General features: G+C 45.0%; 1 protein-coding gene across 1 annotated transcript; it reads right to left on the bottom strand.

Moving 5' to 3' along the window:
- Window positions 1-12,254: 12,254 nt before the first annotated feature.
- Window positions 12,255-39,984, bottom strand: DTX4 (deltex E3 ubiquitin ligase 4). The gene is made up of 8 exons (XM_083146003.1): window positions 38,829-39,984; window positions 24,775-26,616; window positions 24,169-24,321; window positions 23,083-23,144; window positions 21,636-21,737; window positions 19,755-19,916; window positions 18,030-18,119; window positions 12,255-15,661 (listed from the first exon to the last, which is right to left on the bottom strand). Exons 1-8 carry the CDS (start codon window positions 39,037-39,039, stop codon window positions 15,449-15,451), a joined length of 2,835 nt encoding a protein of 944 aa, XP_083002129.1. The 5' UTR covers window positions 39,040-39,984; the 3' UTR covers window positions 12,255-15,448.
- Window positions 39,985-51,177: the final 11,193 nt, after the last annotated feature.

Below are 51,177 nucleotides of genomic sequence, written 5' to 3'. Positions count from 1 at the left end.
AGAGAGAGAGAGATAGAGATAGTGACAGATTGTGCTATATCTTTTTTATATAACTGACTGCTGCCCCCCCTTTTGTGCTGATCAGTATAAATTAACTGATCAGCAACTTTTTGGGGGCGCAGGTTTTTTTTATATATATATATACCTGTCACTGCTGCTGCTGCAGTGTCATAGAGTGTTAGATAGTGAGAGATAGAGAGATAGAGAGAGATAGTGACAGAGAGTGATAGAGAGTGCTACATTTTGTGTCTGCTGCCCCCGCCTTTTGTGCTGATCACTATATCTGAGGTGATCAGCAACTTTTTGGGGGTGCAGAGGTTTTTTTTTTTTATATATACCTGCCAGTTGCACTGTCAGTTGCACCAAAGGTTGTGCACCTGCTGCCCCTCACTGGTAATCAGTGTCGCATCACTGATCACCTTTTTTTTTTGTGTGTGTGCTGTGGGGTCTTTTTTTAATTTTTTTTTTACACACACTGTGATTTTGTGGGTGTCCTGTGGCCGCTGTGCGCTGATCAGTGACGTACATCACTGATCATCTTTTTCGGCACAGGGTTGATCTATTTTTTTTTACCAGTAACACAAAAATAAAAATGGCATCCCAAATGTCATCCCAAATGTCATCCCAAATGTCATCCCAGTCATCCAGGAGAATGTATTCAGTGGAGGAGGCATATGCAATGCTTGCCTCTGACTCTGACACAGCCAGTGAGGCAAGCGGGGAATTTGAAGGATTCGTCTTAAGCTCCTCTTCCTCCTCTGATGATGAGGGACCCCCTCAAAGACGCCCCCGTAGAGCAGCTGAGACCCCCCCCCAATAATTGATCTCGTATGGACCCCACCACCAGACAATTTTGAGCCCCAGGTTCCTGAGTTTTTGGCCATGCCAGGAATCCAATTTGATTCCACAGGTCTCAGAGAAATTGACTTTTTCAAATTATTTTTCTCTGATGATTTTATAAATTTAATGGTGGACCAAACTAATTTATATGCCCAGCAGTTTATTGCTCAAAACCCCACGTCATCATTTGCTAGGTGGACCCCTGTAGATGCAGTAGAGATGATGACGTTTTGGGGTCTGGTGTTTCATATGGGCATAGTAAAAAAGCCAGAAATTAGGCAATATTGGAGTACAGATGTTCTGTACAGCACCCCATTTTACCGTATGGCCATGCCCCGGGCTCGATTTGAGACGATTCTTAAATTTATACATTACACCGATAATGCACAGTGCCCACCCAGAGATGATCCCACCTTTGACCGGCTATTCAAAGTCAGGCCGGTCATTGATCATTTCAGTGCCAAATTTGAAGAGGTGTACATCCCTGAAAAATGTATTTGTATCGACGAGTCCCTTATACATTTTAAAGGAAGGGTTAAATTCCGCCAGTACCTTCCCAGTAAGAGGGCAAGGTATGGCATAAAAATGTATAAACTGTGTGAAAGCACCTCAGGGTACACCCACAGGTTTAGGGTTTATGAAGGGAAGGATTCAAGAATTGAACCGCCAGAATGCCCCCCCTCCCTCGTAGGTGTTAGTGGGAAAATTGTCTGGGATTTAGTGCACCCCTTCCTGGATAAAGGTTATCACCTCTATGTGGATAACTTTTTCACCAGCATCCCCCTGTTTAAGGCCCTTGGTTCAAGAGGTACAGCAGCTTGCGGTACTGTACGCAAGAACCAAAGAGGCCTCCCAAAAACGCACATTGCCCAAGTAATGAGAAGGGGTGAAAGCAGGGGAATATGCAACGAAAATATGTTGTTGGTCAAATATAAGGACAAGAGGGATGTCCTTATACTGACAACAATTCACGGAGACAGTACCACCTCCGTCCCTGTACGAGGTACCAGTACCCACACCTCAAAACCTAATTGTATCCTGGATTACAATAGGTACATGGGCGGAGTGGATCTTTCAGATCAGGTACTGAAGCCGTACAGTGCCCTGCGGAAAACAAAAATCTGGTACAAGAAGGTGGCCGTGTATATCATCCAGATGGCACTGTATAACGCTTACGTGCTATTCCGTTCTACCGGCCAGAGGGGGACATTTATGCACTTTCAAGAGGAAGTCATAAAGGGCCTAATATTTGGGAACCAGCAGGCAGAGGGCCCCAGTACTTCTAGTACTGGCCCCCGTATTGTACCAGGGCAGCATTTTCCTGATGAAATCCCCTCCACTGGAAAAAAGGGCAGGACACAAAAAAGGTGCAAAGTTTGCTATAAAAAGGGAATAAGAAAGCAAACTATTTTCCAGTGTGACACTTGCCCCGACAAACCCGGCCTATGTATAAAGGAGTGTTTTAAAATATACCACACATCTACGGAATACTAGGTTCATAATTTCACCGTGCTTCGGGGGTCTTGCTAATGCCACATAGCACCCACCATTCATTCCACCAGAATCTGAGCCGCAAAATCCAAAAATCACTCCTTCCCTTCTGAGTCCTGCCATGCACCCAACTGGTATTTTTTGGTCACATGTGAGGCATTGCCGTACTTGGGAGAAATTGGGGCACAGATTTTGGGGTGCTTTGTCTCCTTCATACCTTCTGAAAATGAAAAATTTTGAGCCAGAACTGCATTTTTGTGTAAAAAAATGTAATTTTTCATTTTCACTGCCCACTTGTATCAAAATTGGTGAAACCCCTGGGGGTTTGAAATGTACACTATACCCCTAGATGAATTCCCTGAGGGGTGTAGTTTGCAAAATGGGGTCACTTGTGAGGGGGTTCCACTGTATTGGTGCTTGGGGGGTCTTGCTAATGCGACATAGCACCCACCATCATTCCACCAGAATTTGTGCTGCAAAATCCAAATATCACTCCTTCCCTTCTGAATCCTGCCACTTTTTGGTCACACATGAGGCATTGCCGTACTCGGGAGAAATTGGGGCACAGATTTTGGGGTGCTTTTTCTCCTTCATACCTTCTGAAAATGAAAAATTTTGAGCCAGAACTGCATTTTTGTGTAAAAAAATGTAATTTTTCATTTTCACTGCCCACTTGTATCAAAATTGGTGAAACCCCTGGGGGTTTGAAATGTACACTATACCCCTAGATGAATTCCCTGAGGGGTGTACTTTGCAAAATGGGGTGACTTGTGGGGGGGTTCCACTGTATTGGTGCAACATAGCACCCACCATTCATTCCACCAAAATCTGTGCTGCAAAATCCAAAAATCACTCCTTCCCTTCTGAGTCCTGCCATGCACCCAACTGGTATTTTTTGTTCACATGTGAGGCATTGCCGTACTCGGGAGAAATTGGGGCACAGATTTTGCGGTGCTTTTTCTCCTTCATACCTTCTGAAAATGAAAAATTTTGAGCCAGAACTGCATTTTTGTGTAAAAAAATGTAATTTTTCATTTTCACTGCCCACTTGTATCAAAATTGGTGAAACCCCTGGGGGTTTGAAATGTACACTATACCCCTAGATGAATTCCCTGAGGGGTGTACTTTGCAAAATGGGGTGACTTGTGGGGGGGTTCCACTGTATTGGTGCAACATAGCACCCACCATTCATTCCACCAAAATCTGTGCTGCAAAATCCAAAAATCACTCCTTCCCTTCTGAGTCCTGCCATGCACCCAACTGGTATTTTTTGTTCACATGTGAGGCATTGCCGTACTCGGGAGAAATTGGGGCACAGATTTTGGGGTGCTTTTTCTCCTTCATACCTTCTGAAAATGAAAAATTTTGAGCCAGAACTGCATTTTTGTGTAAAAAAATGTAATTTTTCATTTTCACTGCCCAATTGTATCAAAATTGGTGAAACCCCTGGGGGTTTGAAATGTACACTATACCCCTAGATGAATTCCCTGAGGGGTGTAGTTTGCAAAATGGGGTCACTTGTGAGGGGGTTCCACTGTATTGGTGCTTGGGGGGTCTTGCTAATGCGACATAGCACCCACCAAAATTCCACCAGAATCTGAGCTGCAAAATCCCAAAATCACTCCTTCCCTTCTGAGTCCTGCCATGCACCCAAATGGTATTTTTTGGTCACATGTGAGGCATTGCCGTACTCGGGAGAAATTGGGGCACAGATTTTGGGGTGCTTTGTCTCCTTCATACCTTCTGAAAATGAAAAATTTTGAGCCAGAACTGCATTTTTGTGTAAAAAAATTTAATTTTTCATGTTCACTGCCCACTTGTATCAAAATTGGTGAAACCCCTGGGGGTTTGAAATGTACACTATACCCCTAGATGAATTCCCTGAGGGGTGTAGTTTGCAAAATGGGGTCACTTGTGGGGGGGTTCCACTGTATTGGTGCTTGGGGGGTCTTGCTAATGCGACATAGCACCCACCAAAATTCCACCAGAATCTGAGCTGCAAAATCCAAAAATCACTCCTTCCCTTCTGAGTCCTGCCATGCACCCAAATGGTATTTTTTGGTCACATGTGAGGCATTGCCGTACTCGGGAGAAATTGGGGCACAGATTTTGGGGTGCTTTGTCTCCTTCATACCTTCTGAAAATGAAAAATTTTGAGCCAGAACTGCATTTTTGTGTAAAAAAATGTAATTTTTCATGTTCACTGCCCACTTGTATCAAAATTGGTGAAACCCCTGGGGGTTTGAAATGTACACTATACCCCTAGATGAATTCCCTGAGGGGTGTAGTTTGCAAAATGGGGTCACTTGTGGGGGGGTTCCACTGTATTGGTGCTTGGGGGGTCTTGCTAATGCGACATAGCACCCACCAAAATTCCACCAGAATCTGAGCTGCAAAATCCAAAAATCACTCCTTCCCTTCTGAGTCCTGCCATGCACCCAAATGGTATTTTTTGGTCACATGTGAGGCATTGCCGTACTCGGGAGAAATTGGGGCACAGATTTTGGGGTGCTTTGTCTCCTTCATACCTTCTGAAAATGAAAAATTTTGAGCCAGAACTGCATTTTTGTGTAAAAAAATGTAATTTTTCATGTTCACTGCCCACTTGTATCAAAATTGGTGAAACCCCTGGGGGTTTGAAATGTACACTATACCCCTAGATGAATTCCCTGAGGGGTGTAGTTTGCAAAATGGGGTCACTTGTGGGGGGGTTCCACTGTATTGGTGCTTGGGGGGTCTTGCTAATGCGACATAGCACCCACCAAAATTCCACCAGAATCTGAGCTGCAAAATCCAAAAATCACTCCTTCCCTTCTGAGTCCTGCCATGCACCCAAATGGTATTTTTTGGTCACATGTGAGGCATTGCCGTACTCGGGAGAAATTGGGGCACAGATTTTGGGGTGCTTTGTCTCCTTCATACCTTCTGAAAATGAAAAATTTTGAGCCAGAACTGCATTTTTGTGTAAAAAAATGTAATTTTTCATGTTCACTGCCCACTTGTATCAAAATTGGTGAAACCCCTGGGGGTTTGAAATGTACACTATACCCCTAGATGAATTCCCTGAGGGGTGTAGTTTGCAAAATGGGGTCACTTGTGGGGGGGTTCCACTGTATTGGTGCTTGGGGGGTCTTGCTAATGTGACATAGCACCCACCAAAATTCCACCAGAATCTGAGCTGCAAAATCCAAAAATCACTCCTTCCCTTCTGAGTCCTGCCATGCACCCAAATGGTATTTTTTGGTCACATGTGAGGCATTGCCGTACTCGGGAGAAATTGGGGCACATATTTTGGGGTGCTTTTTCTCCTTCATACCTTCTGAAAATGAAAAATTTTGAGCCAGAACTGCATTTTTGTGTAAAAAAATGTAATTTTTCATTTTCACTGCCCACTTGTATCAAAATTGGTGAAACCCCTGGGGGTTTGAAATGTACACTATACCCCTAGATGAATTCCCTGAGGGGTGTAGTTTGCAAAATGGGGTCACTTGTGGGGGGGTTCCACTGTATTGGTGCAACATAGCACCCACCATTCATTCCACCAAAATCTGTGCTGCAAAATCCAAAAATCACTCCTTCCCTTCTGAGTCCTGCCATGCACCCAACTGGTATTTTTTGGTCACATGTGAGGCATTGCCGTACTCGGGAGAAATTGGGGCACAGATTTTGGGGTGCTTTTTCTCCTTCATACCTTCTGAAAATGAAAAATTTTGAGCCAGAACTGCATTTTTGTGTAAAAAAATGTAATTTTTCATTTTCACTGCCCACTTGTATCAAAATTGGTGAAACCCCTGGGGGTTTGAAATGTACACTATACCCCTAGATGAATTCCCTGAGGGGTGTAGTTTGCAAAATGGGGTCACTTGTGGGGGGGTTCCACTGTATTGGTGCTTGGGGGGTCTTGCTAATGCGACATAGCACCCACCAAAATTCCACCAGAATCTGAGCTGCAAAATCCAAAAATCACTCCTTCCCTTCTGAGTCCTGCCATGCACCCAAATGGTATTTTTTGGTCACATGTGAGGCATTGCCGTACTCGGGAGAAATTGGGGCACAGATTTTGGGGTGCTTTGTCTCCTTCATACCTTCTGAAAATGAAAAATTTTGAGCCAGAACTGCATTTTTGTGTAAAAAAATTTAATTTTTCATTTTCACTGCCCACTTGTATCAAAATTGGTGAAACCCCTGGGGGTTTGAAATGTACACTATACCCCTAGATGAATTCCCTGAGGGGTGTACTTTGCAAAATGGGGTGACTTGTGGGGAGGTTCCACTGTATTGGTGCAACATAGCACCCACCATTCATTCCACCAAAATCTGTGCTGCAAAATCCAAAAATCACTCCTTCCCTTCTGAGTCCTGCCATGCACCCAACTGGTATTTTTTGGTCACATGTGAGGCATTGCCGTACTCGGGAGAAATTGGGGCACAGATTTTGGGGTGCTTTTTCTCCTTCATACCTTCTGAAAATGAAAAATTTTGAGCCAGAACTGCATTTTTGTGTAAAAAAATGTAATTTTTCATTTTCACTGCCCACTTGTATCAAAATTGGTGAAACCCCTGGGGGTTTGAAATGTACACTATACCCCTAGATGAATTCCCTGAGGGGTGTAGTTTGCAAAATGGGGTCACTTGTGGGGGGGTTCTACTGTATTGGTGCTTGGGGGGTCTTGCTAATGCGACATAGCACCCACCAAAATTCCACCAGAATCTGAGCTGCAAAATCCAAAAATCACTCCTTCCCTTCTGAGTCCTGCCATGCACCCAAATGGTATTTTTTGGTCACATGTGAGGCATTGCCGTACTCGGGAGAAATTGGGGCACAGATTTTGGGGTGCTTTGTCTCCTTCATACCTTCTGAAAATGACAAATTTGGAGCCAGAACAGCATTTTTGTGTAAAAAAAAATAATTTTTCATTTTCACTGCCCAGTTGTACCACAATTGGTGAAACCCCTGGGGGTTTGAAATGTACACTATAGCCCTAGATGAATTCCCTGAGGGGTGTAGTTTGCAAAATGGGGTCACTTGTGGGGGGTTCCTAACTTTTAGCATCTTATGGTGCCTAGAAACCTACATGGTGCCTAAAAAATAATCTCATAAAAAGGAGGCTCCAAAATCAAGTAGGTGCTCCTTCTATTATGAAGCCTGTGGTTTGGTCAACGTGCACACTAGGGCCACATATAGGATATTTATGAAAACAAAAGAATTGGGGGAATCAATTTTTAGTCACATTTCTCTAGTAAAATGTACTGTGTTCCTTAGAAAAATGTATTAAAATTGCAAATCTGCAAAAAAAATGAAATTTTGAAATTTCACCTACACTTTCTTTTAATTCCTGTGAAACACCTAAAGGGTTAACAAACTTCCAAAATGCTGTTTTGAATACTGTGAGGGGTGCAGTTTTTGAAATGGTATCATTTATGGGGGTGTCTCACATACAAGTCCCTCAAAGTCACATCAGAACTGAACTGGTCCCTAAAAAAATCAGTGTTTGAAATTTTCTTGAAAATTTGAGAATTTTCTATTCATATTGTAAGCCTCCTAGTGTCCAAAAAAATGAAAAGGAAGTTGAAATAATGATGGAAACATAAAGTAGACATATGGTCTATGTTAGTTATTAACTATTTTGAGTGGTATGATTATTTGTCTCACAAGCAGAAAATTTAACATTTTGCAAATTGCTAAATTTTCCATTTTTTTACGACATTTTGGTATTTTTCACAAAAAAACACAGACTGTATCGACCCAAATTTACCACTAATTTGAAGTACAATGTGTCACGAAAAAACAATCTCAAAATCACTGGGATAAGTAAAAGCAAAAAAAAGTTATCCCCACTTGAGTGAGACATGTCAGATTTGAAAAAAAGGGCTCTGTCAGGAACGCAAAAACTGGCTCTGTCAGGAAGGGGTTAATATCCCTCATATGGTATATTTTTTTGAAAGAATAATATATTCTATTTCACTTATATATCACATTATAATTTCAGTAGGATTAACAATATGGACCGTACAGGACCTCTAATATGATAATAGGATATCCTATATCAAACAGAAGGTATATATTTCTTTGTTCTTCACATATGGATCACCACCACCTTTTTCTTGTTCTTTCTTCTTTTCTCTTTTTGAAAATATATTTCCACCTAAAAGGTTTTCTTTGGAAACTTGCTTAGTCCTTTATGAACCTTGTTTATTCGCATATATTATTATATGTACTTATAGAAATGTTTGCATTTATAGATTGTACCTGTTATTCCCCTGATGAAGTCTTTTTAAAGACGAACCGAGTTGGGACGTTTCTCCGTTTTATGACTATCTATTGAAGGATCAAATAAAGCAATTGCTTGGATGAATTTTTCGTCATTATTTGAAAATTGTTTGTTTCATAAGAACTGTACATTGACAGATTGGCGCCTCACCACTATTGGGGAGAAGATTGTGGTACTTGTTCCCTTGGCCCTCTGGGAGCATTGTGGTTGGGCAGCCTAGTCGCACAATTGTTCATATATATTTCTGTGTATAGCGCGTGGAGGAATACTGGGGAAAGATTTCTTTATATGGCTCATATGAAAAGGATTTCCTTAGAAGTTTTTTAGAGGGGCTTCTAATGAAAATGGGCAAGAAATAGTTACTACTGGATCTAGAAATTTAGGCACAAAGATTTTAGATTTTTAGACATAATTTTTGTTATTTAATATATTTTTCATTATATACCTGTTTATAAGACGTAATTTCTAAAATCATTATATGCGGGTAGACACTCCTCAATTAGTGTGTTTATCTCCCTTTGGAGGTAGTTCGCTTGACACCTAATATAGATGGTATATTTATAAATTCATATTTTATATCCTTATAAAGGTGAAAATGATGAAAATAAAAAAATATAGAAGTAAAGAAAAATGTGAATATGAATATAAATATTCTCATAAGGTACCTACCCGTCTGGGCGGGAACAATGGATAGACCCCTTTGCGGAATTTTAGATTCATTTAATATTATCCTTATATTGTGACAGGAAGGTGGGTAAATGAATCCCTGACCTATAAACAAGGTAAAAAGAGAAAAAGGGATTCCTGGGTATAAGGTTTAATTATTGAATGGATTCTCATAGGTGGAAGATAGAGCTTCATACCTCAGACTAATGGATAGTTCATTTGGTGGATCCGATACGATTTCCCGGCGGTCGGGATCCCGGCGGTCGGAATCCCGACACTGGAATCCCGACCGCCGAAATCCCGACAAGGGGGGGACATGGATCGCCCCCCCTTGCGGGCTCGCTGCGCTCGCCACGCAGCGGGCCCGGTGCCTCGCTACGCTCGGCACGCTATTTTATTCTCCCTCTATGGGTGTCGTGGACACCCACGGAGGGAGAAAGTTTCGGGATTTCGGCGGTCGGGATTCCAGTGTCGGGATTCCGACTGCCGGGATCCCGACCGCCGGGAAATCAACTGCATCCCCATTTGGTTGGAGTAGTCAGTAAATTTCCAACAGAAAGGTCCCCCCTATTAAACAATATACATAGTTATGAACATTGTGATACAAGTATTTATATGAATCAACATGAATCATTTTTAGAAAATTCTTAGGTATTATTACTTGTCAAAAAATAATTATACCTTATTTTCTGTGCATGTGCTCTCCTCAGTAACCAAACTGCAAGTGAGTGAATGTGACTCTGCAGTGGATATTTATAGGGAATGGGTGGTGACCTCATTTCCTGTGTCTTATAATTAAAAATAAATAATTACAAATATGTGAATATAGTGATATTTAAATATACTAAATGTGAGGTAGATATTTGGTGACGTATATAATGTATGTAATTTTAGTGACTTAAGTCACATACTTCACGTTGATATGTGTATGTGGAAACGTGTCCAAAAGTATCCTAAACATACTCTATTAATGTGGATATCGAAATATATCTTCTATCTAGTGTGGGTGAGAAACTTATCACTACAAGTGTTGAAAATATACAGGGAAAATATAGAAAAATGCTTAATAAGGTGGTTTGCATTCCACTTGTCTGACTTTTGGAACGCACAACCATTTTGTAGGAAGTATATATGTATATATGTCTCGTGTCCATGTGGCTCCGAAACACTGCCATCAGTTGGCAGCAAGTGAAACTACATCTACTAGCTTTGGAAGCATTTGCTTCGAGCGGGCTTACACTGCCATCTGTTGGCAGTAAGTTAAACTACATCTACTAGCTGTCAAAGCATTAGCTTTGAGTGGACTTACTTGTTTTATTTCATTTTATTGTTCAAATAAATTGTGTATTTTATCAAATCTGCACCATGAGTTTTCTTTCTCTTCCTTATGGGTATATGATGCCACTTTGAGGATTTGACAAAGAAAAAGCTATATGCTTGTCTACAACTGATACAAGTAAGCCCAGTGTGAGCATCCTTATCATCTCATAAAGATACCTTTATACGTGTTCATGCAAACGCTTTCATGTAAACACATGTAAGCATCTCAATAAATGCCTAGGAGGTCATGTGGTGATACCATAAAAGAAACCCATAGGTGCTGTGGCCTTTGCCGCATCTCTAACACCCCCCCCCCCTGCGCCGCATCTCCCGCCACCAACTCGACCCCCCCCCCCCCCCCACCGTGGAGGGAAGCGGCTGCACCCCCCCAGGGGAGTGAAGCATTGACCGCATACTCTGCCATGAAGTGACCTCCGTGGAGCGGGTGAGCACCTGGGGTGCTCCGGTGCCATGCATCGGCACTGTATACATATATATCTATATCGGTGGGTGGGATGTACCAAGCACTGTACATTTTCCACCTATTGCACTGATACTAATTGCATATGTACTAACATATGCAATTAGTAATGCAAAGGGGAGCTGCCCTCTGCAATGTGCTCTAGTGCCTGACAGGTGGAGGACACCAGGTGACACCAACCCTAGTGGCGCCTCTGATGTTAGCTAACTTCTTTGCAATGCTCTTAACTCTTCTTATATGAATAAAATAACATTTCTGAAATTAATTTTATTTATATTAAAAGTTTGTCTTTATAGCTTATTTTCTTTGTAAATGCTACTGCCAGAGCTCCCAGTGATGCTTTGCATAGAAATCTTGCGGGTCATGTAGGATATATTCAGTATTAAGTCATTTTTAGACTAAAACATATTTATATAATACATGTAATTAGACATAGAAGTATAGATTGTGGGTATTTTTTTTAAAAGTGAAATTGTTCTAAATGCACTTCATCGCCACCACCGGCTCCCACCTCCCCATCGCGACGACCCCATCAGGCCATGATCCTTTAAGATGATCATAGTTACTAACCAGGTATGGGCTCTTGCAGTACTGCCTGTCTACGGTGCTGCTTTCTTCTTCAATGACCCCCGGGTGCATTAAATTGCACAGCTGATTTGCTGCATTTATTTTTTGCTTCTAAAGGCCCCCATACATTATGTGATTTTTTCCGAGGGGTGAAGCCGCACTCGATGCCCCTTGAGCCACCTGGGAGCTTCTCAGGCAGTAGCATCGCAGTCCTTTTGCATACAATATATTTTATGCGTTCCCATTGGCCAATGTTGGGAGGCAGTCCAAGTCGGAGGTCGGACGTACAGCTGGTCCGATCTCAGACTCTGATGAGCACGAGACCGCGCATTGGATTAGATGTCAATCACGTGTGATTTGGCCACTTTTTACCAGGTTTCTCTGCCCGATTTAGTAAAATCAGGTGAAAAGTGGACAAATAGCACTAGTGTATGGCCAGCTTAACTCAGAATCAGCACCTATGTGCCTAGGACGATTTAAGTGCTTAAGCAGTAACCACAATAAGCCAGAGGATCTGGACAGCTCTGCAATTCCCCAAATTTGGAGAGATGGTTAGTAAATCTAAATGACCTTGTACATAGAGATAAATGAAACAATGTCACACTTTTTCTGTTTATTCTCTTTAATATCAGATACAATTAACCATCTAAAAGCAGTCACAGTTTACTGTCATTTTCAGAACACTCACATAGCCTCTAGCTGGTGATGAAACAGAGATCTGGTGACATCACTTGAACACTTTTTTTTACTAAATTCACCAATCAGAATAACAGATAAAATGAGATGGGATTGGCTGTGTGGAATCTCTGGTCAGCCAATGAGCACTATAGCAGTGTGAGTCATTCTGAAGAGCAGGAAACACAACAGTACGTTTATCAAAGCTTGGAAATACAGTACCAACAAATCAGCTCCCGTCATCTTACAGGCTGTGATTGAAAAATGACAATTAGGAGCTGATTGGTTGGTACACTAAATCTCTCCAAGTTTCTTAAATCTCTCACACACTAGACAGCTCTTATCATTTAGCAATCAAACCAAACAACCAGATCTTTACTTTCATGACCTGGATTAATTATTGTTTTTTAGTATTATCTTTCCGAAATTCAGTCTTTCACTTTCAGAGTTGTCATTTTTTTTTTGTAATGTAAAAAAATAATTCTTAAACATACAGAGAAATATAAAATGCACACACAGTGTAACAAAGTAGACAAATCTAAAAAGAATACATTTCTGGTAACCTTAGCAAGTTGTCTAATATGACTTCTTGAATTAGCCTTTGAACCAAAGGATTTATACATAAACCTCCTTATCCCATAAGGAGTAACTACACAAAATACACAAATGTAGTATAAACAGTAATACATCAGCGCAAGTAAGAAAGGAATTACTACAAATGTAGCATCGTTTTTAAACGGTTATTTTCAGGAGACACGACACAGAGCTCTTATGCCTTACAGTCATGTGTGATCAGAGGGAACAATGGTCCGGATTCCTATTTGTAAACAAAGCAAAAAAAATAAAAAAATCATGCTGCACCGCAGGTGAGGCAGATGTAACACTTGTAGAGAGATTCGATTTGGGTGTTTTATAGTTTTTCTCTGCAGGGTAAATACTGGCTGATTTTGGACGTAGCCCACAAATGCCACTCAGCTTTTTTTTTTTACACTGCAACCCACTCAAACCTAAATCTCTCTGCACATGTTACATCTGCCCCACCTGCAGTGCAACATTGTTTTGCCCAGTTGTTTGCTTATTTTTCGCCTTACATAAAAACATGAATCATGTCCTATATCACTAGAAAACCAACACATTAGGCAGTAACCTATATCAATAGGAGACTAGAGATATTCGGACCGATTCAGAGTTGGGAGCAAAGCAAACAAGCAAGGACCTGGACAAAACGTGCTGCGATCCAAGGGTACAAATACATTTATTCTCTTTGCATGCAGGGTAGATACAGTCTGCTTCTGCATGCAGCCCACACTTGCTTGATTTTTTTGCACTGCAATTTAGATCCGAGTTTGGACACCCCCTCTGCACATTTTACAGCTGCCCCCACCTGCATTGATTATAAGTAGCAGCGGACTGATTGAGCAGACCTGTGTTACTTTTACTATCCCGAAAAAAATTCTCATATCACACAAGTGAGCCAGACCAGAATGATATATTATGGAACACACATGGCAATTATATTATTGCATGACCAGTTGAGGTATAACACAGGGTATTTTTAGTATATTTCAGGCCTGGCCAACCTATGTCTCTCCAGGTGTTGTAAAACAAGTCCCAGTATGCCCTTTTGCTACTAGAGAATGTGAAAATTCTGGCAGGGCATGCTGGGATGCGTAATTTCAAAGCAGCTGGGGGAGCCACAAATTGGTCAGGACTACTACCTGCATATTGTCATTTCTATGCAAGTGGAAAATATATATTTGCACCATGTAAAAAGATTTTCAATTGAACATGTTAACTATTCTGTTGGCAGTGCTGCAAAAATAATGATAATATTTTGGTAAAAATATATATACTGTGCAATTTGTAGTATGTTGGTAGAATATAAGGGGTGCAAGATGGACAGCCCTGATCTAGTACGCATTTGAACGAGTGTCAATATAGGATTTTTTAATACAGTTTATAGCACATTTGTGTTCAGCTGATTATATCAAATATAACTATGAGGCACCTAAGCCTGCGTCTGTCTAAACTTGTAGACAAAAGAATAATCTACTCTTTAAAACTGAAACCGAGAACATGTTTATAAAAGGATTTACTGGTATACTATAATGTAATTAGCATTTATTTTATTTTATTTTGGTTCTAATCAAATAAACTGATCGTAGTACACTGAAAGCAGTACATCTCCTAGAGACAGACAAATGTCAAGCAGTTGACAGAACGGCATAAATTCTTTGCAGGTTCTCAAGACTTAATGAAAGCATAATATCTATCATTTTGTAACGTAAGCTATTATGGAACATTTATATTTAGGATATCTCTTCACTTTTAGCCTGTTGTAAAACAGCACGTCACCCACACGCCAGAGAGGTAAGAATCCCACCTCCCCAGGCCCAACAGGCAACAAGCCACGGCTGAGGCCACCCACAATAACGGGTTGCATCACAGAAAGCATCCAGATTTCCATAGCAACCCCAAATACAAATACTGTAAATTAGCGAGGCTTCATTGAAGCCTGAACGTTAATATACATGAGGATGTTGGAACAGTGATAAAGCAAATCATTTTTTATTATAAAATTAGGTTTTATAAACAAAGGTTTACTTGACCAAAAACAGGTGGGTGCCGGACAGGCATTCACCCGACGTCGGGATCCCGACTATCAAAAACACTGACAGCCGGGTTCCCAACGGCCACCGGCTATTTTCCCTCGTGGGGGTCCACGACCCCCATAGAGGGAGAATAGAATAGGTGGCTCGACCGATGCCCGCAAGGGGCTTAGTTGCACTCACCATGCTGTCTGGGTCCGGCAAGTCGGGATCCCGACGTTGGGATAATGACTGTCGGGATCCCAACTGTCGGACCCCTATATCACACCCAAACAGGCACCACCTGCCTAAAAAACAACTGTTCATAGCAAACTGAATTATTAAATAGGGCAGAACCTACAAAGAATCTACACTCTAAATGGACAAAAACATTTATAAACACAGAAATATATATATACAAATGTAAATACTCTTTTCTGCACTAAAAGCAGAGAACCGTATACTTGAGCAATGACTGGTTAATGTAACCATGGTGAAAATAATGTAGCAAACTATGCTGGTATGTCACTGGCATTGGATCCAGTAGGTCAGTCCCCAGTCACGCCCCAGTCTCGTAACTGCCGCAAGACACTGTCCAGATAGCGGGAATCCGGGAATCCTTTTCCAGTAGTGTTGGAACCAAACTCGGTTTTGTGTGGGATTCGGGATATGGAGACTGAATCAGGAACACCAGGAACACGTGAGGGGTGGACAGGAAAGAGGAGGCGACGTTCCCAGGCTTTAATTAAAAGAAGAAGAGCCTACCAGGAAACAAAAAACAAAATCCTCTTTAGAATTATGTATTGTATTTAAATCTTACATTTTGAGGAACAATTACAAAAAAAATTCAACAGTCAAATCCAGTGGCGGTTTTTACCTATGGGCTGCAGCCCCCCCACTGTAGTGAGACTGCACTGGCTTTACTGTGACAGGCAGTGACTTCCTATTGGAAGTCCGACCTGCCAGTCACCACCAAGGCACCACCAAGGAGGTGTTCCCTCCCTTCGGGACGCCTTGCTGTGGGCTGCCGTGCAAAAATGGCAAATGCGCATGCACAGTACCTATATCGGTACTGCGCATGTGCTGGTCCCGGTGCCTGTAACTTATTGTATAGGCGCCGCGACCATGATTACTTCTATGGGCTGTTGCTGAAGCAGCCCATAGAAGCTGGCCATACGCGCAGTACATATGTTTGTACTTCGCATGCGTCAGTCCCGGCGCCTGTCATCATAGGACAAGCGCCAGGGACGGGAAGGCGGTGACAGGGGGAGGGGGTTCCTGCCGCCAGAGGTAGGAGCCGCTGCCTTCCCATCCCCGGCGCCTGTCCTATGATGAAAGGCGCCGGGACTGGTCAAATCACATACAGTAGGTTTTGTTCAAGAATGAGCGAAAAAATGGAGTAGTGTCCAAATCAACCAATCAGCTTCTGTCATAAAGTAACAGCCAATCATTCCTAACTGCCATGCTACCGGCTGTGTTTGCAAAGTTTGGAGATAGTTGGTTTTCTATTTTATCTCTCTGAGGCCTACGTTAGTATAGCAAGAGATGTGGCTCCAGAAGACCATGCTACATGAGAATTATGAAACACTTAGTATCTTGGCATGACTAAAAATAATGACAATAAAAAACACTGGTTAAGTACAGTATTATAACCATGGGCTGTAGGTTGTATATACTTTAGAACAGGCATGTCCAAACTGTGGCCCTCCAGCTGTTGTGAAACTACACATCCCCGCATGCCTTGCCATGGTTTTAGCTTTCCCTAATAGCAAAACAGCAGCAAGGCATGATGGGACTTGTAGTATCACAGCAGCCGGAGGGCCATTGTTTGGACATGCCTGCTTTACATTGCGTCAGGTAAATCCGGTAAACAAATCTATTAGTTTTCTATGGACAATATAGATACTAAGGCATGAATTCAATGCCGGTGCGAGCGGCCGGCGAGGGGGTTAAACTGCGAGGATCGCAGAAAACCAGTGATCCTCGCAGTTTAACCCCCGCGCCGACCGCTCGCACTATGCAACGTTCCGGGGGAATCCTCGCAGTCACAGAACGGCGAGGATTCCCCTAAACTGCGAGAGCCGAGGCTAGTGCAGCAAACTCGCTGTAATTAGCCTCGATTCTCGCAGCTTTTGGAGGCACATACGCCAATTCTCCCTCGCTCAAAAAACGGAGCGAGGGGGAATTTGCGTATGAGGGGGGTCAGTTGAATACTGACAGGGTGAGCGGTGACTGCGAGCAAAAAGTCCTGCTCGCAGTCACCGCTCGCCCACGGCATTGAATATATGCCAATGTGATCTTATGTTTAAAGAAAAATGTTCCACATATTATAAGTAATATGAAGAGAAGGCCACATCGCTATGGTAACATTTATATATGTCAGATGGAATGTGACTATAATATATTATATTTTGGGAAATTGCTATAATCTTTGTGAGCGATATCGCTCATAAGGACTAAAATGAGCGATATCAAATTCTACATATAATTTTTTAGGAGAAATGATAATAAGAAGTTGGTTGCTATGGACAACCTCCCCACGTGTCCTGTACAAGATATGATGGGGGAAATTTGGTCTGTTTGGTTGCCCAAAACAACATCCCATGTGACACAGAACTCACATATAAGTAAATCTCCCCCGATATCAAATGATTAATTGTATGGAAGACCAGTAACTCTAAAGGTGCCCATACACTGCCTGCGATGTCTCGCAGCAGTGTACGGACACCCGACAGCCTGCGAGCCGCCGGGACCTTCCTGGCAGCAGGGACGAATGTGATCCGTTGTGATAGATCGCATGCGTCCCTGCTTCCCGCCCGCCTCGCCGCCAGGAGGAACAGGTGGTCAGGCGGCCTGCCGGTCTAACCACCTGGTCGGGTCCGGTGCGCACGGGACCGCGCATCGGACCCGACGGCATGTCAGGGAGGGATGATTTGGTCCGATTTAACGGGCCGGTTGGTCGCAATCGGCCGAAATCGCCTCAGTGTATGGGCACCTTAAGTGTACCTCAAGGCTGGTCTAGAACCACAAATTACTGCTAGGTTTGCAGCCCTACATTATTCTGGGTGTGCCCACTTTCCAAAACCTGGGTGGATTGATTGGGAGCCAAACATCAGGAAGCCAACTTACCTCTCTGCCTTTCTTCGTGTTCGGGAGGTAACAGTGCAGAGGGAAGTCTGGAGCGGTGTACTTCATTCCTGGGTGGGGTTGTCCTGGACCCTACGGAGGTTGAGGAGAATAAGGTAAACGACACTGTCCAATCTGGCATCCTGGCAAGGAATGGCACTCATGGTATAATGGACATCATTACTACTTAGCACCGAGCAATCGAACTGAGGGGTTGATTTATTAAGCTCGGTGAAGTGATAAAGTGTCTGGTTTTTATCACCGGCCAATCAGCTCCTAACTGTCATATTTCAAATTAAGCCTGTAACTTCACAGGTAGGAGCTGATTGACCGGTGATAAAAACCAGACACTTTATCACTTCACTGAGCTTAATAAATCTACCCCTAAGTAAGATGCCCCATCCCTGTCTCTCCTTATATACAACAAGTATTGGGTTCATACAGTACATAACAGAGGAGCTGACTGGCTGGTACTCTATCATTCACAATTCTATCTCTCTCCAAGCTTTGATAAATACCCCAGGATCTCAAGAGTGTATTGGTGGATGAGAAGACAACAAAGAGAAATAAAACAATGGTGTGATAATGTATACCAGACTAGCAGAAGACCCAGTTACTACCCATGTCAGTATGTAATGCTGCCCATACACTTTATTATTATAATTTAATTTATAAGGCACCACAAGTGTTTTGCAGCGCCATACAAATACACTGGTGAGATATTGCATGCAATCATTAGATTTTGACCACATCTGTTCGATAAATCGAATGATTGTATGTGCATTTTAGGGACCTTTTGGCACAATGCGTGGGCCCGCCGTCGAATGTCGCCTCTACCGAATTGCAGGAACGATCGAATGTGGTTTTAAACCACATTCAATCGCTCAAATGCAATCCGGGGGTGGGGGGCGGAGGGAACGCTTTCGGCGGCGGTGGGTTTGGGGAGAGGGGGCCAGAGGGACCGCTGCCGGTGTCCACCTGTGTATTTTAGCACTGTGAAGGAGCACTAGCGGGTGGCGGTGGTCAGTGGTGGCGGTAAGATTGTTTAAAACACTGGGCAGCCCTCTGATTAGCTAAGCTCTCTCAGCCAATCAGAGGACCACCCAGTGTTTTTAATTCATTTTTCAAATTCTGCCACCGCGCTGATCCCCGCCAACTGCTAGTGCTACATTATAGCGCTACACTACTCTGCTGCTCTCTGTCCGTCCTCTTCTAGCATCAAATCAGATCGCATAAGTGTATGTGTAGCATGAGAGTTGGCTATTTCAGTGGAAGTGAATGTGGCCGGTGACCGGGATATTGCTCCTATGAAGCGAGGCTTGGGTCCAGAGGAGGAACAGTGCAATGCTGGCCCCAAGGGAAAATTTGGGGCAATGGGAGGGGGATATATATCAGACCTCAGAGAGAGCTTCTAATTGTACTTTGATGGACTATACTAGTTATACTTAAAACTGATTGGTTACTATTATGTGCAACAGTACAAGTCATGGTGCAATGAAATGGTGATAAAGGTCAATTTATTTGCAAATAGAAAAAATACAGTGAATTTTTATAGTGCAATTTATAGAACATGACGCCTCTTCCTCTAAATAGGTCCATACATTTAACACCCCTGCTCCTTGCTCAACATGGTATTGCCCAGTTGCAAATTTACACATCAATCTGGATTTGCTCCTACTTTTACTGACCCACTTGGCCCAAAACGCATTCTTGGTTTCACGGTCTCACCTGCACTCCAGGACTGATGTGATAAATAATGCGTATGGTCTCGCAATCTGGGTACCCAGGCAGGGAATGAGGAATGATGTGAAACGACATCTTCCCAGGAGGCTGTGACCCTATTTTCGCCCCAAACAGTGTTTGGCAGGTAGGGCAGCGCAAAGTACCATCCTAGAATGAAAGAGCACAAGATTCATGCATTAAAATACAAGATTTATTTACATACTCTCAAAGTAAATTTCATTAAGCTTCTTGTTGAGCATTTAAAAAAGGAATAGATACAATTTGGCATATGTACGGCGCTGCCAACCACTTTTGGCACCTTATAAATACAATGTAATAATAATTTTATACCGCTTGCTGTATTTAGGTTTAGAACAAGAAACCATGAAAAACATGTTTGTGTTTCTTTATCATGGTGATGAGTCATAAGAGGAATCTTGCTATAAAGGTTTTCCTTGGTTTGTTTCTTCAGGCTGATATTAAAGATAATAATCATGCTGAGTTTCTTTGGTGTCATAGTTCAACCTTGGTTAGTGTGTATGATCCATTTGCTACATCCCTTATTATGCGTTGTGTATTCTGATTTATATAAAGACAGATTATGATTCTTGGTTGCACCCCTGGATGTTTTTACCCAATAGATAGTTGTCCAACCTTATTTTAAACGTATTTATTGTGTCTGCCAACACCACCCCTCCAGGAAGAGAGTTCCACAATTTGGCTGCCCTGACCGCAAATTTTTTTTTTCCTTCTAAGGGAATGAAATCTTCTTTCCTCTAGTCTAAACTCATGTTTCCTAGAGTCCTTCCTCAAAGTGAAACGGTTGCCTGACAGTTCCTTATATTGGCCCCTGATATATTTGTACATGTTTAGCATGTCTTCTCTTAAACGTCTCTTTTCTAGTGTAAATAATCCCAATTTGTCATGTGACTACCTAGACAACCACAGTCACATGGTGCATGATGTAGTGAACACTGTACTGCAAAATACCCCCCCTTTCTATTATCTTCCTTCACTTGAAGCATGGCAGTCTGTGTGTGTTTGTGTGTGTGTGTGTGTGAGTGAGAGACAGACACTTTGCGCACCCTCCTGTGACATTTTGAAACGGAGATAAAGATTTGTAGGAGCTGTAAGGTCCCATACACACTAGGCGATCACTGCCGACACTGATATCGGTGGCGGTGGGGACCAGGTGGGACAGTGACGGTCATGCCACAGCTGTAGTATGGCCCCTGCTCCTCACCGTCGATCCCTTTCCCGACAGAAATGCACTTAATGATGCCAGGATCCCGTTAATGCCGGCATCAGTGGGGATCGTCTAATGTGTATGTGGCTTTAATATTGATGAACACTTGTTACACATTACTCAATATTTCGCGGTGGAAAATGAATTGTATCTTTCACTCAAACAACCACACGAATTGCTATGTAAGCAGCATACTATGTAAAGTAATGATATTTACACTGTTACCATTAATTCTATTAGGCAGGACCAATTGCTGTAGTAATTCAAAGCCAAAAAGCACACAACTGGGCAAAACCATGGGCAGATGTAATATGTGTAGACAGAGTTAGATTTGGGTATGTGCTATTTGATTTGTGCAGAGTAAATTCTAGCTGCTTTATTTTTTACACTGTTATATAGATTTCAGTTTGAACACACCCCACCCAAATCAAACTCCCTCTGCACATGTTACATCAGCCCCACCTGCAGTGCACATGGTTTTGCCCAGTTGTGTGTTTCTTTGCTTTGATAACAAACCTGAATCAGGCCCCTCAGTTTGTTTTGATCATAGTATGCCTTCTTATTAAAATGAAGACACCAAGCTATTTAATCTGAGTTAAGAGTCATTTGAAATTTTGAACTGTTAAAAAAAAAAGTGGTACCTTGTACAGAGGTGCCAGGCAGCGAACATGGAAGGTGTGAGAGCATCTGTACAACGTGCCAATTTCACCCTCGGCCAGAGTCCGATTGCACAAAGTGCAGTCCTGCGTGCAAGAGATATAAAAATCTACAGTCAGTTCATCCAAAAGTCACAAAGCGCAAAGTTACAAAACAATATTCTGTACAGCACTGTGGAATATTGTGACACTAAGGGGGGTGTTCAATCTTGGGTCACGGCTGTCGGGCTGGCCCGACAGCCATGACCCTGTCCCGTTCTCGGTCTGCTTGACCGAGAGTTTGCAGGCAGGATTCAATGTCCCGCCTGCAGCGGGACGAGAAGGAGGCGTGGCTGGGAAGAGGCGAGCTGCAGCCGGGAGCTTGTCACTTCCCGGCCGTACTCGGCAGAAGACAGCATTAATTAGGGCCCCGCAGCCATCTCCCCCGTCTGGAGATGGCTGCGGGAGATTGAATATCTCCATATGTTGGTCATGTTACCCATTACGACCAATCAGATTTTGTCTATCATTTTCTAGGCTGCATTAGAGAAATGATACAGGGCCAGATGCTCCAAGACTTAGAACATAAATCCAAGTCTTAAAAGACATATACAATAAATTAATGGAAAATGAAAATTCTGGTAGCCCCGTCCCTTTTTGTCTAAAAATTCAGGAACACATTATAATGACAGCCCTTGCATTGGGAGAGGGTTCATAGCCACACCCCTTTCTGTCTAGCAATCCAGGAAATTTAGGATAGGTTGCAAAGCTGATCGTTGCATAGCTCAAATGCACTTTTGGGGCTATTTCTCAGTTGTCTCTGGCTGAGACAGTGGCTCTAATAGGGCAGTGATGGAGAACTACACATCCTAGCATGCCCTGCAACAGTTTTACTATTTGGCCATGCTAAAACTGAGCAGGGCATGCTGGCATGTGAAGTTCAACAACACCTGGAGTGCCAAGGTTCTCCATTACTATGTTAATGACTTGTCCTGGTAAAAAGTAAAAATAGCTTATGTGATCAATTTACAGATACAGATTACCTACTGCATGGGGAGGGATCCTTAAGGTCCCTCTCTGTGTAAAAGCTAAAGCTCTGAAAGGCTAGCTTACAACTTATAAAGAGGGGGTTTCTGTTATGCATTTATTGGGCCTGTGGCATTGCCCAAGATGAAATATCTTCTACCAACATTGCTTTGTTATATGAGGTGTAATGCCCTGTCGAGGGAGTGGATCACATGACCAGCAGCGCTATACAGACTGGTGGCATGTCACTGTGTGATGCAAAGGAAAAGGAATTGTCTACTATACATAACAATGTAATCAACTAGAGCTTCCGATATACATTTTATCACTGCAATACAGCAACCACTTCTGGCTTAAAGAGCATCTGTGATCTACACTCAGGCCTGAACAGTACACATACTAGGAAAAAGTGGTAGTACACTCATACCTCTGACGGCGGTGTTCGTACTCTTTGCAAGAATTGTTTTATCATCTCCGCAGGCTTTTTACCTATCAAAAGGGGTTCAAACAAGTGATACGTGAGAATAGACAATATTTTAAAAAATAATAATAATAAAAAGGGAGTTAAAATAATAAAAAAAAGCTCAGACAATTGAAAAGGCGTCAATGAGATGTTTATAATACAAAATACTGCCTAGAAAAATGGAAATTAGAAAAAAATTCAGAACAATACACCCAGTGCTCAGTAGGTGGCAGTACAGGCTGTTGCTTTATTCGTTTATTTTTTTATTTGCTGGCCTGTCAAATAATAAGCGCGCACAATGGAAAAAGTCAACGAGAAAGCACTGGGAGTTAAGACGGGGTGTGCCCTCTGAGACTCAGTAAGTCTATCTATCCAACTACCCCTCACCTATGAGGTGAAGTACCGCCACTGAGCACTAGAGGTCACTCGACAGATCAAATTGCTCCTTTGTGTGCTAAAAAAAGATGTCATAGCAGAAAATGAAAGCAATTTTTGCAGGGACACTGATCTGTTTCAAACTTGATGGATATGGAGAGAGGGAGTAGGAGAAGATAGGGACTGGGGGGTGAGGCGGAGAGTTTGTGGGATAAAAGTTGAAAGTGAAAGTAAAAACTGTCACAGCTCAAAGTGGAAGTACATTGCAAAAGCTGTCATTTTGATGGGCTTTTAACTAGTTTGGGAATATTTGCATAACATAATGAGATATCCTGGGGATAGGAGCCCCTAAGTCTAAACACAGAAGGCATTTGTGTCACATACACCTTATATTTTATACAATATTTTAATTCATTTTCTGCATATGAACCACCGGAAAGCAGAGGTCTCACACTATCTTAGTCCCTCATTAAAAAAAAAAATGTAAATCTGTATTTTGGAATATTCCGTATTTTGGATATGAGAGACTCAACCAGTATTCTGATTTTTCAGAGGACCACTCTTTGTGTGACAAAAATATTTACAATGAAAAAGATAGGGAAATGAATAAAGAAATGAGGTGGTAAGGAGAACGAGCTGATAATATCAAAATAACGATGTGGAAGTGGGACGTACCTTTCTGGTTACTGATTTTCCGACTGCTTCCTTGGATACCAGGCACTGGTCGAAGGTCCTTCTTCTTTACAGATGGTGGACAGATTACAGGGGACGTAGGGATGGACAGGCAGACTGGAAGGCCTGCAGCACTCATTAGGAGACCACTGATACCTTATGTAAGACAAAGAGTTGTCACATGTATAGTATAACACTTACACCGGGCTTCATATTAACTCAATGCGGTATATTCAATGACAATTGGCGAGCTCTGAAGGTGAGCAGTGCCGATAGCTCGCTGTCATAGCTCGCGGGTCAGTTTCCAACTGACCCCCCGTTAACTTCCTGTTTCCACCTCGCTGGTTGTTAAACTGTGAGGATGGCTTGTTTTCCTCGATCCTCGCCGAAAACAAGCCATCCTCGCCCAATAAACCCCCTCTTAATGCCGCCCAATATGTATAGACAGTAAATTAAAGGTGGGGGGGGGGGGGGGGGGGCAATGTTTTTTTATAAGATTGAAAGTATTTAAAATTTCAGATCTATTTATAAGAGCAACACATTTTGATTAACTTCAGATGTTATGATCACACATATGTACTTGTTTCTGTTCAATATGATATTAATTACCTGCCAAAGCCGGTGAGATCATTCCCGAGCCTTCTATATTACTGAGAGGCACTGGAGGCACCCTGGTGAGGCTTCTGCCTCTTTCACTTCGGTGGCTGTCATGCCATTGTCCCTTAGTTGGTGACTTCTCAGACGGTCGCCCAGGCCAGCTGGCTGATTTCACACTCTGCACCAGGAGGCACTGTGGACACGTGCAAGGTGGGGGGCTTCTACTTCCTCTGAGTGACACTGAACGAGATAGCCCTCTGCCTGATATACCAGATCTGAAGTGATTGTGTCCAGAATGGGGGCTAGCTAGCCCGGGCTTTGAGTCAGTAGATCTTGATGGAGACCTAAATAGTTCTGGCTTAGGATCTGCAGGTCTAGAATAAGATCTAACAAACCCAGGTCTGGAGCCTACATTTCTACAGTCGGATCTCATTTGCACAGATCCAGTTTCGTCATGCCGGGAGTCAGATCTAAGCAGTGCTGGTCTAAACTCAGCTGGCCTAGAATCAGATCTGGAAAATCCAGGTTTAGAGTCAGACCTAACAAAAGCAGGCCGGAAGTCAGCAGGTCTAGAATTAGATCTGACAAATTCAGGCTTATAATCGTTCGGTCTAGAATCAGATCTGAACATTTCAGGCCTAATCTCTTGAGATCTAGAATCTGGCATATATATTTCAGATCTGCATTCTTCACATCTAGAATTGGACCTTTTGAAAACAGCTGTACAGTCGGTCGTTCTCGACTCGGACCTTACTAGATCAGGTCTTATGGCTGTGTAATTCGAGTCTGACCTAACCAGCCCAGTTCTTGAATCTGCTTGTCTAGAATTAGATCTCACAAATGTTGGGCTAGCACTGTCAGGCCTACAGTCAGAATTCATGTGTGCCCATTGAGGATTAGTACTTGGCAGTCCAATACTGGGGTTAAAAAGCATTGGGTTTGGATTTCCTTGTTCGGGACTGTAGTTCAGTGCAGTGGTTTTGCCGTAAGATGGGGCATAACTTGGACTTATCACATTAGCATCAAAGTTAATTAGTTCGTTGCTGGTATTGTCTACATCTTGGTAATTTACTAGTAGGTCATTAGAATCCACAAGTCCTTGATGAGAGTGCAATGGTTCACTACTGAAGTTTACCACACCAGAGTTAAAGTTCATTAAGATCTGATTGGAGTTCATTAATTCATTATTTGTATTTTCCAAGGTGCAGCTACCATCAGCTAAGCCGTAATTGCAGTTCATTCTCCTCTGTTGAGAGTTGCCAGTTGGTGGGTTGGAGTTAACTAATAAATGGTTTGAGTTAAATATTCCCTGGTTGGGGTTCACTAGTCCTTGGTTGATGTTTACTAGTCCTCGGTTAAAGTTCACAAGTTCTTGGTTGTAGTTAGGAACACCTCGGTCAGAGCTCACAAGTCCATAGTTGGCATTCAATAGTCCCTGGTTGAAATTTGGTAGTCCTTTGCTGAAGTTCACAGGACTTCCATAAGCATTAAGTGTCCCATGTCTGGAATTTATATTCCCACTCAGATGTTGGGCCAATGCAGCCTGGAAGTCAGTTGGAGGGCGCTTGATGCCGACAGTGGGATAGGGTTTCTGGGCCCGAGCACGCACTCTAATTCTCTTCTGCGAGGGGAACTGTATTTGGGTCATAGTCTGGAAACATACATGGGATCCACTGCAAGGCTCACCAAGACGAACACCCAACTGCTGTCTTTCTAAGGCCTCCTGGATCAAGACGGATAGTCGGGTTTCAAAAGGGACCCATTTTCCTGGAAGCTCCTCAAATTCCCATGCTATGCATTGCCCTGGGGCAGCGGAAAGAGGAAAACTCACTCTCCTGACTGGATACAGGGTTCCTGAGGGAGAAACAGAAGAAATGGTCAATGCATTTCATTGGATATGGTGCGTTCTATAATTCAGTGGTGTACAAAACTGGTTCAATTCACACAAACACAATAGCGCTTACATTTTCCTCCTGTTTGTTATTTAAGTGGTAAATGGAAATCCATTTACCAATTTTAATAATCTTATTCTATTCTAGACCTGCAATTTAATGTTGAAGAGTGAAATAAGAAATAGGCATCCACATTGAATAAAATACAGTAAGAATTCCGTAGATACACAAGGACACATTTGTTCACCGTAAAACTTCAAGAAAGATTTCATCATATTTTACTGTGATTTTCATACATACGAAGATAGTAGAAAAGTAGTACTGTGGTATTTATATTAAGACAAAAAACTCTAAAGTCAGAGAACCGCCATGTGGGACAGACTCTCTCAAAAATAAGGTAGAGTGCATATAGTAACTTTTGAAATGCAAGAAAAGGAAAGATAGTGCACCTTTAGAACATATCTTTAATCTTGTTTATTTCCTCAAAAAAGGTGACAATATAGTGAAAAAAAAAATGGATTTTGCTTCCGTAAACTAGGCCCAAGTTGGAGGGTTGTGGAGTGTGGGATCCGGCGCTAAAATTGCTGGGATTTCAATCACGGGATTGGCGTTTTCAAACCCAGGATGCGCAGTCTAATGCTGGGCAGTGTCTGAGCACTTGCTCAGAAGCTGCCCCAGCTGTTCCCGACCCCAGCGTTCAACTCTGCACAGCGTGACTTGGTCAGAGGTCATGCTGTGCAGGCCACACCCATATGCACCACTGCTGCCCGCATGCTCCTGGCGGCACCCATATGCACCACTGCCCTGCATCCCGACTGTACCGCCCACCCATGTAAGTAAATGTACCGATGTGGGGGTGGGGGGGGGGGGGCGGGTTTTTTATTTTTTTATTAGGGAGGCCAATCCTGGGAATCATGGGATTGAGCATTTTTTATTGAAGAAATTGCACCCCTAGACCCCTCCTGCTTGCATCAATCTGATAACGGGCCACCTGACTCATACCCCTTCAGACCGCAAATGCCAGGACCCACCCGGGATCGGGATATGGGTCCTTCCCGGGAGCGACCCGACTATTGCAGTGTGAAAGCTCCCCATAGCGATCCATGAGAATGCCCAGCATTTTCTCAGGAACACCCATATTTCATGGGCGTTCTTATGGGCGCAGCCCATGTTTGCCGCCTCCTCCATCCGCACTGCTGCGTGCGAACAGGCTGTCGATTAATCAATTTACCGCGCCTGTTTGCACAAAGAGGCTGCACGTGCACATAAATGCACAGAACAATCGCTCCCCTGTGCGAACGCGCATGAACCAGAATGAGGGCCCATACGCATGAGCAGTTCATCGATAATCCGCCGCTGTGCAAATTGGCTCAGCAGCAATCAGGTCTGAATCGGGTCCATTGTCTTTCGGCCATCCAGATACCATTTGGCTTATTATTAGTACATTTATCCGTGTTACCGATTTCTACCTATTTTTTTTTTTGGTGTTTCTATATTCTTTTTTTTTTCAATAAATACAACTTTATACATACTGTACTTGTGTCACACTTATAATAAAGTTTTATTCTGTGAACATTGAACCTTTTGGACAGTATACGGATATCTCGCTTACTGGCAGCTGCCCTAACTTCAGTCGGTATTGTTCCCTTTAAAATACTGAACTTCTGAATGAGCCTGAGAACTGTAGCGGACAGCCTCCTCGATGAAAAGAAAGGGCGGCCCTTTGTTTAGCGTGGGTAAAGTACTAAAAGGGCCACTCGCATAATTTCCTCTGGAACTTATGGGGTTTTTTCTTTCACAGGGACAGAAAAGACAAAGTAACATTCTCCCAAGACCAAGGGAAAAAAAACCCTCTATTGTTATTCAGAGATCAGAGCTACAATTACAGTTACTAGAGTTGTATTTATTATGTCTTTTGTGTTGTAAGGCACAGATGGGTTTTTTGCACATGATGGGTTATTTCTCTATGTCTGCTGTCGTATTTATTACACCTAATTATTATCACTCACTGATATAGTGCTGCCAATTTATGCAGCACTGTACATACTTTGCAAACCCCCCCCCCCCCCCCCATTGCACATCTGAATTGGCCGCGAAGAGGTCACAGAAGAACAGTGGTAACCAATGACAGAATAGCAAAATGCTTGCACAACATCACCGACCAATCAGATTACAGTGTTCCATTAGAAATGGCACACAAAACTTATTTTTTTTCATAGCAGATTAATTTTTAAGGGGGTTGTATGGTCATTTTTATAAGATATTAGCTGTATTAACGGGGTGGGAGAATGGGGAAAATCAGCCTGTACCCCAAAAGTGTGTATATTGGTGGCAAGAGAGAAAAGAACAAATCTGCAGTATTGAGCCCCCTCCTTATTCTAGCAGTCAGCACTAAGGGCCAGATGTACAGTATCAAGCTTCAAAAAGTGATAAAATGGAGAGTGATAAACAGACAGCCAATCAGCTTCTAGGTGTCATTTTTCAAACCCAGCCTGTAACATGGCAGGTAGAAGCTGATTGGCTGGTTGTTTATCACTCCCCACTTTATCACTTTTTGAAGCTTAATACATCTGGCTCTAAGTGAGTACTAGCAGACTCTGCCTCTGTGACAAAGGGTATGATTCAGACCCCATTGCTCAGCTGCCATTTCGAGCGACTGTCGAACGACCGTGCATTCGCAGGTTCCCCTTAGACGTGCCCATGTCGACCATGTCATCATTCACGACAAAAAAAAGTGAAAAACTCGACCTTTTTAATGTCGACCTTCCCATTTTCAAACTAATGCTTGTGTCAACCTTCCAACCCTGTCAACATTAGCCCTGTCAACCTATTTCATGTGTCATCTTTAGCACTGTCGACTAGTGGTCGACCCCATGTTTGTCGACTTTAATTAACCCCATGACCCCATACCCTATAGCAGCATGTCGCTATAAGTTGAATTTAGCCACATTGACCCCCTACAAGCGGGTTAACACGTTTAATTGAATCCCCCTTTAGAGTAACTGAAACTGTATAATAGAAAACCAATTACTATCTAACAAATCTACAGGATTTCAAGATGAAAAGGAAGTGATCCGTAAGTGCAGTTTCTAAAAATCCTCTTCAGTTTTAATTACATGAATGTGAGCTGCCATGTCAACTTCTCATATAAAAAGCTGTGTAATGGAACATGAGCCACAGTCTCATCACTGCCCCCAGTGGCTACATGATGGAATGACGCCTTTGCTCAATAAGGCAATGCTTGGCTTCTTCTATTTAAAGGGATTCTGAAGGGAAGTAAATCTTGCAGTCGCTCAGCACTTTTTTCAATTTACAATAGAGAATGGGGAAGAGAAAAGAGGATGTTGTACAATTAGGACGTTCCCATCTCCTAATCTGATGAAAATGTCCAACACTGGATGTTATACAATGTACTTTTTATGGTCATTGTCAATCACACCAGATATATCCAAGTATAAAGCAGCCATTGTCGGGCAAAGTGATCAGAACGGGTACATGAGCTCTTCCCAATATAAAGGACGGTCATCTGACAGCGCCTAGCTGTTAACGTCATGTCACGTCTCACCCACAAAAGGAGAGTGTCACTCGGACAGGGGGCAACAGTTAGGGGCACTTGGGGACTGTGAGAAAAGTCCCTATTCCCAGGACATTATTAATTCTCATTCTTATTGTCTGTGAATAAATCTCTTGCCTCCCTGTGCACTCACAACCCAAACCAACCCCCTCCTCAAACAGCCTTTCTCTCTCTGGGCATCTGTCTCTCTCTCATTCACAGCCCAGCTGGTCACTCCCCCCATCTAGATTCCATTGTATCCCCCCAGCGACCAGAGCCTGGGGGTCAGTCTTCCCCACCTCCTAATTAATGTTTAATGAGCAAGAGACCTGGGTGCCTGCTCTGACAGATCGAGGTGAATACTACAGTGACAGATATTGGTGTATGTAACAACTGGGGAATGGCTTTATGGCTCTGTCTTACAGAGGACGCTTCTGACTGGGTATAAATAACACATTATGGGAGGAGGTGCTCCTCAAATGCACCATTGTCTCTCACCCTTGAGGTGTTGTAAACTGTACTCTAAAGTGTAGGGATATTGGAAGCCACTGAGAAGCCTGAGATCATATACAAAGGAACAAGGTGCCTATGTACTATGGACACGATTCAGGCCCGCTTGCTGGGCCGCCGAACGGACGCGCCACCTGTGTTTTCTAGAGAACACCTAGAAAACGCCAGTGGCACGCCCCCAGATGGCCACCCTCTGCCAATCAAACAGCTTGCGAGCACAGGCGTCCGGAGCATGTGCGCTGCGGACCAAACGCATGTGCCATCCTCCGATTATCGCTCCAGCTGCGAATTCGCAACCCAGTGAACAAAACTAAACCGGGCCCTAAACCTTAAAGAGAGAGATAAAGTGGACAATCAGCTCCCAACTGCCATTTTTCAAGCAAGGACCCAATTTAACAATGAATTTTAATACTAGCGGCATCGGATCTCCATTGTCGGCAATTGGGCCGTTCTATGGATGACAGAGGTGACATAAGCATTAAAGCCCCATACACACTACACGATATATCAATGATATGAACGATATATCGTTCATATCACTTAACACTTAATATTGTTAACGATGCACACTCCCACGCATCAGTAGCCCCCCCCCTCTGTCGTTATCTTTGCTGCATAGTCAACGATGTATGCTAGCAGCAGGCGTGACGTCGCTGACCAAGATAGTTAATGATGTATGCACTATATCGTACACTGGGAGCGCCGTCGGTATCGTTAACAAAATCGTTCACAGAGCTGAATGGATACTGGGTATGAGGCCTAAGTGTTTATAGATTGGTTCGATAGATCTACAGTAAGAACAAAGTCAATATGTTGGCCCCAAATTGTCAATCTGCAAAACGTCAAAATGGAAAAGGTCAACATGTACAAAAGGTGAAAATGGGTATGGTCGACATGAAATGACAGATGAATGGTCTGCGCTTGGCATAGGAAACAATTCCAACCTGTAACCATGTAGATTATTTATTTATTTATTAACAGTTTCTTATATAGCGCATACATATTACGCAGCGCTTTACAGAGAATATTTGAACATTCACATCAGTCCCTGCCCCAGTGGAGCTTACAATCTATATTCCCTACCACATGTACATGCACACACAGACATTCTAGGGTTAATTTTGTTGGAAGCCAATTAACCTATCTGTATATTTTTGGATTGTGGGAGGAAACCGGAGTACCCGGAGTAAACCCACGCAAGCACGGGGAGAATATACAAACTCCGCACAGTTACAGCCATGGTGGGGATCGAACCCATGACCTCAGCGCTGTGAGGCAGTAATGCTAACCATTACACCATCCGATGGAAAAAAGCAAAAAAAACCAGCAACAACAACTTGTGTGTCAACCAGTCATGTTGACTCTATAAAGTAAGCACGGTCTACCTTTTGACCCTGTTGACCATTGGTCTACCTTTTGACCCTGTTGACCATTTGGGGGCTTGTCGAGATGCACTGAGTTTGATAAAGGCACGTTGGTATGCCTGCTTAATATAACCTCCATCATCATCTTCATTTATATGTAAGGCACCACAAAACTCCATGTTGGGGGGTGGGGTGGGGTAATGCAAACCAGTCATTTACAGAAACAGAACACTTATCTATGATGCAGATGACGAAAGCGCAGATGCGAAGCAGTAGCTACACAGGGCCCCATTTGTGACCGCTAACGTCTGCCATCCCTGTGTAGTAAATCAGTGGCGGATTAAGCACGGGGTGACAGGGGCGGTCTCCCCGGGGCCCCCACACATAAAAGGCCCCCACACCGGCACTGCTACCGTTGTGGGGCTCCTGTCGCCCTGTGCTTGGGCAGTGGGATTGGGGAGTGCAGGCAGGCTGGCGCAGCGCAGACGGGCAGGGGGTCCCTGCAGCGGTCTGCGACAGGGTCCCTGCCGCAGATGGGAAGTCAGCGTGGCGGGGTCCCTGCAGCGGATGGGAACTAGTAGCCAATACCACTGCTAGTTCCCATCTGCTGCTGGGACCCCACCGCTAACTTCCCATACACTGCAGGGACCACGGCGCTGACTGCTCAGGTACATGCTTATACACAAAGAAACAAACTCAATAATCTGGTGTATTGTCACAGAAATCAAGTGAAGAAGGCAGGTATGATCCCATTGTGTCCTTGCTCTCTTATATAAATCCAAATTGTGTCACTGGACATCCATAGAACCGCTCTGTTCCCATGATGCAAATACCTACAACTTCCAAAGGTCACGGAAAGGAAAAATATGTTATCTGGATAGGGCCTTGTGGAATAACCCGCAATGTCTACCAGCTGGCTTCTCTGACGTCCAGTCACTTCATTATTACATACGTGAGAACCTCCTCTAAATATAGGTATCAGTGACAGTGGACATCACGGATAAGGATTTTACTGTATGTACAGATGACAGCGAGGGTCAATTACGACCCACCCACTCTAAACGATACGCACAAAAGTATAGTTATCACTATCGTTGTCGTGCATATCGTTCGAAGTCATCGTCTAATGTGTACCCAGCTTAAAAGGAGAGATTTACTAAGCCTTGGAAAGTGATAAAGTATAGACATAGAGGGCGCCATACAGACCTGTTCCCTGGGCTGCGAGTATTTGGAGATCAGCGAGCAGGTGACCGCTCCCTCCCTCCTTCCTGTGCACAGCTGCAAATGCGTGTGCAGCCGTGCACACAGGTGGGAAAATAAGTCGACTTGACTTACTTGAAGACGGAGGTGAGGAGGCCGCTGCTGACGTCAACTGTCCTCCCAATGGCTGGGAAACACAGGGGTTAACACAGGTTATAACGTAACAGCCAATCAGCTCTTTGAAAAATTACAGTTCAGAGTTGATTGGCTGGTGCGTTATCACCTCCCACTTTATCACTTCCCCAGGTTTAATACATCTGCCCCCAAGTCTCAGTACATCTGCCACTAAGGCTGTATTGCTGTGTGGTCCCCAGGCTTGTAGGGGTTACTGTACCTCACACAATCAAAAAAAAAAAACTGGTTGTGAATAATAATAATAATCATTTTATTTATACAGCGCTCTTTCTCCAGTAGGCCTCAAGGCGCTTAACAGATAGAATGAATGTAATACAGTACAGGAACAATGAAGTACAGAAAAGCTTTTCATAAACTATACATAACCCCTTTGAGACTGCCAACATCTAAAAAATGCCAGTGTCACTCACATTTGTTATATAAATCCAAATAAAAAAATGTGTCAAAAAAAGATAATATTTCCTATATAAAAGGTAAATATTACAGGTCATTTTGATGAATATAAATGGTTTGCTTCTATATTTTCACACCTATTTTACCAAATTCAGTTGGCCCTCAAAAGGTTAAAGGAATTGCAGAAATTCTTGAGTAAACAGGAAAGTCTTGAGTCTGTTTTTGAAGATTTCTAGAGAGGGGTCCTCTCGATATGTGCAGGGAAGTGAGTTCTATAGAGTCGGAGCCCCATGGCTAAAACTTCAACCCCCATATGGATTGTAAGCTCCACTGGCACATAGACTAATCTTAATGATTGAATGATCTCTGTAAAGCACCGAGGAATACGTGTGCTACACCACTATATAAATTACTTTTAACGTTAAACGAACAGGACGATACCAAATAGAGGAAGTTAATAAGAACAGGGCAGATAACATGATCTCTGTTCCCAGTTTCTGTTGTACCTAGAAGAGATTCTGAGGGACATTCATGGTCTAGAGGGGCAGAAGAAGCTAGAGGTGCCTGCAGTGAAGTGGTGTAGCACGGTCTATATCTATACACAGCTGGCTCTTAGCTGTGGGAGCTTAGGGCATGAGGGATAGTGAGTAACAAAGACACAGCTGTTCTGTCTGAGACCCCCAACCTGACCCCAGACATACAGAGACAGATAACTTTAGAGACAAGGGCTTCCTGCTGGGGTCTAGGCAGCGCTTCTTGCAACTCACTCCCACAGCCTTATTCCGGTAACAATGAGCAGCGCACACACACACACACACACACACACACACACACAATTCCCAATGCCATATTACACCCAACAGATAGAAACCCCTGCAGGACATTTTTCCAGGCCAGCCACTATGAGCAGTTTGTGTTCTAACACCAGACTGGGGGTCCTGTTGTGTGAAAGTATCTGTATCTTGGGTGAAATCGGAGATCCTCTGTGGGGATGAGGATTATCTTCCCTAATGCGTTAAACAGATGATTTTTAATAGGCGTGGGGGTTTGCTGGTTAGGGTAATCTAACAGACAGCATGGTTACTAATGAGGCAGTCTGGGATATTATGTATACACATCCAATATGCTTACCGTATTACACAGGCAAGTGTCCCTTACATTGTAACCAATATAAAAACCTTCAGACAGTAGTACATATTTGCAGGTAGCACTGCAGACCTTTGTGACAAAACAAATCCCTATATAAATGATATAAAGTGGGTAAAGATAAAGTACCAGCCAACCGTCTCCTAACTGTCATTTTCAAATGCTGCCTGTAAAATGAAAATTAGGAGCGGTTGATTGGCTGGTACTTTTTTGTCGTCCACTTTTTCCCTTACCTAGGCTTAGTACATAGATCCCATAGTTTTGCTGCACAGTACATTTTTTTAAGGGTCCGATTCAGACCTGATTACTGCGGTGCGAATGTGCAGCGGCCAGTGAACAGACAGACGCCGCGCCACTATGGTGAAATCATAAATTTGGAATTGAAAATGAATGCTCTGGCTGTGCGAATGGATAGCAAAGAATTTGCAGCCGAGCGAAAATGGCGATCAGGCCTGAATCAGACCCTAAATGTTTGCGCTTCTAAGTGCAGATTTATGAACCATTTTTTTGCTAAAATAATGTGAAAATGTATGAGAAATGCATAATGTTAGTATCACTTAAATGTATTAAAGGGCTTTGAAGCAGTTTTTGTGAAAACCTGCGGGAAACCCTTTCATATCCCATACTTACAATGAGGAATATGATCTGGACGAATTTACTTAAAAATAAATGAAATAGAAAACATAATTGTGAGCCCTGTGATAATAATGCTATCTTCAAATAGCGTTGTTATCACAGGGCTCTCCAGACAGCCTAAACACAGTGGGTGAGATTTAATAGGGTGAGAGATTCAGAAAGTGAGAGATTTGGGAAGAAATCTCCTGTTTTTTTAAAGTGGCAATCATTTACACTGCAAAATCAAACTGGTTTTGCATTGTAAATGATTGCCGCTTTAAAAAAACAGGTGATTTCTTCCCAAATCTCTCACTTTCTGAATCTCTCATCCTATTAAATTTCACCCAGTATCTGTGATATGCCTGACCCTGCACAGCATTTTCTGGCCATAGGCATAGTGCTGGGACCCAGCCACCCATGATGATCACTGTGAAAAAAAAAATCAATAATTTTTTTTTTTTTATTATACTCACCTACATCCAGGGACCAGTGATTGGTGCTCCGGTGAGGACTCTGCACTTTTGCGACCTGTGGTGCAGTAAAGTGACAGCTCACTTTACAGCACTGGGGGTCACCCAGTTGGAAGAGGATCTGATAACCAGAAGACAACAAGAAGTACTAATCACTGGTCCCTGGGTGTAGGTGGATATGAGCAGCGATGGGGGGGGGGGGGGGGACGCAGCAGGTTGACTCTTGAAGTGAACACTGACTTATGCTGGGTACACACCAGGACGACTAGGGCCGGATCCCCTCAATGTAGATCCAATTCCGACCAATTGGATGTAGATTGTGTGCTGATTGGGCCCTTTTCTGTCCTGGTGTGGACCGATACCGATCCGATGCGCGGTCCCGCGGGTCGGTCGGTCGTTATTGAGATCCTACCTGCTGCAGGTAGGATCTCAATGACGACCATACAGCCGGGTGCGGGTCGCCATCGGATCGGACCCGCTCACGGTGCACATCGTGAGCGGGTCGTGCCCCCCCGCGTCACCGTGAGCGGGTCGGACGAGACACTGACGACCCGCTCACAAAGTGCATCGTGAGCGGGTCGTCCTGGTGTGTACCCTACATTAGCCAAGGTACCATTACTTGGCAACCCAACCACAGCCAGCCCCGCTATTCAAAGATTCCTAAACTGAGCTTAAAGTACCTTGCAATGCACCTCAGCAAAATGAATTATAGGAGGTAATGCTGGGCACATGCTTGGCAGTTGGATCGGTGTTCGGCCGATCCACCAATCTATCGGACGATTGCCAAAAGGCAGCATACACACTTACCAATAATTTGTCCAATGTGATGTGCCTAATGTCAACACTGAGCAGGCATTTAAATGGGCTTATCCCACATGTCCATCCCTGCAGCAAGTGCGGACCGTCCTTACACACAACCAGACGTGCCGATATACCTGTAGATATATTGGCTGTGGTGCAGGTTTAACGTGATAGGTCTGTGAACTCCCTCATTGACCGATAAATCGGGGGTACACATCCACCAATGCGATATATCAGACATTTGATTGAACTGTACCTATGGGCAAATATACACATTTACTTCAATGCACAATCATCTATGGCCCAGTTCATCTCCACCTCGATCGGCAAATTTGCCATAGCTTCTTATAATGGAAATGGTGGTTGCCCACGGCAACCAAACAGCGTCTGTCTCTCATTCTGTCTACAAGTGATGGAAAAATACCCGTTCCACCAAATGCCCAATATTGTCATAGCTGGTAAAGGTTACATCAACAGGTAAATAGATACAGAGAAACAAAGACGCCATTGTCTGCTTAATGAATTAGTGTTATTGTCTCCTGTTCTGGGTGTTATTGTTTTTTATACCTTTTACTTTATGGTAAAGTATTTTTAAAGGGCGGACTTATTTTTTTTCCCATCGCCGAAGCCATCTCCCTCCAGTAATCAGCAGTACACACTGTCACATTGTTCCCATCATGATGAGAAGATTTTCCACCCCTCCAAAAATAAGTCAGGGCGAACAATTTCGCCATTATCACTGCTACTGATTCATGTCTGCGTGTCTAATTGGGAACAGTGCAAAATTCATCAGACAGCCCGGGATCTTGAATAACGGAAAGTACAGACATTTTTTCTTGTTTTCAAGTTTGTCCATCTGCTGCTACAGGGGGAGGCACAGGACAAATCCGCTGACACGCAGCTGTGAAATATCCAGCTTTTCAGGGTAGATTTTTGTTTACTGAGGCGACTTGAGTGTTTTACAGGCTAAGCAGCTCTAATGTCATCATCATCCATCTTCTGTTCCCTCTCTGGTCTCGATCACATAAACAGATCAGGTCTTTGTGTCCAGGATGCCTGAAGCACTTTCTAGTCTCATGTCTTCACTTAGAGCTTCATCACACTTTTCTCATTTACATGTGGTGCAGTTTATGCAATGTGCATAGACGTCACATTGAAAATGCTGTTATAGTAAGGTGGACACGGGGGAAGGTCGACAGTCAAAAGGTGGAAAATGGGGTTTTTCATGTTTTTTCTTGAGCTGACGTGCCGACAGGCGGTATCTCATGCCCTACCATCCACTAGGGCGTAGAGGGAGAAATAAAATAGTGTGCCGAGCGTAGCCATGTTGACTGTGTCGACATTTGGGACAAAAAACGTGGAAAACCCATGTCAACCTAATGTGTGTGTGTCGACCTGATGACCTAAAGCCATGTTGACTTTTTTGAGTGTCGACCTTCAGTGGTCAACCTAATGCATGTCAAGCTTACTATGGTCGACATAATGATCAAACCCAGTCATGGTCCATCCTGTAGATATGCATTGCCCAATTGTAATGTTATAGAGATCCATCACCATAGTGATTTCATGTTATAGGTGTCCAGTGGCATGATGCCTATAATATCCCATTGTACATGTGATTTCTCTGCATCTAAGATCTACTCACTACTAGACAGTTCTCTAGCACTCAAACAAAAGAAAAGCTGCACAATTTTTGACTCCTATCAGATACTTATACTATACAGTAATCTCTATATTACTTATTGCTCCCGATCTCCCCCCTATAATAAGCCCATAGCCCACTCCATATAGCTGGGCAGAGGCGGCGCTGGATCCTTGGCTGGCACAGTCGCACCTGCCGTACACACACACACACACACCGCGCTGCTGCAGCCAACACACCTGCACATGCCCACCCCCTGCATGCGGCCGCCGGGACATCACTCACCTGTGTCCAGACGGAACTGGTTCATGGAGATCAAGTCCAGGATATAGGGGGTCAGGCTGGCATCTGCCTCCCCCAGGCTGACGGAGCTGGCCCGGGGGTTCTCCCGGAGCACCTGCTCGATGTAATGTGCCACCTGCGGGCTGTACGGCTTCCAGAGAGAGCCCTCATCCTGCCACTCCCAGACCAGCACCTTGCCCCTGTCCAGCATCATCTGCGGGGTGCTCCTCAGTCGGGGCTGGGCTCCCTGCGCGCACTGCTGGGGAGAGGATCGGTCCCCTAAATAGCTCTGGAGGGGAGAACCCTGTCCTGCTGACAGTCCCAGCTCAGGAAACCACTAGCAGCTCCTCCAGGGGATCTGTCCAGGTGAGGGACACATTGCTGCCAGGCCAGTGATTGGGTGATCCTCAGTCCTTCAGATGTCCCTGTGCCAGGCTGCCGTGTGCCCTACTTATCCCTCTCTAATATCACTTACTGCTCTCTCAGACCTCACTCAGTTTCTTTCTGCTTCTGCAATACTTTCTCTCACCTTCAGCTCACCCTCCTTTCCTCTAGTCCCACCCTCATCATCCTCCTTCTGCTCCAGTGCTAGTGGTTAGTATAGTGACAGTCCCCTGCCAGTGCCAGTGCCTTGTGTGTCCCTTGCAGCTTGGGTGTTGTGTTGGGACTGGGAGGCCTCTCCAAGGAAGGAGAAGGAGGAGGGGGATCCTTCTTTCTTTCTTCTGGCATCTACTTCCCTGAGTGCCCCTCCTCCTCCTCCCCCCCTAGGGACACATCTCCCAGACCTATGGGTCCCTTTGTATACTATTAATGATCAATCACCCCTCCCAAATCCTGCCCCTTTCACCTCACTCTTATCTGTCTCTAGAAACAACTTGAAGTCTTCTGTATGTTGCCAACTCTGTCTTCAGATCTCCTCAAAGGATTTCTGCTTTCTGGAGCAGTCTCAAAGTCCTGTTCTCTATTTGCACTGTTACATTTGCACTGTACACAAACATACACACACACTTATATACTCACACACTGGAGCACACAGCCACACACACACAATCAGAATCACATTACTCACACACTGTACAAATACACACTTATATACTATACACACTCACTGTACACACACACACACACACACACACACACACACACACACACTCCCAGCTCCTCTCTGTATGACTCCCTTGTACTTTGCTTCCCTTCCCCAAGCACTCTCCTTTCTTTTCTCACCCTCCCCCCATCTCCATTCAATTTTTAGAAGCATTCAAGAGAAGCGCTGCAAATCCTTAATGAGCCTGTAGATGCTGGTCTGACCTATTCTGAGCAGGGATCCCAGGCCAGCGCCACAATGGGATTGTAGCCCCCCTCACGTCTCATGCCTCATTTCGGTTATTGTGATTATTCAGAGTCTACACCGACAAATCCATTCCTCATTACGGAAAGCTTGGGAAAGAAGCACAGATCAAGTAGGGTGTCTTTCTTGTGGAACAATGATCTGGATGGGAGTTTCATTTATTGGGGAGATGAATTCATTGCAGACAGAAGGACACATATCATAGTGTCTGTGGGTATCAGACCAAGACCAGACCAATCACACACACACAGGCACACACTCACACACAAATATATATATATATATATATATATATATATATATATAAATAAATTATATTCTGTTGAATGGTGTCATTACATGGTGAGTAGTTGCATATGTTTCAAAAATATATGTGATGTCTCTCCTATCCTCTATGATAACAGGCTAACAATGCTCCTCAACTCTATGGGGGGAATTCAAGTGTCTCGCGTGCCGACAGCCGCTAGATGGTGTTTGACGGAACAAGTGTTGGCGGGTTCGAGCGTGCACAGCCGCAAACACTGGTATTGCGGTTGTGTTGTTCTGTGATTTTGACAGGCTGGTAACTACTATGTTCAATAGGTCCACCCATGGAAAAGGTCAACATGCTTTATGATGGCACAAGCACACGGTCACCATGGAAAAAGGTCTACATGGATTTTTTTATTAACCGACTTGTTCATTTTTCACCATAACAGTGGGCATAGGGGGAGATTCTCTCAACTAAAACCCGTTATCAGGGTTTTTACGGCATTTTGGGATGCTCTAAGCATCCCCCGCCAGGTTACCGCAGCGGGGGCATCGGCAGAAAAATCTGGCGATGCCCCATAGACGCCTATGGGCTTCTACCGCGACCACCCGCCACTCCGCACTGACCCACCACCACCCTGCACCGACCCCCCCTCACCTGTGTCCGGCCAGCACAGAGCTGTGCTGCCCGGACCTGTGACCTCCTCCTCCCTGCACTGTGATCCTCTTCCGAGTGCAGGGAGGAGGAGGGCCAGCCCCCCGCCGCAGCAGAAGCACCAGCATTAGCCGGGTAAGGGAGGGAGTGGGGAGCCGCCGGGTACCGATGGGACCCACTGACTCACCACAAAGGACAGCTCTTAACGCAAGAGCTGTCCTTTGCCATAATTATCGCATACGTTAGAGCATATGCGATAATTATGTATGCGATGGGCGGCGATGTGCGGCGGAGCTGGGGTGTGGATGTTAGAACATCCCGCCCATAGAGTTAGATTATAATACGTTTGACAATGTCATCCTAAAGCATGTCGACCAATAGTGAACCAAAACCTTTTGCCTGTCAACCAATAGTGGGTAACCTGAAGACTGTCGACTCTGACAACCTAATAACCGATAGCACTATGTCCTACTACTGTTTTATTTATTAGCATTTACTTCCAATATGCAAGCGCTTTCCATAGTATCTACCTATACACGCGTCAGGCCTTCCGGCGATAAAATCCAGCGTCTTTTATTGATTGACAGGAAGCCGGCATTTTCTGGGCGTGTCAGAAAAAAACGCAGGCGCGCCTAAGCATTTGCAGGGAAGGTCTGCGACTTCAGCTCCAGTCCGGTCCTCATGTTTCTAGCGTGCTGGCTGAGCAGGTCTTAGACACACAGGGGGGAAATCGTTATTTGGTGAGTGAGAGATGGACGCAATGAGGCTCAGTGGGGACCATTTATTAATGAGCTTAGAAGCCCCCCATACACTATGCGACTTCTCCCTTGAGAAGGGAGGTAGGACCACATGCGATACATCCCACGCGGTACTTCTGCATGTGATCCCTGCTGCCGGAAGGGGGTCCATCTCGTTCCCCTCTGATAAGCACGGTATTGCACATCAAATCAGATGTCACACACATGCTATTTGGGCCTATTTCACCTGATTTCTTGGCCCAATCCACCCAAAATCACCCAAATCACATAGGCCCTTATTCTGATTGAGTCGGATGGCCGATGTTTGGTATTTGCGCATGTGCAGAGGCGTATCTGCGCATGTGCGAACGCATCACACGTCCGAACACGGAGTGAGTTCCGTGCAGAAAACGATCGTACGGAACCAACCGAGCAGGGGGCAGAGAGGGGCGTGAAGGGCTGTTTGGGCTCATTACCATATGCGTACGCCCCACGTTTCATGGGCGTTCCCATGAAAACGCTTGGCGTACGTATGGTAATGTGGCCATGATGCACTTGTGGGGGCGGACAGCTGACATAGCCAGATGCCAGCTGCCCACCCATATCCCTGCTTTCATACGGAAACATGTCCGAGTGGTCTGGAGCACTCGGTTCTTGTCCGAAAATCCGCATCCGTCAGAGTCAACTACAATAAGGGCCATAGTGTCCATAAGGGCCTTCATTTATTTAAAACTTGTTGCTTATTATAAATGGCGATCAAGCCAATCAGCCCCCAACTGTCATGTGTTTGGCTTGAGAACCAACCACAAGAACATAGACTTTTTGCCATTAACGGAGAAAAAAATTATTCGATGGTGAGCGACAGCATGCAAGTAGATGTGTAAGTGTACACTTCCCCTCACACGCTAGCGAGGGGATTTGGGGGGGGGGGGGGGGTGTTCAGGTCTGAATCACCCTCCCAAGACTGTAGTCGCCCCGGTAGAATGGAAGTCCCTGGACGTGGGATGGGTGCACTGTATATTTTATTGCTGTGGTTTTATTACACAGCACACTGCTGGTGGGAAGTGTTTTGTCTCACGCCTCTCCACCATTACTTGTGTAAACTTCCTCACCTATATGTGTCACAGTTATTGTGAGTTCTTAGGCCTGTTACACAAAGCAAAGACAGGCGGGAATGTTTGCTGAATGACAAAAACCAGTCAAAGTTAAAAAAAGACAGAGTTTTAAAACACACTTCAATCGAATAAATAACTTAGCAAATCCCCGTTCTCCATGTTATTAAGTATAAAAACCTCTTTTGTTTCTGGATTCATTGTAGTCCGAATAAATGCAGATTAATTCTGATATTTACGTTAACGGGCGATGGTTTGAAGACACGTGTTCATTGCCTCTGTTGTGTGGGAGTGCCGACGCCAGCGACTGTGTGTTACGACGCAGATCCGTTTGCCGTGGCAGCTTAGATGAAGTGGACATTCAGATTGAGTTTATGGTTACTCAGATGTTCAATGCTGCAACCGATGATGGCGATGTTGTGTACCCCCCAACTGTCCCGATCTCCACATTTTTCAGACACTGTCCCACCCGTGGATTGGAGGCTCCAGAGGTGGGGCTGCAGCACAGTTCAAAACTCCAATAGGGAAGCTGCACCGACTGACATTCTAAACTGACTCACTGGCAGTTGGTTTGGCTCAACTATTTGAATTTTTAACTGTTCTGCAGCCCCCAACCCTGGATCCTCCAATGGATGGGGGGAATGAATGAGAAGCATTTGATCACCACGGCTCTGCACAGGAAAGTGGCGGGTGATCTCTGAGTAGATGCGTGGCATCTAAATAGTGCATGGATGGATGGACCCCCGGAATGTCCTCCCACAGGAGACCACACCCCCATACAGCCGAGGTCATGCCCTCTTTTCTGGAGCGTGCATCACATGTTGGGTGGTACAAGCCCTCCGTGCGGCCATGGCCAGCGGCGGCCTATGAACACAGGCCATCGATGGCTGATTGACAGCTGGTCTGCATTTGTGGGCAGCACCCCAGGGATCGCCATTTTCAAACAAAGCAGTTAGAAACTGATTGGCTGGTACTTTATCCATGCTTACCTACCCTCCAAGAATGGCCAGGAGGCTCCCGAAAATTGGGTCGGCCCCTGGGTAGGTGGGCAAGTCCCCGCTCCCCCCTTCCCTCTGGTTCAATTACCGCAAATCACGGGTCTGCGAAGAGAGGGCGGGGCTAAACTGATGTGATAGCGGCATTTTGCGTCATGTAAGCCCCGTCCCCTCTCCATGGCTGCGAATCACAAAGTTTTATGGCATGGGGCGTGGCCATGTCCGACTAAACACCCCCCCCCCCCCCCCCCCCCCCCCCCCGACGTGTTGCCTCTCCGGGCTATTCCCGGAGAGTTGAAAATCAAAGTAGGCAAGTATGACTTTATCTCCACTTTATCACTCTCCATGGTTTGATACACCTCCCCCTTAATGAGAATGGTCTCTGCTTTAAATTAAAAAAAAAAATGATAGATTACTATAACTGTTTTGATGAGAAGAGATTACGCTGCAGAGAGCGATACATGGTTACTTATGCAAGATCAGAGATGTGCTCATACAGGCTTGAAGGCCGGGCTAGCTGTAGTATGACGTCACCCCATGATACATGCCAGCGGCACCTGATATTTAGGACCCCCCAGAGGATTCGGGTGAGTAGACAAGGATTGATAATAATGATGATTGTTGTTGTTTCGGCTTGGTGTGAACTTGTGGGTGGCAGAAGTTTAATGTGCCCCATAAAAGGTGCAATTCTTATACGTGTGCTAATTACAGCCATTACTCTATATACTATGGCTTCGCCCTTGTACTATGTTTGCTGTGACACATTAAGATCACACTGTAGTTGCTTCAGTCTGTGCTGCAGAAGCTCACAGGGGGGAATTTACTAAGAAGGACAATAACGGCCGATCCCGTGTACGAACGAGGACGACCGGGATCGGGCAAAAATACGACCTGAGAATACACTTTACTAAGCCTCCGTATTCTCAGGATTCGTATTTTCCCATGGTGAAGTCATTTGTATCTGGCTGCTGAATTAACGGCAGCCAAATACACCCAAATACGGGGCATGCAATGCTTCTCTGTGTACAAAAATAGTACATTAAATAAACAATAAAAAAAAAACTGCGTTGGGTCCCCCCACCCAGCTACAACCAGCCCCGAGCTTATTGAGCCAGCGCTGGTTGCAGAAATACAGGGGAGGAAATAGCTGGGGTCCCCCTGTATTTCTACAACCAGCACTAGGCTTCTTGGCCTGGTCCTGGATCCCAAAATATAGGTGACAATTGGAGTAGGGGGCCTCCGTATTTCAACAACCAGCACCGGCAGTTCTTAAAGAGGTCCTGGTGAGGTGGTGGAACTCACTCCCCCCCCCCCCACCCCCATATGTCACAGCCAGGATGGGTGCTAGGGTGTTCGGTGCCCCATGCAAGCTTCACATTTATGGCCTATCCCACATAACCATGAAAAGAATAATGCAGGCCATTCAAATTATGCCCCACAGTGCAAAACAACTCAACAACTAAAAGAAATGGAACAGCGCATGCTGAAGTTGCGCAGCAAAAATTTAGGGCATAGCTTTGTGGGACAGGGAATTATGCACACTGTAATGCCCATTACACATTATGCCATACACCGTAATGATTATTACACAATATGCCACATACAGAGAGTGCCACTTACATACATGCTCATTGCTAGGGTTTTCTTGCTCAATGCCAGGGGTAACATGCTGGTTGCCAGGGGTTACATGCTCAGAGCCAGAAGTTACATGCACAGTGCCAGGGATTGCATGCTCAGCACCAGGGGTTGCATGCACAATGTCAGGGGTAACATGCTCAGTGCCAGGGGTTACATGCAAGTGCCAGGGATAACCTACATAGTGCCAGGGGTTACATGCACGTGCCAGGCATAACCTACACAGTGCCAGGGGTTACATGCAGTACCTGGGGTAACATTACATGCACAGTCACTGTGCATTAAGGGAGACATTTGAAATAGCTGCTCCGGCGGGTTTCCCACTGCTCTGCCCGGCTGTCTCCTTCATAGCACAGCAGGCAGGGACAGACAGCGGGGCAAGATGAGCAGACATCGGCGGAACCCTTCCACCTCCAAAATGGAACTGACGGAACACAGTTCCGTGCCCTTCCAGCTCACTTTAAGCCCTGCTAGTGACCCTTCATCGTGTTACACCACATGTAGTGAAACATAGTAGTGTGCCCCTTATACACATAACAATCCCAACTTTAGTGTGCAATAATACACATAATTCCCCCATCACACACATAATTCCTTTCCATCCCTGTCCCCCTTACAGCCCGCACTTAGGTTGAAGGCACGATCTCCTGTAGCAGCTCAGCGTGGGGAACCTCAGGGAAACCAGTGGCAAGTGCATCAATTTAGTAAAGGCAGCCTGCAGTCTAATCTCCATGGAGGGAGACATGACTGCCCGTGTCTGCACTGTAATCTCCAGCAAGGGAGGGGGTGGCCGGCAGGCTACAGACTTGTCTGCCCTCGGCAGCACTGGAAAGTCCAGTAAGGGAAGGGGTAGCCAGCGGGGCTTCAGACATGGCTTCCTGCGTTAGAAGGAGGAATGGGAGCTTTATTCCTGCAACTGCAGGGGGGATGACCTTACTTTTGCGTTCCAACTTCCACCCAACACTGCTGCCGCCTAAGTAAAGGGCCTTTGCGAGGCTGGACAGATAACTGTAGCGCCGCCCACTCTGTTCATATACACCGCGGCTGAGCGGGAGGGTGGCGCACAGCAGAGAAGCCAGCCTTCTTGTCAGGCTGCATTATCCCTGAACACCTTAACCACTGGTGAGCTGCTGTGGGCGGGCAGAGGCGGAACGCAGTTCCGCCTCCAATTAGAACTGCCGGAACGCAGTTCCGCCCCGTTCCGGCCCACTTTGACCCCTGAGCACCGGGCTCGAACAGCCAGCGGTGTCATGCCACAGCTGGGGAACACTTTTTACATAAGCTCCCCCAGCCAAAACACGATCACCCTGTCCAGTAAGCCCAGCCCTGGTCCCTGGGGGAGTGGGCATCATGGACTGAAGAGGACGCGATCTACGCCAGATGGGTGGTGAGTATGATTTCTTTTCACATGTACCCATTGTGGATTTCTACTGGAGAATAGGACAGGCCTACAACAGACCCTAAGTAGGTATATACTGTATGTGTGTGTGTAGTATGTATTAAAGATTTACTTTATTCAGTGTGTGTTTGTGTGTGTGTGTTTTATTTTGGTATTGGATGTTTTGTGGAACTACACGAACCAGCGGGACCATTAATGCCCTGCATGCTGGGACTTGTGGTTCTCCAAGTCCCTGCATGTGGGAAAGCTTGCTGGTTCTTGTAATTCCACAACACAACCCAATACTATTGTATTTTTGATTATGCTTTGGCCAGGGGAGCTTATGTAAACGTGTCCCCCAGCTGTGGCATGACATCACTGGCTGTTTGAGCCGGGTGCTGGTTGCAGAAATACGGGAGAGCCTCCTCTGTTTGTTCCCTGTATTTTGGGAAGCAGGACAAGGCCAAGAGCCTGTTGCTGGTTATAGAAATAAAGGGGGACCCAGCTTTTATTTCTCCACCTGTATTTCTGCAACCAGGGCCAGGCTCAATGAGCCCGGGACTAGTTATAGCCAGACGGGGGGACTGCATGCTTGGTTTTTTTACATTATTGATTTATTTTTCTTATTTTTACACAGAGAAGCTGGCACAGATCTGATTTATATGCCTGAAAAACGGGGTCTGCTTTACAGTCATCTATACTGCTAATTCGTAGCCGAATTCAACATTACGAATGATTTTAAATTTGCTGATCAGATGGCCATATACGGCCAGGGGTGGATTGGCCGGTGGGCCGGCCCAAAACTCATTAAAAAGGGGCCGCCGCGCTCCCCCCTGGGCTGGCTGGGCCGTGGGCAGCGGCCGCAACACTTTACCAAATCCAAAATGGCGGCGGGAGGGCTGCTCCGCATGCACGCAAAGCACCTCCCAGGCTCCCAGCTCCCGTTTCCCCTCCACCCGGCCAGCAGAAAAAAAGAAGCGGCAGCAGGTGAGCCCCCCGGGGGGCGCATTACATACCGCCGCCACCCCCTGGGCGTGCATTACATGCCAACCCCCCCCCCACGCATTACATACCGCCGCCGCCCCTGAAACACCCCCACCCCCCACCCCCCGCTCCCGGACCGGATTCGAGACCCAATCCGCCCCTGTATACGGCCAAGTTCTATCGATGGTGTACTCATTCGTACAGCCGAATTCCAATGAAGTTGCCATTCATAAAAACGTCAAATCAGCAGAATTCAGCTGATTGTAAATTTGCCGGGCACCGCGTCCTGCCCGTATATCACATCAAATGGGTATGAATGAGTGCGTTTGGACCCATCTGATCTTAGTAAATTCCCCTTTCAGTACATATGCATGTGGCCAATATGGCACCTCAGTGCTGATCTGGCATTTGTAAAAAATTGTAGCAAATTATCACATAATGGGCCCAATTCAGACCTGATCGCATGACAGGGAATTTGCAGTTGACAGCGATCATAAGACGTTCACCATCGATTGATTTCCCCACTGGTCACCACCGGTCGCAAATGCAGCGTAGCCCTGGACTTACTCGGCAGCTGCAATGCAATCAGCCTGGTCGAGGCCGGAGCGGATGTCACACGCCCTCCCCTAAAATGGGTTTTTCTTGGCACTCCCATTAAAGGACCGGTTACCACCCCAGACACCGGCTGCCTGCCAATCACCGTGTGAGTCACCGTGGACACTGTGGGGATTATTCTGGTTTATTCACTCGGGTGCAAATTCGCATCCTTGGGAGTCGACCAGATCCCACCTTGCGAATGGTGGTACGCCGGCCCACCTTTCACAATGCGTGGCCATTCACACTGGCGGAGATGTCAGCTGCCCGCACCCACGTCATCTGCCTATTAGCATCATGGGAATGCTCATGAAATGCTGGGCCCACCCCCGATGGCAAGGAGAGTGTGTTTGCCGTGGCCGCAAGTACCCAGCGCATGCAAATGCGCAAAGAGAAAACATCGGCCCCGTGCGAACGCACGTGGCCGTGCGAATGGACTAAGATTAAGGTCCTGTATATGTTCACAATGTCCCCGCCAGATTCTCTAAGCTTCAAAAGTGATAAAATGAAGAGTGATAAACAGCCAGCCAATCAGCTCCTACCTGACATTTTTCAAACACAGTCTGTGACATGGCAGGTAGGAGCTGATTGGCTGGCTGTTTATCACTCTCCATTTTATCACTTTTAAAGCTTAGAGAATCTGGCCCAGTATGACAATTATAGTCTCACTCTATAATTATTAATAATGAAAACTCCCTTTTTTTTTAATGTTCTTCAGTATCCTTTTAGTGACCAGTTTGTAGACAGGATGACAAGAACACAGTACTGGAAATGATATAAAATACCCTGAAGTGGGACATGTATGCCAAACAGGTTGCGTTCAGCATAACGGCGCCGGTATCCTGGCTACCACCAGGAAGCCATCAATGAGGATACAGTCCTCCCCTAGTGCCTAAATCTTAAACCCCCTCCCCTACCTTCCCCGGCATAACCCTAACCCAACATGCATACGTAGGTTTTGCATCCCGGGAGTCAGGATTCTGGTGGCAGCATCCTCATTGATGACAGGATACTGGCGTGGGTGACCTGGCTTTAGTCAGTATGCTGGTGTCGGTGTTATGATGAATGCACCCCCAAGGTGGTTTGCTGTGGGTGGAGGGGGAGTTTAGGGTTAAACTGCAGAGAGGGAGGGTTATGCACTTAGAAGGGGGGGGGGGGTATGGGGATTAGGGTTAGGCACCAGTGAGTAGGGTTATGCTGTGGGGAGGCAGTGTTAGTGTCAGGGGGAGCTGCGGGCAGTTGTGTATACTTACCTTACTCTTGTTGGCATTCCCGCCTTCAGGCTGCCGGCATCCACACTGCCAGTCATCTGCCTGTCTCCCTGCAAAACACTTCGGCCCCATACACACCAGAAAGATCAGGATCGTCTAACGATCGGCTAACGATTTAACGTGCACTTCCCTGGAGCGCTCTCCCGCGGCCTACTCACGATGTGCTAACGATCGTGTTTCTTTTGCAAACGATGTAATTACGCTGTAGATACGATACGACATCGCTCCCGACGGTCGTACGACCATCGGATGTGCGGATCGTGAGTGCATCGTGTGTGCACTGGCCATGGTCGTTTATGACATGTAATTAAAGGGGCTGGGCTAGCAGAGGGGGGACAAAGACCAGTAGCCATTTTAAAGGACCTCATTTCTGCTTTGTGACTAGTGAGGCTTGGTGTATACCTGCTGAACGCTGCACATTGTTATTTTAGTCTGCTTTGTTTTTGCCTGGCATTACAAAGTGTGCTTTTATTTTTCCCATTCTGATTTTTGCATTATGGATTCTTTCCAGCAAGAATTCCTGCTTTCCTACGCTGTACTCAGGGTGAGGAGGATGAGGGCCCAGCGTAGGAAGGCTCGGTCCTGCTGGACCAAGCAGTGGCTCCTAGGCCGACAGGCGCGGTCTCATATGCCCCTGTTGATGGAGATTCGCGAGAATAATCCCCAGGATTATAGGAATTTTCTTTGCATGGACGATGAGACCTTCCAGGAGCTGCTGCGTCTTGTCACCCCCCTCATCCAGAAGCAGGATACCAAGTACCGCATGGCTATCCCTGCTGAGGACCGGCTGGTGGTGACCCTCAGGTTTCTGGCAACAGGACGATCGCTGGCGGACCTCAAGTTTGGAGCCATCATCTCCCCGCAAGCTTTGGGCCTGATTATACCGTAGACCTGTAAAGCGATTGTGAAGGTCCTGCAGCATCAGTATTGCAAGGTAAGGAAAAATGCAGCACACAATTGTAGTGAAAACATTATTTTTTTTATTTAAATAATTTAACCGTCAGATTCACAAATACTTATAAATGTATTTTTTCAAGTATAAATATAAAAAGTGCAAAAACAGTAATGCAAATACCCCCCAAAAAAACAACAATTGTAATGGCTTTGGTCTGCCATGAGGTAGAGATCAGTATGCCACATGGTGCTTGTAGCGCAGATAATGCATGTCCCCTCCACCTCACGTGGCGCATAGTGCAGATGCAATAGTCCCGGCCCCATTGATATGCACTATGCACCACGTGGCCCTGTCCTTTATCTGCACCACATGTACCATGTGCCATACTGCACATTGAGTACACATAATTTAAAAAAGTGCTTTGTGTTTTTTTAAAATATTGCTATAAAATGTTAATGAAGTTTGCAATGCGGTAAGGGGCGGTATGGCAGATGGCACA

Source organism: Crinia signifera, chromosome 6, assembly GCF_055691185.1.
Source record: "Crinia signifera chromosome 6, ASM5569118v1, whole genome shotgun sequence".
Lineage (NCBI taxonomy): Eukaryota > Metazoa > Chordata > Amphibia > Anura > Myobatrachidae > Crinia > Crinia signifera.
The sequence above is the reverse complement of the archived record's forward strand: the minus strand, read 5'-3'. Positions and strand labels throughout refer to the sequence as shown.

Excerpts from the sequence above, each read along its gene's own strand:
- DTX4 (XM_083146003.1), bottom strand. The coding sequence starts at position 39,039 with ATGATGCTGGACAGGGGCAAGGTGCTGGTCTGGGAGTGGCAGGATGAG. Across the intron at positions 24,322-24,774 it reads GATCTCACCGGCTTTGGCAG|GTATCAGTGGTCTCCTAATG; the intron begins GTAATTAATATC and ends GTCTTACATAAG. Across the intron at positions 19,917-21,635 it reads GCCTGGCACCTCTGTACAAG|GATGGTACTTTGCGCTGCCC; the intron begins GTACCACTTTTT and ends CTTTCATTCTAG.